The sequence below is a fragment of the Hydra vulgaris genome, chromosome 08 (genome assembly GCF_038396675.1).
Source record: "Hydra vulgaris chromosome 08, alternate assembly HydraT2T_AEP".
Lineage (NCBI taxonomy): Eukaryota > Metazoa > Cnidaria > Hydrozoa > Anthoathecata > Hydridae > Hydra > Hydra vulgaris.
In genome coordinates this window covers 30,695,879-30,767,500 of record NC_088927.1, presented here as the reverse complement: position 1 = coordinate 30,767,500, position 71,622 = coordinate 30,695,879, and the positions used below count along the sequence as shown (strand labels likewise).

Below are 71,622 nucleotides of genomic sequence, written 5' to 3'. Positions count from 1 at the left end.
CCTAGTTTGTTTGAGAGAGCACATGCATTATTCTCTAAACTTGTCTATTTTGGGTTGTTTAGTACAATTGGATTTATGATGTACGGTACTGATGTTTAGCACTGATAGTTTTATAATGTATGTATATAAACTTATGCACAACTTGTGCATATTAGTGAATTGATTTTTAATTTTATAGTTGTCGTGTTGAAATAATAAATATGCACATAAAGTTAAATCAATAGCGGTATGTATGTATTATTTTCTCATCAAGTTTATAAAAAAATTATCTGATTTTATATATATATATTTTATTCTATTTTTATAACACCTTCATAAGGTAAAACTTTATTGTTTAGAAACACACGTTTGATAAACTTAATTCATACTGATACTGATTATTAAGTTTACATAAGGGAATTATTTAAGGATATTATTTAATTTAATTTTTGTCTCAAAACAAAGTGAAAACAAATAGTTTAGCATCTAAGTATATTTATTGAGACCGGTTCACCTTCACCTACTTTTCGCTGTGCCTCGTAAAATTTTCCAGTTTTTTCCGTTATATTTATTATAGAAAAGAAAAAATTTGAAAGAGAAAGATTTTGAAAGAAATGATAAGCTGTATCTAGGGTACAACAACAGGTTGTATCTTGGGGTTCAATTTGTTGTGCCTTAGTAATAAGTAGAAACTTAGCAAATAAATTTAGTTTAATTTAAACTAAAGTACAGCATTTTTTTATTTTTGTTTTTTATTCATATTTGCGTTTTTTGGTTTTGTCAAATTAACAAAGAATCTATTTTTTTTTAATTTTATTTTTCTCTTCAATTCTCTTCAACTTATACCATCAAATCACTCATTAAACAATTGTATGTTAATGCACTCTACTTCTTGTAGTCAGAAAAGAAACTAAAAAAATATAGTTTGGTCACGTACAGAAGAAATAACATTGCAGAAACTTATGAGCATAAACCAGAATAAGTTTAAATAGGAGCTTTTTAGCTTTTATTTTAATATATAAATACTATTTGAAACATAAATGAATAAATTCATAAATGAAGGAAAATATCAATTAGATAAGTCAAATAAGTTGTAAACAAAATGATGATGAAGAATAATTTAAAAATATTTTCAATATCTTAACTTAAAGACAGATTAGCCTTATTGATGACGTTTTGAATAATATGCTAAAAAGTGAAAAAAAAAATCATAAAGCAAAGCTGAAAACACAAGGTTAAATAGCTAAATAACAAAGCTGGAAACACAAGTTAAAATAATCATAACAAAGCTGGAAATACAAGCTAAAATAATTAAATAACAAAGCTGGAAATACAAGAAGTTCAGTTTCTAGTTCAAATTCAAAATCCGTAATTAAAAATAATGCATGTAAATTATATAGTAAAGAGGTTAAATCCCTAATTTTTATATTACTTAAATAAAAAGTATAAATTAAATAACAAAGCTGGAAATACAAAAAGTTCAGACTCTATACACCTCAAGTGTGTACAACATTTTCTATTCTTTTCTATTTTATATATTTATATATATATATATATATATATATATATATATATATATATATATATTAGGGTGTCCCAAAAAAAAAAAAAAAAAGCTCTCTAATGATTCCCATTCTATGTGACCTAAATAAGTACTAAAATAAATTTGACGGTTTTATTTTGACAGGAAGTGCTAGATGTAAAATCTGAGTTTTACTGTTTTAATATTAAGCTAGCTTAACATTAATAGAAAAAACATTTTAGAAAATTAAAACAAAACAATTAGATGCGTATAAATCATTTCCAATTGTTTTCTACTATTTAACTTGATAAATTATATTTATAAAAATACATGAAAACTAATATTTATTAGCAAATTTAAGATTTTATTGCGGTGAAATATTTCTCAAAAAATACAACTTTTTGAACAGTTTCCAAGCTCCTTTTTAGTCATAGTCTTAGTCAAGTTTTTTCTAGACTTTTTAACTACAAAAAGTACATTTTGAAGGTGATCTTCATCTCTAGTAGCTGAAAGAAAATCTTTAATGAGCTTAATGTTTCTTTCTGCACCATCATTTACAACAAATATGTTTTTAATCCATGCAATAAAATCTAGCAACTGAGGATGGTTAAAAACATCTATAGTATTAAGACTATTATTAAGCCATTCTTTTATACTTGCTCTTGATATTTTAAAATGTTTGAAGAGAAGGTAGCTTTGCTCGGAAATCAACTCAGGTAGCTCTGTGGTCTCTCCAATTTGTACATTTGATGGTTTACAACGCTGAAATTCATTTGGCTCTTCAAACTCAATCAGAGCTAACAGCATTCTTAGCTTTGTTTCAGAGGAACTTCTTTATCCCCAAAGGACAAAACACAGAGTTGCGGAGTTAAGTACCACGTATGGCGTCCCATGCTGAGAAGCAAAGCATTTCCAATATTCTTACTAACTTTTCTCAATCCATAGGCTGTCTAGATAGCTTTCAAATCATTGTAGGGAGCCAGAAATCCTAAAAAACTTTTTAAAAACCATGGAACATAGCAAATTGCAATGAACAAACTTGCATCCTTCAACTGCAGCACTTCTTTTTCTGTCAAGTATTACTGATATCTTTAGTCATATAAAGAGTCAGGATGTAGATTGCATCTGCTAAAAACCTTGCCTCATGGCAGGCGCCAGGTTGATGGAACTTAAAATCTTGTACTTCCACTCCAAGGAAGAAGGAGGCAAGCTTACAAACTATACCATAATCATTCCTTGAAAACACTATATTAGTAGTTGCATTAGTCAAAAATGTCTTAGCTTCCTCTGCAACAGTGCGAAGAACAGAGCCAATCTTCAGATCATCTCTTTGCCAGTCCAATTTACATAAATTTTTCACTTCATTCACTTTCTCACAGATTTCAGACCACTTGTTCTTTAGCTTGACATAAAGAGCTCTTCTTGGACCTTTAGTTTTCTCACCAGTAAGGGCAGCCATATAGTGAGATACATGTACTTCATATATGTGTCTCCTACACATTATCCACAAAATTGGTAATTTCAAAGTATCTGTAAGAATTCGGACTGCTCCATTACTCCGCCTGTATTGCTTGCAGTTGTATCACAGCATATACCAATGATCTGCTCTGTACATCCGTAATATTCTAAAAGATTGTGCACTTGTTCTGCTTGGTCAACTCCCTTTGAAGAGGGACATTGAACAACACCTAAAAGATGGTCTTCCATGGTATCGTCATCCGGGGAACTCACTGAGACTGCAAGTCGCTCAATTTTTTGGATAATGTTAAGCCCAGTGGTAATTTGTTCCAATAGTTTGGTATCAAAATGAAGAATAAGCCGTCGGCCTTTAAGATGATTAGATATTGAAATCCACTCCGAGTCTCCTTCAAGTTCTACATATTTGAACTTTTTTCTATAAAGTGTGCTTCTTGAAAGCGGTATATCAATAATTTCTATACCTCCAGCTTTAAATACTTCACTTAAAATTGCCAGATGAGGTCGTACACCAACATAGAACCTTGTTGCTGGAACAGCAGTACATTCAATGAGCTTTTCAACATTCACTGCTAGATTTATCGTATCTCCAGAATTGTACCTAGGTATCATTTTATAATATTTTTCTACCTATTTATAATTATATACTTTTCAATAAAACAGCTTTAGCTTGTGAAAATTACAACTATGTTATTAAAATAATACTATACCTGCGTTTCCGACCGTTACCCAGGAAATCATCTTCCTCGCTGATTTCACAGTCCTCGTTTGACTTTTCTTCCTCACTGCTGAATTGAATCTCTTTTGTCAGGGAGTCATGTGACAACAAAACATCATTGATATCTTTTAAGCTTTTCTGTCTCTCTAATTCTTTCTCTCTCAACTTATCTAGCTTGTTCTTTCTCCTGTACTGCATCCAGTACTCTTCTACTGTAGTCTTCATCGACTTTTGTTTCCATATATCCTTTCCTATGTAACTTCTGGTCTTCATAAAAACTAAGAAATATTTAAATCTATTAAGCCATTTATAAATAAATTAATAATTGTTCTAGTTTTTCTTGGAAGATGACCAAACCATGTAAAAAGTTAAACGTAAATATTTTAAAGGAAATAATATGCTCTTACTTAGTTACTTTTAATTGGAAAAAAAATCTCACTACTAAAAAAAGTGTTATTTAATGAACTTACTTTATATCTTCCAGCTTGGCATCATCTGTTCTCAATCTATTAGCAAGAATATCTTTTTTAAAATTCTTAGTCGAGATGTCAAAAAGCTGATAGGATTCTGTGAGAAAATCTTTCTCTAACTTTGATTGCTTATCAAGACTGCTGTTCCAGTTTAGAGAAGACAATTTAATCAATTTCTTGTATTTTAAATTAAGTTTAATGATTTTAGTCTTTTTATTATATTATATATTGTACCCACAAATCACAAATTTCTTGCTAAACCCAGCATTATCCCAAATTTTTTTAATCCTAGATACAAAGCAAGAACTATCAGGATCTGTACAAACACCATTTTCACAAACAAGATCCTTGGATTTCGATTTCAATTTGCAACCAACATTAGTAGAAGTGGGTTTGTATTTAACTTGTGACTCGCGAAGGATAAATTGATAGTATCTAAGAATATCACCATTAGATGGAAGCTGTCTCTGAGGTAACTCCCTCAGTGGGTACTTCAATAGGTAAATATACCTCAACCTTTCTGTATTTTTCCGTTTTATCTTATTCTGTCCTATCATCTTCTTTTTTTTAGCTGTTCTACCCATTTTTATATGAATTTTGAAATAATCAGTTTTTTAACTAAACTTATACTAAATGTTACACTTGCATCAAAAATCTATGAAGTCGTAATTCCCTCTCGTATAATATTTTATCTAAGTTTACCGTTACGGCTTTTATAGCCGTTTACACGAGAATTTCTTCGTGCACAAATTAGAATTCCTTCGTGCACAAATAATTCCATTTAGAAATTTTTTCTTTCAAAAAAAAATTCTAAATGGAGTTATTTGTGAACCAATCCATGGGGAATTATACGAACTAATAATATTGTCCAGAGGAAAAAATATCAATCTCTAACAATGTTTATAGGGAATGATCCTATTCTTTAATAATATCCTATGGGAATTATTTGTGTACTAATTATTACATCATATTAAAACATATTGAAATACTAGATAGCGCTGTTTTTAGTAAATACACATAAGTGTACAAAACCGTAAAACTCAGAGTTTACATCTATCACTTCTAGTCATTAAAAAATTAAAAAAAAGATTTTGGTAGCTATTTAGTACCTATAGAATGGGGATCAGTTGAGAGAACATTGAAATTTTAAAAAAAGTGTGTTTTTGGGACACCCTAATATATATATGTTTATATATATATATATATATATATATATATATATATATATATATATATATATATGTATATATATATATATATATATATATATATATATATATATATATATATATATATATATATATATATATATATATATATATATACATATATATATGCTTGGAGAAAACAAAAACGGCCGAATGTTTATTCTATTATTATCTGGAGAAAGGAGAATGCGAAACTTTTTCTTCTGCAAAATATTTTGTTTGCGATTATTACAGTTTGTACATAAGTTTAAAAAAAACTGGAAAAGTACGTAAGGCCGATGATTCAACACCATTTCAACGTTCATCACAGTTTGAAATAATTCTAATGATATCTCAACAAGGTCAACTATGCATCCGAAGGGGAAAGTAGTACAAATATCAAACTGACAAAATGTCTTATGATTCTATGGCAAAAAAAAAGTTTTGCTAAGCATACAAAACTTCAGCATCAATAAATATTGCAATCATTCGAGGACGGTGGTTGCTTGAGTCAGCTGCTCTTTAATAAATGCTTTTTAAAAAACATTTTGTTAGCAATATATATATATATATATATATATATATATATATATATATATATATATATATATATATATATATATATATATATATATATATATATATATATATATTTGAAGAGTGCACGGGAAAATACGGCAGAGTCATATTTAAAAAGTTTTGAGCAGGTTTATATAGATTATTTATAAAAGTCTTTGTATAAAGTTAGGAAAAAAAACTTATTAATAAAAGTTACAAATATTTTATTAAAAATGTAAATTTCAGATAAATTAATCAAGAAATGATTTTTTCTAAATTACTTCTATGCTTTATATAAAAACTTTTATAAATGATTGATATACATTTTCTCAAACCTTTTTAAATGTGACTGTCGTTTTTTCCCGTGTACACTTCATATATATATATATATATATATATATATATATATATATATATATATATATATATATATATATATATATATATATATATATATATATATATATATATATATATATATATATATATATATATATAAATCCATATAGTTCACCTAAAATTTTATTAAACAAAATTTAATTTATATTCATGAAAAATTCTTCCAAAAACTTCTCAAAAATTGATTAACTTTTAGTAAATAATTCTTCTCAAAGAAATCAAAAAAACTTATTGTTCTAACTGATAAAAAACACTAACATCAGGTTATGCCTAATATTTTTTAGGGTCTAAACAAAGTTGTAAAAACTATCGATATAAAATTAGAACATAGTTCGAGTAACGAACAAAATCGGCACAATATTGTATATATGTATTTGTTTTGTTTTTCTATGTAAATAATCATTGCTTGCATTTATAATTATAATTGATATTTAACAGTATAATTTATATATATATATATATATATATATATATATATATATATATATATAATATATATATATATATATATATATATATATATATATATATATATATAATATATACGTTGCTGTTACCCGCAGTACCAGGAATTAGCTAAATGCTAATGTTTATAATATAATTTAATATTGCAACTCTGAGTTTCATGTGTTATCACAATCATCAGGCAAGTAGTAAAAGTTTAATTTGGCTACGATTTGTTTAGTGGACGTTACGGTTTATATTTGTATTTTAGATCGTTACGGGACGGAAATTGATTAGTAGTTAGGTTAATAATATTATTAATTTGTTTATAGTTGGCTAATAATTGTGAAATAGTTATATGTTTAATGTTGTTTAAAATATTTTTTATGTGTTAATGTGTATTATTTGTGTATTAAAAAATAATAAAAAAAAAAAAATAAGAAAATAAGAATTAAAATCGATATAAAAATATACATAATATTATGAAATATATTACAAAAGCTGTGTATGTGAGTAATTTATTAGTTAGCCTAGAGATATATGGAGCAGATTAGTATAGTTATTTTTATTTATAGTTGTTAGTCAGGTTTGTAGCGAGCTTTGTAATTTTTTAATAAGAATTTATTTTCGTGGCGGCAGTTTGATATAATTTCGGTTCTCTTATTTAACAGTTCTTCAGGTTTTGGATATGATATAATAGTAAATTTCTCATACAGACATAGTGGGCATTTTTTGGAAATATTTGAGTAGGGGGGTACTGATTTGAGAATAGACCATGTTAGCATAGGGGTTTCATTAAAATTGTTTTTTAAGTCCCAGACATAGTTTGATAGGGCGGTCGAATTATTGTATTTAATATTGTTGAATGATGATTTGCGGTTGTTGTATCTGGTTTTCCACAATGGAAAAATACCACCGACGTTATTAATTGGTTCAACGGCATAGAAGACAAAAATAGTTGTTTCTTCATCCAATTCGACATAAATGAATTTTATTCATCTATAACTACAGAAATATTTAAAAAAAGCCGTTTCCTTTGCAAAACAACACACCACAATAACAGATGAACAACTTAGAATTATAACACATAGCCGAAAATCCCTCCTTTACTACAACAATAACACATGGATAAAAAAATTGAACCATGAATATTTTGATGAAACAATGGGCAGCTACGATGGCGCTGAAATTTGCGAACTTGTAGGTATCTACATTCTCAACGAATTATCTAGTATAATTATAAAAACCGACATAGGGCTTTACCGTGATGATGGCTTGTTGATAATACGCAATTCTAACGGCCAAGAAATGGAGCGAATCCGAAAAAATATAATCCAAAAGTTTAAAGACGTTGGATTTCAAATAGACATAAGAACAAATCTTAAATCAGTTAACTTCCTTGATGTAACTTTCAATTTAGCCCAAAACACCCATAAGCCTTTCAAAAAACCCAACGATAATCTTCAATATATCCACATATCCTCTAATCACCCACCACAAATTATTAAACACTTACCTACTTCAATATCAAACAGACTTTCACAAAATTCCTCCAGCGAAGTTATATTTAATCAATCTAAAAACGAATATGAACAAGCCCAAAAAAATAGCGGATACAAAAACTACTCCCTCAAATATCAGATCAAACAAAAAATATCCCAGAAAAATCGTAAGCGCAATATCATATGGTTCAACCCCCCATTTAATAGAAACGTCTCCACAAATGTTGCAAAAATGTTCTTGTATTTACTAGAAAATAACTTCCCTAAGACACACAAACTTCACAAAATCTTAACAGAAACACTGTAAAGGTAAGCTACAGTTGCACTGAAAATATAAAAAAAATTATAAAAAACCACAACAAAAAAAATTATCTTCCCTAGAATTGAAAATAATGATCCAACATGCAACTGTCGAAACAAAGCAGAATGCCCCCTGAATGGTAAGTGCAAATCAACAAATATTATATATAAATGCATCATCGCAGCAAAAAACCAACCCAGCAAAGTTTATATAAGATTAACGGAAGGTGAGTGGAAAACCAGATACAACAACCACAAATCATCATTCAACAATATTAAATACAAAAATTCGACCGCCCTATCAAACTATGTCTGGGACTTAAAAAACAATTTTAATGAAACCCCTATGCTAACATGGTCTATTCTCAAATCAGTACCCCCCTACTCAAATATTTCCAAAAAATGCCCACTATGTCTGTATGAGAAATTTACTATTATATCATATCCAAAACCTTAAGAACTGTTAAATAAGAGAACCGAAAATATATCAAACTGCCGCCACGAAAATAAATTCTTATTAAAAAATTACAAAGCTCGCTACAAACCTGACTAACAACTATAAATAAAAATAACTATACTAATCTGCTCCATATATCTCTAGGCTAACTAATAAATTACTCACATACACAGCTTTTGTAATATATTTCATAATATTATGTATATTTTTATATCGATTTTAATTCTTATTTTCTTATTTTTTTTTTATTATTTTTTAATACACAAATAATACACATTAACACATAAAAAATATTTTAAACAACATTAAACATATAACTATTTCACAATTATTAGCCAACTATAAACAAATTAATAATATTATTAACCTAACTACTAATCAATTTCCGTCCCGTAACGATCTAAAATACAAATATAAACCGTAACGTCCACTAAACAAATCGTAGCCAAATTAAACTTTTACTACTTGCCTGATGATTGTGATAACACATGAAACTCAGAGTTGCAATATTAAATTATATTATAAACATTAGCATTTAGCTAATTCCTGGTACTGCGGGTAACATATATATTATGTAGCTCTAGTTTATCTATTGAGCACTCTTTCAAGTATACAATGTTATACATGATAATATAAAGATATTTTCTTTATTCATATATATACACTTACGTATATATAAATATATATATATATATATATTATATATATATATATATATATATATATATATATTATATATATATAGTATATATATGTATATATATATATATATATATATATATATATATATATATATATATATATATATATATATATATATAATTATATATGTATATATATATATATATATATATATATATATGTATATATATATATATATTTATATATATATATATATATATATATATATATATATATATATATATATATAATTTTAACATAATTTATATGCAAACTAGCTCTCTTGAAATTTACAACTATGACTATGATGTTATACATGATAATATAAAGATATTTTCTTTATTCATATATATACACTTACGTATATATAAATATATATATATATATTATATATATATATATATATATATATATATATATATATATATATATATGTATAGATCTATAGTTTGTTGGCTTTAGGAAGAGCGGAAGGAAAAAAGTGATTCTTACGCCAACACATACGTCACTTTTAATTACTTTTGACTTTCGTCCAACATTTCCGTGTTGGACGAAAGTAAAAACCATTAATTTAATTACAAATTAATCGTTTTTTAAAAAAAACCACAAAAACGCAAATTTAATTGACCAGAATGTTTTTAAAAACATTCTGAATGTTTTTATAACATTTTGAATGTTTTTAACAATATAAACAAAGTTTTTATTTTTATTTTTTTTAATAAAATATTTTTATTTTTATTTTTTTTAATAAAATGTTTTTATTTTTATTTTTTTTCTGTAAATCATGCGCGGAGTGTTGCTACATCGACTATCTTATAGCCTGACTCGCAAGGGAGTGCTGCTACATCGACTGACAAATAGCCTGACTCGCAAGGGAGTGCTGCTACATCGACTGACAAATAGCCTGACTCGCAAGGGAGTGCTGCTACATCGACTGACAAATAGCCTGACCCGCAAGGGAGTGCTGCTACATCGACTGAGGGTTTGGTTGGGGCAGGCAGTCTATCATTATTAAAAAAAAAAAATTCCGGTCTTGCATTTTAATTTTTACTTTTTGTCAACAAAATATCGAAAAAACTTTCGGACAACATCTAAGGGTTGTATATATATATATATATATATATATATATATATATATATATAATTATATATGTATATATATATATATATATATATATATATATATATATATATATATATATATATGTATATATATATATATATATATATATTATATATATATATATATATATATATATATATATATATATATATATATATATATATATATATATATGTATATATATATATATATATATATAATTTTAACAAAATTTATATGCAAACTAGCTCTCTTGAAATTTACAACTATGACTTTATATAATATACAAATACGTCTATATACATATACAATTATTTACAAGTAACGCTAATCGATCGTTAGCTTTAAAACAATCATTAACTATATTTACACATTACACTTCCCCTTGATCATAATGACCACTTTGTCTAAAGGACAAAAACACTGGGGGGTCCTCGTTTCCTGCGTGCTCCTAGGTAACATTGGCGTTTTGTTTGTTTTATCTCCGGGCAGCACAACATATAGTTCTACATCATCGTCTGGATCCTGAATTCAAATTATTGTCACCTCTTACCTGTCCAAGATCTTTATTTTTTACACAAGGCTTGTTTATATAAAAAAAAAAAAACTTGAATTAAATCTAATAACACTATAGTGTATAATTTAAATAGAATACAATCTTATAAAGATTGTATATAAGTGTATATAAATTGAAAATACAAAAAGATTGTATATAATTGTATATAAATACATTGTATAAGATTATATATATACACAACTAACAGTATAGAAAATTTGGTGTATTCTACAATTAAAAATAATGAAATACTGATGTTATCTTTAAATTAGTTTTCTAGTCTTCAGTTTTCTGATAAACAAAACGTTGAAGTGTAATCTCTGATTTTTTGATAAATGATACTTATGAGGTTTTTATTCTGATTTTCCATTTACTCTTGAAAAATCCTTTTTTTTTAATATTTGATTCGTGTTTCTTCATTTCTAATAACAATGACTTCAAAAAATAAAATTCGTTATTCTTTTGGAAAACAATTGCACGAAGTGGAGGAACAGTACTAATTTTTTTTTTTTTTTTTTAATCATTTTTTTTTGTTGGATTTAGTTTTACTATAAGAGCTTCAATCAGTTTGATGACTTATTTCGGGCATCTCAGCCTCTTTTGCAAAATTAGGGTTTTTTTTATTCATTTTACAAAATACTTGCTCGTTTATAATTATTGGTGTTTCGAATTATGCTCGGCTGTCGACTGAGTGTATACAAATCTCATGCTTTTTAATAGTCTTCAATAGAAATGTGCTCATAGAAGACTTTTATTAAGGCTTAAGTTTACAAGATTATCTTTTTATATTATCATCATTTTTCGAAGTCAAGTCGTGAAGCTGCTTAAAGCAGTTTTTATCTTTTTTCATCTTTTGTGATGAGTTTCTTTTGTTGGTTAGTTTGGTTTAGGGATTTCTTTTTTTATGACAAACGAATTTTATTTCTGATTGGAGTATCAGTTAAGATCCTTGTTTTTAATTGCCTACTTTTAACACTTCTTTTTCTAGCAGATGTTTACGGGCAAGGTTTTAAAACTTCAGGTAAGAGTAATAAATCAATGCTTGTTGACACTTTGTTTAAAAAACCTGTTTCATGGTGTACTAAAGGCATTTTAACCAAGAATTAAGTTTACATATTTGAAACCACAAGAATTTTATTTACTGCATTTGCAGTAGCACGATCTGTAACTGATGATGGTAAATATTCAGCATCTTCAAAAAGTTCTGGATTAAATGGTTCACTGCCAGCTACTTGAAATCCTCTCTGTATATTAGATAGTGAGAAAGCTTTTATAGTTCGCCAACTATTGAAAAAATATCATAAATGGTTATAGGTCTTAGATTTGTGGCCATCCAATAGTCACATGGAGCATTGTAGTACCTTTTCAAAGTTACGACAAAAGTTCTATAGTTGCAATTTATGGGTGCAATGGGGAGGAATTATAATTTCAAGCATTGAAATTATAATTTCAAGCATTGTAATTCCATGTAGAATTGCAAGATTCAAAGCTCTAACAGAAATATGACTTTTATGGCTGTTTAGAAGTAACAAAATTGAAGATTTATGAGAACAATATGAATACTTTATAAACCATTTGTCCATTCTATAAAAATGTCTGAATTCAATTAACCAGAAACATTTGCAAATCCAACGCATCCAGAACCTTCATGATCATTTCATTGTTAAGTTTGACTTTAGGAAAAACAGTTAGTCGAGGAATAGAGTTTCCAATTGCATTTGAAGCACAACATACAGTTACCAATGCTCCTCGTTCTGCAGATGTGATTTTTCCTACTTGTTTACTTCCTTTACCTCCAAACACTTTTACTGGCTTTTGTACAGTTGTTAAACCAGTTTCATCAACGTTACATATATAATAAGGATCATATTTATATCGATTTTTTACTTTTTTTAGATTTTAATAAAACTACCGATTTTAATAAAACTGCTACAGTGTGTCCATTAAAGGAAATTGATCGAGCAAAACTAATTGGTTAAGGTGTTTGTAAAGATAACTCTTTTTTTTTCATTTTCTCCAGTAAAAACTTGTTTATTGTTGTAATTAGGCTTAAAAGATTCATTTGAATTGAGCTTCTTTTTATGATAAATCTCTTTAAAGTTGCTCAATTTATGCTAAACTTGCGAGCTACAGTATTCACTGGTCTACCCTCTAAAACTTAATTAACAGCTGCTTTTATTGTATCACATGGGATAGCAACTCCGTCTGCTTACTTTTTTCTATACCTAGCCATTTAAAGATCTGAAAAAAAAAAGTTAAAACGTTTCCAACAAAATAATTGCTTTAAAAGTATTTTAAGGCATTGTTATATAAACTAATTATAAAGCTTATGTAAAACTAAAAACTAATACTATTAATACTAATTAGTTTTAATAGTATTAGTTTATAATTAGTTTACATAATAATGCCTTAAAATACTAAAAGTATTTTAAGGCATTATTATGTAAACTAATTATAAAGCTTATGTAAAACTAAAAACTAATACTATTAATACTAGTTTTTAACACCACTTCATTTTATAAATGATATGTTAAAAATTATATTTGTTATATAAAATTTTTTATTCGTCATTAGTACATGCCATTCGTTTAAATGTATAAAATTTAAACAAAAAATATAAGTCTTATAATATAAGTTATATGGGACACTTTGATTCTTCGATTAACGTGCCCAACATAAATGTCCACACACACCCTCCCTCCCCCCCTCTACCTTCTTTCTTAAAAAAAAAAGAGGTGATTTTCAAGTTATAGTCGGTTCTTTTACGAATTTTGTCGGTTAGTCGGGTATTTGACACAATTCAGTCGGATAAATTCTAGTTTTGAGGACCTCTTTTTTCCTTCTTATTTTAGAAGCCTGTTGGGTATTTTCAAAGTAAATTCCAGTAGAATATCGTTAACTCGGATTCTGAACGGGTATATATATTTTGTCCGACTTAGCGAACGTCCGGATCTAAGCGAAGCTTTTGGTATATTTAGAGAATTCAAAAAAAATTGAAAATTTGTCCAACTTATCCAGGGTCCGAGTTAACGGGTTTCTACTGTACATATGTAATTTTAACCGTTTTATGTAAACTTACATTTCCGTATTAGTAATTAATTTTTTTGAAACGACTTTTACTTTATAATGTAAGTTTTTTTACTTTTAAAAGTAAGTTATGTAAAGAAAGATTACATCAAATAATTTACTATTATATGTAAAATTGAGTCACATGAAATAGATTTCATGTGACTCAATTTTACTTTTAAGTTTTTTTAGGTTTACTTTTACATTTAAAAGTTAATTGCCTTTCGAAAATTACATTACATAATATAAAAGTTCCTTTAACTTTAATTTACACTTACCGATAAAAGTAACTAATTAAAAAAAAATTATATTAAAAAATAACTTGCATATGAAAGCAAATTAAATTTACAAATAACGTTTTTTAAGTAGGAATTTTTTATTTTAAAAGTAATAACAAATCTTTATTAAAAATGAATTATATAAATAAAATTTAAATTACATAAGCTTACATTTTATATAATTTGTAAAGTAAATTAAAAGTAATTTATATATAGTAAGTAAATAAATTTGCTTATATTTTACAATAACTTTGACAGGATCTAGTATAAAAGTAATGCAAAAAAGTGAAACTTTAAGTCACTAACATTTAGTTTGCCGCAACATTTGATTTGCGTGGTTTTAGGTATTTCTTCCTTGTAAAGTTTGAAAATATCAATAATAGGTTTCTGCCCATGATTAAAACCCTCTCTAGTTCTAGTCCATGTTAGTTTTAACAATAATTACTCTCTGAATCAAACTGTCTCAAAAATATTCACTCTTTTGGCAACCATTTGAAAGGTCTGGAATTTAGACAAAGCTGAAACAAGGCAGTTAGCAGAAGCCGTATATACCCATGGGAGACTCAGAAAGGGTAGTTTATTTGAAATGAAAAAAATTGGCATAATCGTTAATTCTTTTTTACAAGTTTTTTGCTCAAATGTATTTATTATTTAAAAACTGAGGAGAGAAAGTTTAAACCTTTCCTGAATTATGGGGACTATAACACCATGCCCTGAAAATTAAGGAGCCCCGAACTTTTTAAAATGACCCTTTATTTTTGTAAAGATTTTTTACCACTTTGATACGAAAAAAGTCAACCTGCTCAAGAATATCCCTTGACTCTAAAAGTCTTGTTTTAATCTACTACGGTACTTTTATATGGGCATGAAAAATATAGAACTTTTCACGTAAATATCTTTATCTGCGTGTAGTATGAGTGGCCTAGCTGCCGCAGGCCAGTATAACCAAAACTTACGGTCCCACAAGCAACTGAACCCAGAGCTGCAAAGTTTACGAGCCCTAAGATATATTTAAAGAGTTGTTTTTTTTTTTAGAAAAGTTATTGTTCCAGAGAAATAAAAATTGGGCACCTTGGCCATGTATGTCTACTGACCAAAAATACTTTGCTACGCCACTGTGTAATACACCTATAAACCAAGCTATAATGTAGAAACGATTTATAAGTAGATTAAGAAATAAAAATTGTGGTGATTGGAGCCTGGATACAAAAATACCCTTAAACATTTACTATCCCTACTCCAAATGTGAAGGCAACAAATTAGTAACTTTTATTTTCGTACACTAAATTTAAGTTGAAAGGTTTTAAAATTCAAAATTCAAAAGCTATGATAATATAAAGCTTGCACCCTAACCAAATGAGGTGATTGTTTCAATCTTTTTCTAAACACTCTAATGTGATATAAACAAGAACAGACTTAAGTTTGGCACTTTTTTTTTAAATTAATCTTGATGTTATTTACGTCAGTTATTTAAAAGTTTTTATTAAAAGACAGTCTGGTTTATTGTTCTTGCATTGGAAATGGCTATGCATCTTCCAATGTTATTCTAAGTTTTGTATTTTGGCTTCTTTTATTCAGCGTGGTTGTTGTTAAAAACTAATCTAACCGAAATGAAAGTTATTTCTGGAAATGACTAACTAGAATATTTATTTTGATAACAGAATAATAAAGGAATAATTGTTGTCTGGAATAGAATTGAAATTAGTTCATTTCAGACAACAGTTTTATAAATAGCTATTTACAAATAAACAAAAAAATTAGTTAATTTTCATTTCTGTTAGAATGGTTGTTACAACCAGGGCTGACCAGAGCCGTCCCGAACGGAGGGTGAATGGGGTATCCCCTCCTCCCAAACTGTTATATATGCATTTGAGTTAGCACATTTATACATTTAACATTTCAGTTGGCAAGTTTTAAAGTATAGTTGGAAAATGTCAAATATCAAGGACCCTTTTTTTGTGTGTGTGTGTGTGCGTATCTCTAGTCGGCAAAAAACACGTATAACCCCTCCCCCAAAAAAGAGACCTCTTCGGGACGGCCCTGACAACAAACACGCATAAGAGAAGCGAAAAGCAGTAGTATAGCAACAAATATGCCTCCTCTACGGTAAATTTTTATCAGGCCACTAACTTAATTCCTCCCGACAAAAAAATTAATACTAAAACAAATAAATTTAAAAAACTGCCTTTTCAAAGCTTTTTTTGCAAAAAATCTTTTTTTCTAAAAAGTTATGAACCCCAACTTTAATGAAAAATAAAATATTAGAGTGAAAAATAAGGGTACGACCCCCCTCGCCCAGGAAACCAATTTAACATGTATGTTCATTGGAACTACATAAATGCTGTCAAGATAAAGTAAAATTAAAGTAAAGTCTGAAAGACGAAGTAAAACCAAATGAAAAAAAAGAGATTCAAAAAAGTGGAGTTCTCCAGTTATTATTAAATTTGCACAAATGAAGTTTCAGATAGTTTAAAGATTTATAATATTTTGAAAACTGGTTTAGCAGTCGATGTCTTTGCGGATACCAAAAATGTTATACTACCACAACAAAATATTTGATTTAAAAGGCAAATACAAAGTAAAAAACTGGAGAAAAAGCGCACTCTATTGAACAGTGACAAGGTTTTCACATGCATGAATTACGCATAGCTTAGAAATTATGATCCCTTCCCGCTCCCCCCTCCCCGGGCCAAAGTTTTACTATGGCCACTAACCTATTTCTGCCCGACAAAAAATAAGAAACAAAAAATCAATAATTATTTAGCAGCCCCTATTAGCACTCATGCCGCAGGGAGCCCGTCTCTACACTACTGGTATACCCGCATGTTGACTATATTTTCGCGCTAATTATAATAGAACTACCCTTTATGATATACGTGAAAAAAATCCTTTCCCGATGTCCCACCATAAACTCTGCCTACATACATCAGAGTATTACCTGAAGTATTACCCAGAAGTGCCCTAAAACAGGCTATTGATATGAATACGCTACCTATCTCAAAATTTATGTTAAATCAACATAAATTGACTGTTCTTTGAGAAAGTAAATGATATAACTTACATTTTACTTACAAAGTAAAGTATAAAATTTCAAAGAAAAAATTTATTTGTAAAAGTTAAAGAATTTTTAAAATTAATGTTATCTAAGCTGTTATTGCTAGTTAGTTACTTTTACACGTAAAAGTAATTTGTTGTTATGATGTACTTTTATTTTGCTTTGTAAACTAAGTGTTTTGCTTTTTCAATATTATATTTACATAAGTTTGCTTAAATAACTTTTTTTACATATAAAAAGTAAATTACATTTCGATGTAAATTTTTTACATAATTATAACCCTAATTACTTTTCAAAGTAATTTACTTTACACAACTTACCATTAAAAGTTACTAAGTTTTACACATTTGTAAATTATGTAAAAAAAAAACGAATTACTTTTAAATGTAAGTAAATTAGGTATTTTTATATGAGTTATGTAAAGCTATTTTGGCTTTAAAGTTATTTGCGTTTTTTACATCAAAATAAGTAAAAGTGACATCCCTATCCAGTAGGCACGCAACGTTTTATTCACGTTTCAATCACGTGTATTTTAGGTGACTTCGTCCAGGTTACTATTTTACGTGAAAGTCACGTGAAAGTTACGTGCCAAAATATCTCGTCTTTCGGAACTTTTTTTATTCTCGAAAAAAACTGGCATAAGAAATGTGAAATCATATTTTTTATTATATTAATTTTTTTTTTATAGTATAGTTTTTGTATTCATTATATTAGTTATAATTATTTACTTCTATGATAGTATAATTAATTTTTATTGTAGTATTATCGTAATTAAAAAAAAAAAAATTGGTCTATATAATATCTTTTAACGCGATGCATTTAAAACAGAACTAAAAAGAGCAATATATTTTAAGTTGTAATATCTAATATCTAAATTATATCAAATTAAGTTAAATAAATTAGTACCCTATTTGCCGTCCCTATTTGCCACACAAATAAGATTAAACTCAAATACAAGGTATGCTTTTTTTCTACTTTATGATATAATATTTTAGACTCGCGAATTTGTCCATTTTGCTAACTTAATTTAGTACGAAATAAGTTATGTTATAACGAATTTAATATTAAATTAAGTAAGCTACATGGACAAATTATAAGTTCTAGCAGAACTTATTCTTGATTCTTGAGCAATAATAATGTCTCTAGAACTTCTGCATACATTATTACTCAAGAGTCGTTTAGATAAAAACCCAAAATAGATTTTCTTTCTTTATTTGGTTTTTATCAACAAGGTTAAAGAATTTATCCAAGATAATATCAATAAATAAATGTGTTATGTTATTTATTATTGATATATGTATATATTATTATTAAATACTTTATCTTTTTAAAATATATGACATCTTGATCTCGTGCTTTACTTGTTAAAAAGGGTTAATACTTATTTATTTCCTTTTTTTATATTATTTAAATATTATATGATTAATATATATATATTCGAGTTATATGAAATTATTATTATATATTATATCACTTTTATTACTATTGTTATTATGTACAATATAAAACAGGTTATTAACGCGGATTTGTTCGATGTTTTCCCCACAAAAAGATGATTATGATGCTATTGTATTTGAAACTGCATTTTACTTATCTTTCAATGTTGACGACCTTCCAATATGTAAAGCAAGTTTCTCTCAAGTATAGCATTGCTTTTTTAAAAATTGTTTAATGATTTAGATCAAAGAAATAGCACCAGAACATCTTGTTGCCAAAACAGTTGGTGACTCACCATGTAAGATTTGTGTTAAAAATTTGTGATTTAAGATGATTATTTAATATTCATATTATTATTTAAGTTTTTATTTGTTTCTTTTGAGCTAAATTTGGTGTTGTAAGCTATTATTGGAGAAAATATCGACTTATTCATTAGATAAAGTTTGATGCCTGCTCTTACCCCGTTTCCTTCTTCATGTTTCAATCATGTATATTTTAGGTGACCTTGTCCAGGTGACAATTTTACTTGATTAAAATGTGAATGATACGTTGCCAAAATATTGTGTATTTTGGAACTTTTTTTATTCATAATAAAAACCTGTGATTAGAAACTTGGAAAGATATTCTTTATTTACTATTTTTTTATAATTTAGTTTCCGGGATTATCTTATTCGGGATATTCCCGGAATACTAGATATTATTCTGAAATTTATCTATTTATTTTCCAAATATCCGAAATGTTTTCCATACATACAACTTATATTACAAGTTCCATACATACAACTTTTATTACAACATATAACAAGTATATATTATTCATCTATTTGTTATTATGTTGTTTTAGTCATCATTCATATAAAAATTAAGAAAAGTTTTTAAAAAGTTGAGAAACAACTTGGCTGAATGCAAAATTAAGGGGAAAATGAGGGGGGAAATATTCTGAATTTTTTCAGGATATTTTCCGTAAACAATTTTCTGGATATTTTAAATATAATGATTACATGAAACATGTAGTTTATATATTCATTATTGTAATTACTTTTAATTTTTACTTTTATAATAATGTAATTATTTTGCATTGTAATTTTATAATAATTAATTTAAAAAGTAGGGCGTAAGATATTTTATAACGTCGCAATGCATTTTTGACAAGAACAAAATGTCACATATATAATATTTTATCCAAACATATTATCTTATAACTAAGTTTTATCAATTTAGGTTTAATAAATATATTATAAAGCTTAGTTCAAAATTGTGTAACGTTATGGCAGATAATTCTCATATTGCAACACACAAAAGATCAAACTCTACTACAAGGTATACTTTCTACCATATTGTATATTATTTTAGACTGTCAAATTTGTCAATGTAATTAATTTGATAATAAATAAGTTATTATAACTTATTTAATATTAAATTTATTTAGCTACATGACAAATAATAAGTTCTGCATAAAATATTATTGACTAGGAAGACCCAATGGTATTGTTATGTTATTGTCTAGGAATATCATTCTGTAGTAAGACCCAATAACCTTTTAACTTATAAAGTTTGAGAAATTTCACTTTTCCCTCTCTTTGTCTTCTTTGTGATCGCACTCTGTAGCAAGAATTTGATTTAATTCATATCTTGTTGGTGAATGCAACTTGATTCTGAGTTGAATTTTCAGCACTCTGTATTTATTGGTGACCTAATTTGACAATACTTTATTATACATATTTTTAGTTTTATACTTAATATATTATATATAATTAGGGGTAGATCAGGCTCCTTAGCTGTGGTGAATGTTTCCACTGCAAAAGGAGCCTTTAGGTGAAAATCTGACCATGGATAAGGAAAATCATGATATAAAATCCCCACTATAATGCTTTGTGGTTATGTGATAACTATTACATTTTTATAAATTGATTTAATTTTTGTGTGCATTCTAAAATGACAATTAATGCTGTTCAAAACTTTGTAGATTACTCATTTAAAGCAACTTTGTGGGCTGTCACCTTTGCATCTAGTGAGTTAATGTATGAACAAGTTAATGCAGAAACAGATGCAAATATAAGAAGATGGAAAACAAAGAAAACAAATTATCATGTTATCACATAGTACACAGATGTTATCACATAAGGTGAGTACAGGTCTTTTTCTAATCACGCCCATCAGTTATTAACTTTATATAGAAATAGATAAATCTATAGATAGATATTAGATATATATATAGATAAAAAATATTTTTTTAAACTCTTATTTTTTATTATGTACTTCTTTTTTTATAATCATCTGTCGATTTTTTTGTTACATTTTTTTTTATTTAATACTTATTTACTTTTTTAGCAATCAGAGTATAAAATTAGAAGGCAAATGACTTTTATTTTTTTACACTGTATGTAGTATTGTTTTCTTAAAATTATTTAATGATTTAGATAAAAGAAAACAAATAACACACTAGAAAATCTTGTTGCCAAAAGTAGCTAGCAACTCTCAAAGTAAGGTTTGTTTTAAAAGTTTGTGATTTAAGATAATTATTAAATAATCATATTATTATTTAAAATTTTATTCGTTTCTTTTCAGCTAAATCTGATTCATTAGATAAAGTTTGATGCGTGCTCTTATAGAAGAAAATATCGACTGATTCGTTAGATTATGTTTGAAGCGTGCTTTTATGGGAGAATAGATATATAAGTTTGAAGCGTGCTCTTCGTAAGTTGCAGATCTACGACTTCGTACTTATTACTTATTGGATATAAGGAGGATATTTTAACAAAAGTGCAGCTTTTATTACAAATTAAAAATTTTTATGTCAAGAACTAATATACTGACTAATAAAACCATGTATTTTAATACGTATTAAATATTTCCTCGACGATAATTTTTTTTTCTTTACACGAATCCCAACACTTATAATTGTAATTATAAAACATAATTATTGCTTAAATATTACGTGCCAAAATTAACGTAAAAAGCACGTCTTTTGGACAGTTTATGGGGACCAAAAAGTCACCTAAATATCATGTGCCAAAAGTAACGTGAAAAACACGTCCATAAATCACGTGAATTGGTCATTTCATGGGGACCAAAAAGTCACCTAAATATCACGTGCCAAAAGTAACGTGAAAAACACGTCCATAAATCACGTGAATTGGTCATTTCATGGGGACCTAAAAGTCACCTAATTGTCACGTGCCAAAATAACGTGAAATTCACGTTTTTGTCACGTCGCTGTGCCTACTGGGTAATGACACCATCTACAATCTGTTTTTATTTTCACATCTCCCAGGTCTACGTAACTGGACGGCTCTGTTGGTCACTTTTTGCGACAATTGTGTCGCATAAACGAACAAATTTATTCTTTGAGGCTGGTGAGCCCCGATTTCTTTCAATGTACACCACACCGACAAAACAGATATTAGGCTATCTCTCTGGATGTGGTTACGACGCTCAATAACCTAAAGGCTACGCTGACACTTACGCACACGTTCATTTGGAAGCTCCACAATGCACGTCGGATCAGCGCTCGCTGACTATGTGCTTGGATCTAAAATCTTACTCCATAGTACATCATTCCACACCAGCACGGAGCAGTAGCTCTTTTGGCTCAGAGCAATGGCTTGTGGCCTACGGTGACTAATGTGTGCATTCGATCAATTGAAATCCATTCTGTAGGTCTTAAGTCTGGCTCTGATGTGCTAGCCCATAAGCGCAAGGAGTGAGTGTGTTTAGCTTTCTATTCACCCGATTTGAAAGTGAACAAAAACATAACGAGACCATACGAGACGACCAAACGGTACATACTAATGCACTACACCATCACATCTGTAGACATCAACAGTCTCTAAAATCAGTATATCAAATATTTTTTCTTTATCATATACTTTTGTTCATAATCTTTTTTTGACCTTATCATTGTATATTTATTCAGATTTGTGTTATAATGTGTGAATGAGACCGCATATTTGTGAGAAGCATAACAGCGCAAAAAAAAATTTCTAAAATAATACGTATTTTTATAACAAATGTATCCTTGGTTGAAATGTACTGAACTATACTACTAGATAAGTTTAGACATATCACGATCTCATGAGGTTTTTTGTTTCTATCTAGTTTTCTTGATCTGACGTCGCTAATTTAGTTTGTTGCGGTTTGCATTTTACAGTGTTCACTAACGTTCGTTTGGTCGTTTTGTCAACAATACTGTTTTTAAACGTTACATTTTGAAGTGATTGTTAGCTATTAGTAAAAAATCGCATTTATAGTGTCATCTGTTTATTTTCTCACTATTCTCTGCCGACTGATTATATGTCTGTATTTTTTTTATCTCTGGCTAATCATTTTTTAATTTATGTGAGTCTGTTTTGTGCGATAGCTGTTTTCTCTACTTATCAGGCAAGATTTATATTTCTCATACTATCGGAGTTACCACATTTTCGACCATATTTTCTACTAACTACTTTTATACTAACCACAAACATTTTTAGTTTTGATGTTTATGAGTGGTATTTACTTATTATATTTATAAGACACATTTCAGCCATAAAAGAAACGGTAAGTTACTCATAATTATTAATTACTATGTAATATATATATATAGTAAAAATGCGTATGTATAATTTAAAAATACATAGAATAAATAAAATACATAAAATACAAATATAGAAATATAATATATACAAATTTAATATACAAATTTAATATCTACAAATATTTTACTAAAATTTTTAGTTTTTTTATAAACAAAACGTTGGAATGTAATCTCTGATTTTCTGGGAAATTTTGTTTATAAAATTTTTTCTGATTTTTGATTTACTTTTGAAAAATCCTTTGTTTTGCATATTTGATTCATGATTTTTCATTTCTAATAATAAAGACTCTAAAAAATAAAACTCGCTATACTTTTGGATTTCATACAAATACTCCTTCTTTTTAAGATCCAGCAAGTCCTTGTTTTGTTTTGAAAGAAACTGGGACACAATTGCACGAAGTGGAGGAACAGTATTATTAACTTGATTATTTTTAAGATTTTCTTTTTTTTTGGATTTTATTTTACTTGAAGAGCTTTTATCAGTTTGATAATTTATATCAGGCATCTCAACATCTTTTAAAATAATAAAATCAGATTTTGTTTCATTGATTTTATTGATTTGATCATGTTTAGTTTCAATACAAGCTACTTGATCGTTTAAAGTTATTGGTGTTTCTAATTGTAGCTGGCTGTCGTCTGAGTGTATACATATCGCATGCTCTTCGATTTCATTTGTTAAACTATAATCAGAAACTAATGGCTCGGCTTTATTGTTTTGATTTTGATCGACATATTTTGTATAAATAAATGGTTCTAATTCGATAGCTAGTAAATTCTTAACGGGTTTTTTTATAATAGGAAGTGTGTCAACTAACACAAGCTGTTGTTTTTTTTCATCTGACTCTTGAGTATGGAAGGGTATATTCTCATCTTTTGAAACAAGTTTTGCTGGTTTGTAAAGCATTTGTCGCAGCCTGCGGTTTTTGTTTTTAAGATGTTTATTTAATAATTGCAAACCTCGAATTTTTCTGTTGAGTTGTAAACATTCGCGACTTTTCTTTTGAGAAGTGTTATCTTTAACCTAATTTAGAAAATAAAATTTTATTGAAAGTAAAATAAATAAATTATAAGACTAAAACAAATTTAAACATTGTAAATTTGTACTTAAAGAATCTAATAATATGCGGGTCATACGTTACCCGCATATTATAAAAGTATGAAAAAAAACTGAAAAAGTAAAAAAATAATTGAAACCTTAAAGCAATTTTGATCACATATGTAAGAAAAGATAATTAAGTAAAATAAAAAACATATCGAAATTGAAATTGGTATTTATTTATAACATATGAAAACAAAGTTTTTTTAAAATTAGACGTATAAACAAAAATCAACCGTATTAATAAGATTTAAAATAAACAAAAATTAAATTACGCATTCGGGTTGATTGCTATGTTTAGTTAAGCATTTTCTGTAAGATAAAAATCTAGATTCCGAATTAAACTGAAATGCCTCCATATTTAAAAAACTTTTTTAATTTTAATTAAATATTGAAGATCGTTGTCGTTCAAATATTACTTTTCACGAAATGATGATCTTCAAAATATTTGACGCGATTTTATTCTAGTGAGCTCAAAACCAATTTGACGTCATTTTTACTACTAATCCTAACGCTTTCACTGCTTCTTCGCCATGGATACCTTAAAACTTTCATAGTAATCTATGAGAATACGATAATCAGAAACCTGTAGAAAAATGTGTTTTTAGTTTTATAATATTGTTTTGTTAAGAAAATAGTGATCTATTATATTCTTAAAATTTATCCTAAGTATTCAGTTTATTTAGGCCAAATCATATAAATGAAACACATCAATTTATGTTTTATTTATGTTCTAAAACTTAAACATATTTAAATGTAATTTATTTTAATTGAAGTTAAAGTTTTATAAATTCGCAAAATATATATCACTTATTTTAAAATATATAACATTTGTTGTAAAATATATAATACATTAAATTATTTTAAAAAAGCAAGCTTAAGTAAAAAGCAACCTTAATTATAATAAAAAAGCAAGCTTAAGTAAAAAGCAACCTTAATTATAATAAAAAAGCAACCTTAAGTAAAAAGCAACCTTAATTATAATAAAAAAGCAACCTTAAGTAAAAAGCAACCTTAATTATAATAAAAAAGCAACCTTAAGTAAAAAGCAACCTTAATTATAATAAAAAAGCAACCTTAAGTAAAAAGCAACCTTAATTATAATAAAAAAGCAACCTTAAGTAAAAAGCAACCTTAATTATAATAAAAAAGCAACTTTAAGCAAACCATATTTTAGTTCAAATCTGGTTATTTGCAGACTGAAGTAATTATTAAAGAATTTACATTTAATAATTACAAAATGAAGTTGTGGTAATTTGTGTTAAAATAAATAGTTTGAAATAAATAAATATTTTCATATAATATTCAAATAGTTTTCAGAACAATAATGAAAATTTTAATTTGTCACTTCCAAGATAGACTATAGCATGTTCTTGTTATCATAGACTGGACATTATTATCATAGACCGCGACGAATCAACACAAATTCCCATCACAAACTAATAAATCATTATTTTTAATTTTAAAACTCGAATTAAGTTTAACGACCGAAAAACTAAAAAATGGTTTAAACTAATTACATTTTTCATTACATGATGAGTTAATGAGATAAAATATACTGGTAATTGGATAACTGGTCAAGTACTTGTAATTTAAAAATTTAGCAATGCAAGAAAAATGATTATTTGTAAAAATCAATTTTCTTGTATTGCTAAATTTTTGTAAAGTTTAAACAACATTTTGGTAATATCGACGTATTATAGCTAATGTTTAATACATCTTAAAATTATTAACAGATATAGACTTTGATGGTTACTTATAAAAGGTTGTTAGAAAGAAAATAATAGTAAAATTACCTTTGTATAACTTGTCAAATACAGTTGACTCTCGATATCTTGAATACTTGATATCTCGAACTTTTTAGCGGACACATGAACATAACATACTCGTTTGGGCTAAATTCCCCACGATATCTCAAACCTTAATATCTTGAATTTTTAGGTCTTTCGAGCAATATTTTTGGTCCAAGGGGCAAACTTTTCTGGTTATCTCAAACTTTTCAACAACTCTTTTAACATAAAAATCCTAACTTTTGAAAAGTATTGCAATGAAATTTTTTTAAATTCGATTTTTAAATTCGAAATTTTTTAATAAATCGAATTTATAAAAGGCAGGGTTACCAGATGGCATTACAAAATGCCATTTGACATTACTTTGAATGCATTTAGACTCAAGGCATTAAGATGCATTATTTCATTATTTTGGCATTTTCAAAAAGTTTAGAATAAAATTTGTAAAAGTCGTAAATAAATATTTTAAAACATTTATTTGTTATAATCGTTATAAAAGCATTATTGTAAATGCTTTAAAACATTTCATTCACGTATTATTCACGTTGTTTTAACCATAAAAAGATATCATTGCACTGTCTTAACATTTTGTACTCTAATATGTTTTTTATGCTAAAGGAAATAACTTGAATTGGTAGAAATCATTCACATAAGGTAAGTTTAAACTATATGTTGATATATATATATATATATATATATATATATATATATATATATATATATATATATATATATATATATATATATATATATATATAATATATCTTATAAGCATTAAAACATCATATACGGTATGATACTATTTATTTCTTTTTTTACGTCATATTTTGATTATCAAACTAATAAAACCATTTTATTAGTTTGATAATGACCCTCACTATATGAGCCAAAATATCACGTAAAAAAAAGAAATAAATAGTATGATACCGTATATGATATTTTAATGTTTATAATATTATTACACATACTATTAAAAATGACACTTAAATTATATATAAATATATATATAATTTAAGTGTCATTTTTAATAGTATGTGTATATATATATGTTTTTTTGCAGACATGTGCAATTTTCAAAATTTTTGTTTTTCGGCCTTCCTAATATATATATATATATATATATATATATATATATATATATATATATATATATATATATATATATATATATATATATATATATATATATATATATATATATATATATATATATATATATATATATATTAGGAAGGCCGAAAAACAAAAATTTTGAAAATTGCACATGTCTGCAAAAAAACATAATCATTAACACATAAGTATACAACTTATTAAAAAACTTGAATAAAACATTATTGAGTGCTACCAAATTTGATTCGATTACACTGATAAACAAATAAAATTTTATTGTGCATATCTTGTTAATTAGGTGGTTTTTTAAAACAAATTAAATATGCTGATTTCAAATATGCAAACCATTTTTCACCATCACGTCAAGTTGTAAAGATATTTGTGTTCAAATCTTTAGTATTTAAGGTAAAGTCCCTAATATTGTCGAAAAAAAAGTTATTCAAAAGTATGTCAACCTGGGTCTCAAAAGAAGCGTATTTTCATAGAGATTTTAGAAAAGATAAAAAATTTTCATAGAGATTTAGAAAAGAGATTTTAGAAAAGATATTTTTACTTAAAATTTATTGACAAAAAAAATAATGTAAAAAAATGCTAAAGACTTTTAAAAAATTTTAACAAAATGTTTCTTAGCAATTATACAAAAAGTACTTATTTTTATTAAAAACAAATACCATTTTTAAAATCTCTATGAAAATACGCTTCTTTTGAGACCCAGGTTGACATACTTTTGAATAACTTTTTTTTCGAAAATATTAGGGACTTTTCCTTAAATACTAAAGATTTGAACCCAAATATCTTTACAACTTGACGTGATGGTGAAAAATGGTTTGCATATTTGAAATCAGCATATTTAATTTGTTTTAAAAAACCACCTAGTTAACAAGATATGCACAATAAAATTTTATTTGTTTATCAGTGTTATTTTTTTTTTTAGCCTAAAATATGTCGGTATTAAAATATGTCGATATCAGGATTTTGCAGGAAAGTCAAAAAAGATTAAGATTTTTATATCAATTGCAAATATTTGTAATGAACAATATTTTTCTTCTATAACATAACTGTCTTGTTACTCATGGTATTTCACCAATAAAAGAGGTTTATAAAAGCAGATATTATTTGTACTAGTATTCCGGACCCGTAAAATACGGGTCTTGGTAAGTTTACTCTACACCGTCCATTTCTATACTTATACTTTACTTCAATATTTTTTTGTAAGCGGCAGAAAAACAATAAATATTGTCTGTATTTTAAAGTTATGAATTAAAAAATTATTTATAACATAATTTAAAAAAAAAATTTTAATGCCTTGGTAACCGTTGCGCAAACCGCAAAATTGTGAAAGAAAATAAAATCTGTCAAATATTTGTTTTGAATTAACAATTAATGTTTTATTTTCTCATTGGAAAATTGTAAACTTCTATTAAAATGGGTACAAGTTTTTAAATTTTTTTCTTTATTAAGTTTCTAATAAGTTTTTATTAAATTCTTTTTCAGACCATCCGCAGCTTATTAGAAACCTCGCTCTGTAATTTAATTTTGAAGAAAATAAAAGTTACTACAAAAAAAGTTTTTTCTTTGATGTGTGTTGAACGCGTAGGTTTAACTTAAGGGTTAGGCTTAACCCTAACCTAAGCACATTAATAACTTGAGTATCTCTATATTGACGTAACGCAAAAAGTTTCTACCGCTGTTTAGATGTTTATTGCAATTTTAAGCTTTTTAAAAACTCTCTCCTTTTCGTTTGTTATAGTATATTGTTATATTTTTATATAGAGATGTGCTGGAATTCAGTTCCGGCCGAAATTTTTGACTTTTAGTTCATTCCGGTTCCGCCTGAAATTACAATATTTTAGGCTGAAATGGCGGAATTTATTTTTTAAGACATGTGACACCAACTGCGCAAACCATAAAATCATTTTCCTACAGGGCAATGAAAAATTAAAGGTAAACCTAGGTAAAAAATACAAATTTGTAAACGAACACAATGTAATTTTATTTGCAATACTCAATAATGTAAGGATTACTGAAAGTTTAGAAATACTTTGGTGCAAAAATAGTTGCTCTCCAGTTTTGGGCAACAATCAAGCTCTTTTTTCATTAAAAATGTTACCTGCCTCTAAGAATAGTCTCATTTTAAATGTTAGTTAAATTTTAAATGTTTAAAAAATATGGATACCTATTGCAGTAAATATTTCAGTTTTAACTTAAATGGAAAAAAAGAAAATAGAGTAATAATTTTAAATAAATCTCATGCAGAGTGAAACTTTTAACTCATAAAATTATAAAAACAACATATTAAATTAGGTTTAAGGAAGGAGGGGGTAGGGCCAAGGAGCACGTGCTCCCCCCCCTTCTCCCACATACACTTTTTTTCTATAGAACCTTTTTATTTTTTCAAAAAATTAAGAGCAAAAGTGTTGGAGGAGGGAGTTGGAAAACGTGTTGTTATTTTGACGAAGTTTTTTCTTTATTTTCTTGAATTTCATTATTTTTATCGTTTGTAGGTATGACATACCTACAAACGATAAAAATAATGAAACAATTAAGTCGCAAAACTACAAAAACGAGTATAATATACTATATTATTCTCGTTGGTGTAGTTTTGCGATTTAATTGTAGCAACTGAATTTGTAAGACATCTTTCTCTCGGTACATGGGTATTGTTACAGTTTCTACATAAAAATTTCTTTCCAGCAAAGTTTAATACAATTTTCGGACCGTTCATTTCAATATGGTGTGGTATGTCTCTGACCAAGACGTTTAATTTGACTCTAAATAGTCGTCTACCATGTTCGATTTATTTATCAAAATCATTTGTTGTATGTTTCACAGAAATAATATTTTCAATATATGGTGTTAACTTTTCAGATAGTTCATTGTCTGTAATTGTAGGGTCACACTTGATCGTTTTGAGAAAACCGTAATCTTCTTTTTTTGTAAAGATTACTGGCATGGTAAACTTGGTTTTGTCAATTACATTTTTCGTCATTGCGTTAGCATCATTTATTGATTTAAACATGGCAATTCATTGTCCATCTTTATTGTAAGTTAGATTTTCTAGTTTTTGTCGACCATTTCTTTCGCTCTATTGTTCATATTTGTTAGGATAACCTGGGGCAAAGTGATACATTTAGGTTTTCTAACTTTGTGCAGAATTTTTATGAAATGATACAGTAATTTTGTTTTATTATATTAAAAATTTCATGTTTTTTTTATGTTTTAAAGTAGTTTCTATCAGTTTTTTCCTATAATATGACATAGAAAAGTGGCTTTAAAGTTTACGAGTTGCGTCAATTTGATTACATTTTTTTTTCTTTCGTGGAAAAAATCCACATACGATGCCAATTTTTACCCTTGTGATATAAATGGCAGTTTTTTTGGTGTCCAAAATGAATGCTCCCATTGGCAAGAACATTTTACAGTCATTTTACTTGCTAATCCATGTTTTAAACTTTCACTTAGCTTTAAACATGTATTTTGTTTACATTGAGGACAATCAAGAATTGAAATTAAGTTTGATAAATTAAACATATCCAAAATTCGATTTCCAGTAATACCATCATTTAAAGGCTGAGAAACAGCATGGTTTGACAGCCTAGTAAACGATCTTGTTTTTGGTAATGATGCTGTAGTACTTGGAACAAGATTTAGTAGTTCAGATTGCATGGACAAAAATTGTTTTTTGTTTGTGTATTGATTTCTTTTAAACATCCTTTTCTTTTTTTTTAAACTTGCAAACTTTATTCTTTTAATTTTATCATTTGTTATTGTTTTTTTATTTGCCACATAATATTTTTCCTTTTGATAATCAAGCTCTTCTTTTAATCTCAAAATTATTTTTATCCAGAACTTATACTTATCCACAACTAAAAATGCCAAGAAGTTATTATTAATTAAATAAAATAATCATTAAATAATCTAAATAACAAAATTTAATTTATAATAAAAAGTTAGACACACAATGTGGAGTGTATTTATGTGATTGTGTGACAGTGTAGTTAACATGCTCACAAAGTTCATTTTGTAAGCTTTTCCAAACCTACATGGAAGCAGTTTGAAAAATTATTACTTCGCAGATTAAGATTAATCATAAAAGATTAATTTTTAAAAAGATCAAATAATCAAGAAATAGAAATACTTATGTGTTTTTTTTTTTGAAAATTTCAATTCAGAATTATTTTTAGAGATTCCTCGTTAACTCATACACTTGAAACATGAAAAACCAAAAATTTCAATAAAAAATAATTTTTTTGCTATTTTGACTGGGGTGAGCCCCCTTAATCTTTTAGAAAGTCGTAATATATATATATATATATATATATATATATATATATATATATATATATATATATATATATATATATATATATATATATATATATATATATATCATTTATTGTAAAATATATACCATTTGTCGCAAAATATATATTGTTTGTTGTAATATATAAATTGTTTGTTGTGAAAATATATCGTTTGTCGTAAAATATATATTGTTTTTTGTAAAATATATAATACAATAATTAAAAAAAAAAAAAAGTATTTAACTTGGAAGTTCACACCTTTTTTCTTACCGATCGCGCGAAATATGCCTAGAGCTCGCTTCGTACCTTGGATCTCTTGTTTCTAAAGCAAGCAATCTAACTACTACGTCACGGCCTATTGTAATAGACTGATGGCAGTTTTGGCTATCCAGTATTATTTTACCAATAATACTGGATAGCCTTTTCAGTAAAGTGTTTTAACTAGAGTTTTTACTTTTTAATGAGCTTCAACGCTTGTCCATATATAATATCTAGTTTTTGGTGTCAATAAAAATTTCATTATCTAGAAAGTCATTGGCGTCAGTTGGTACAATTTTGTGTGTAAAATATCCTAAGGAGGATAAACCACAACACCACCAAATAAGTTGTTTTGGTGCGGATGGTAAAAAACATTACCACTTATGTTTTGTTTTGTATTTTAGATAATTTTTGTTATTCTTTGAATATATATAATAATTAATGGAAATATACTGGTGCCGGTGGGTGATAAGCAATTTATGGAAAACTTACCATATTTGAGTGTATTGAAAAATGATGAGTATAGGTTTCTGTTTTTGTGTGTTTAGTGCAACGTTGATTTATTTCGTTTGTTTCAACAAAAAAGTTGAAAATTAAATAGTTTGGTTAGATATTGATTAACATTAAAATTATTATTAAATGTTTGATTTAAATTTAAATGCTGAACTATCATCAATAAGATGAAGAATATAAATAAATTGTCTTTTTAATCAGGTATATTGTTTCTCTTTATTACGTGACATCATGAAATGTTAATTTTTATTTTGTGTTTATTTAAATGATAGTAGCATATATTTTACATTACTTTTACTACTTTTTCTTTTTGAAAAGAATTTCATATCTTAGGTCCTCAAAATATTACTTAATACTTTAAATATTTATTAATTATTTTTTGGCAATGTAAAGACGTTTAAATGATTTATTCTAAGGAAATTTTTTTCATTTAATTTTTTTTCTTTAGACTATTTGAAAAAAAAAACTATTAAAAAAAAAAGAAAAAAAAAACCTGCAAATAAAACTAGTGAGATTATTTATTTATTTATACATAAAAACTAAGTGTTGATAAATATTTATTTCATAAACATTCAACACTTTTATGTCTCTCATTAAAGTTAAGCATGCTCCTTTTGTTTTTTCCCGTATATAATGCAGAAATCTATATGCATGTTTTTGCGCACTAAATATTTCAGTTTGTATAAGATAATATTATCATTGGCATAATTAGTATAGCAATGAATTAAGAATAATATAATATAAAATTTGCATAATTATTAAAACAATGAATAAAAGGGTAGTATATTAACTTTAGACAAAGTGTATTTACATAAGGACTAATTCGGTACATCCCCAGTGGGCACAGGTTCTAATAAGACGTCTTTTGAACTATTTTTATACGCAAAATAAAAGTATAGAAATACTGACGTATTCAAATAATGAAATATTGGTGTATTTTATAAATCTGTTTTCTAGTTTTTAGTTTTCTTATAAACAAAACGTTGGAATGTATTCTCTGATTTTTTAAGAAGTAGTATTTATTAAATTTTTTCTGATCTTCGGTTCACTCTTTAAGAGCCATTTTTTTTCAATATTTTATTCGTGAATCATTATTTCTAATAACAATGACTCCAAAAAATAAAATTCACTATATTTTTGGGAAACATTCACACGAAGTCGAGGAACAGTATTACTAACAAGAAATTTTTTATCAATTCCTTTTTTGTTAGGTTTAGTTTTACTGGAAGAGCCTCGATTAGTTCGATGACTAACTCTAATTTTTTTTTTGTTATTACAATAACAAAATCAGATTTTGTTTCAAATAATTTACAAGATACTTGCTCGTTTATAATTATTGGTGTTTCAAATTGTGGTCGGCTGTCGGCTGAGTGTATACATATCTCATGCAGATAATTAAGTATAGATAAACATATGTAATTTAAAAAATAATAATAATTTATAATAAATGAAAAGGAAACTATTAAACATATAAATAAAACATATTAGTTCAATTACTAATTTAGATTTAAAATAAAGAAGTATTAAAGTACGGATTCGGCCTCATTGCTTTATTTAATTCAGCATTTTCTGTAAAATAAAACTTTGGATTCTAAATTAAAATGAAATGCCTCCATATTTAGAGAACTTTGGTACTTTTATTTAAATATCAAAGATCGTTGTTGCTCAAACATTAATTTTCACGAAATGATAATTCTTATATTTGACGCGATTATATTCTAATTATTTTAAAACTAATTTGACGTCATTTTTACTACAAATTCTTACTAACGTTTTAACTGCTTCTTTGTCATGGGTACCTTAAAACTGTCATAGTGATAAATAGTCATCCTGGAATACAATAATTAGATACCTCAAAAGATTTCTACTTTAAAGATATTGACTGTTGAAAAAGTAGTGATCTTTTTTATTCCTTAAAATTCATCCTAGGTAATCAGTGGTGTTTAAAAAAAATTATATTCTCGTACACAATAAAGAATGTCGATGTTATTAAATTAAATACTCTATTGCTTTTGAATAATTTTATAATATTTATAGTTTAAATTTATATACATTTAGAATTAAATAAATGAAGCAATTTCTTTTTCATTTTATATATAGCTTAAAATTTAGTTTTAATTAAATGTAAGACATTTTAATAGAAATTATTTTTGTTAAATAATATTCATTATTTTTTGTTTAAAGAAGGTATTTGTCCTTTTAAGTACAACCACAACGGCGCAACTGTCCAGAAAGTATACTTTTAAACATCATAAAACCCCAAACAATTTTTTAGTTCAAATCTGCATTTTTTCAAATTGAAATAATTGTTAAAGACATTTTTATTAATCTTTTATTTTAATCAATACAATTCGACATGTGGTTAATTCTGTAAACAAAGATCTTTATTGTGCGTCGGTGATGCCTTGTTTATGGAGCAATGTTAACAACAAGTTTAAACGAGTATTATTAAATGGTGGCTGATAAGTCGTTTTTTATAAGAATAAGGCAAAACCCGCAACTTGAAATAGTTGAGATATTGGATTTCCTTGAAAATTTCAGGGTTATCTTCAAATCATTTCATAAAAAAAATTTGAAAATTTGAGACCAAAATTCAAAACAATTCAAAAGTTTTTTGCGGTTTAAAGTTTCATAAAACGTTGTTTGAAATGATAGGAACGACTGAACTTTCATAAATGAACTTATTATTAATTTTTATACAATAAAAAAATTAAGCTTTTAAAATACCTGCAACGCACTTTTTTCCGTTTCCAAAAACTACATCAAGGACGTTCTATAACGCGAATATTTTACTTTGGAGCACCGAGTCTCTGGTAATTCTAAGTTTATGTTAGAATGTTTTAAGTTTTTAAGAAAGAACCTCTCGTTTTTTTCACTGCAAATACAGTTGAACTTATTTAAAACTCAATACTAGTCTAAAAATCATGTCTCAAAACCTCACCTGCTTTAAAAACAATAAAAATTATACTAACTTTGAGAAGTAAAAGATCAATGTGCTAACTAGATATTGACGTCATTCCAAAATGGTTTATACACCTATATACCTTTAATAAATTAAAAGATTTCAATGGGAGGTATTGCCTAAATGAGGATATTTTTCATTCAAAAAGGCAGCTCTAAAACTCAGTTTTATGGTTCTGATGCCGGCTGGTAGTCATGTTTCCCAAACTCTGTGGTAGCTCTCAAAGAGGCTGATTCCATCAACAGCTGTAAAGTATCAGAGTACTAACAGTGCCATTTGTGCACGAATGGTGACCCTATTCATACTGTTTGTGTGCATTGTCAAGACCACATTTAAAACTCGTTGTTACCGCTTAGGATTTATTAATACTAATGAGTTACTTGCCTGGACTATTAACCATTGTGCTGAGTAAAATCTGTGCTTTAAGTCAAGTTCTATAACAAATCCAAAAATGTCTAATGTATCAAAACACAAAAAACCATCATCATCACCAAATTCTCTAAATCCATCATTCACTAAAATTCGTTATCTTCAAAGTAACTTTTCTTCTGCTGAGTCTTATCTCTTGCAAAGTTTACCAGATCTACTTACTCTTTTTGAAATTAACTTGAGTTTGGCTGTCTCTTCTAGTGATCTTGTTGATGGTTATATTCCTTTAATTTGTAAAGACTCCAATAGTCACATGCTTGACCTGGGCATTTACATTCGTAAAAGTTCATCCCTTTGTCAGGAAACTAGGTTTGGATCCACAGACCACTTTTTTATGTGCTTTAAATTACTCTATTTAGCATTTCTTTACTTTGTTGACTTTCTCTTTGTTCTATACCGCTCTCCTTTATCTCAAGGCTGCATACTTTTTGATGTTATTTCTGATTATATTGACCGAGCCCTTTCTATTTATTCTTCAGCCAAAATCGTTGTTATAGGGGACTTTAATGCTTATCACACTGAATAGCTTGGGTCTAGTGTCAGTGACTCTGTAGGCCCATAACTTTTGTAATTCTCAATCTCTAACACTAATAGTTAACTTTCCTACTCACTTTCCAGGCATTCCGAATTATTTATCTTCTCTAATCTTGTTTCTAATCCTCTCCAGTGTTCAGTTTCTCCTTATTTAAACTTAGTGCTTTTGATCACGGTTTGATTCTTTAAAACTATTATCTCATTCTTCTTAATTATCAGAATCCCCCTTTCTTCGTAACTCGCACAACTACTTTTAAGCTGACTGGGACTCTTTCCGTGATTTTATTTGCGATAGCCCTTGAGTAGAAATTTTTGTTTTCCAGCTGACAAATGTGATTCCTTTGTAACGTCTTCGATTCAGACTGGCATGGAATCATTTGTTTCCACTTGACAAAATCAAGTCAAGCTTTACTCTTCTTCATGGTTTTCCTCTCATTGTGTTGTTGGAACTTCCAATCGTAACCATTTCTTCCATATTTATCACCAAAACAATTCTCAAGAAAACAGACGTCTGTTTACTATTGCTAAAAACCATTATTATGAGGTTTTTTCCAAACAAATGCGCTCTATTCTCAGGTCATAAAATCTCGTATTTCATCTCATAGTTTAGGCAACTGAGACTTCTGGAGAATCTTTAACAGTGTCTATTATGAGGGAAAATCTGTTATTCCACCTCTTTACTTGGCTCAGATTTTGTTACCTTAAAGGCAAAACTGAATTTTTTGCTAAGAATTTTTCATTAATTTCATCTTTTGATTAAAACAATCACATCCTACCTGATATAGCCAACAAACAGGTTGATCCATTGCTTGACATTCGTATCACTCCAGCTTCTGTATCTAAAGTGATTTCATGCTTAGACTCTTCTACAGCTTGGTCTTCTAGGATTAACTCTTACAGTTACGATCAAAAGTTTGAAACATTTTATAAAAAACCACAATTTTTATTAAATCATTAATTTATTTTATCAAAATATATTAGTAACCATTACAATTGACAAAAATAATATCTTTGAAACATTAGTAAATGTTTGTGAATTGAATAACTGAAGTTAATACTTACTATGATGTCCTTTTGCATTTAAGCAACTAGCTAAGCCAGTAGGCATAGATTAAATTAACTTTCTCAAATATTTAGAAGTCATAAGTTGAGTCCGTACCTGCCTAATTTTTTCTTGTAAATCATCAGAAGATGAGGGTCTTAGTTACTGAACTACATTTTTAAGATGATTTCAGCATTTTTGAATAAGATTGAGGTTAGGTGTTACCAGGCCGGGGGCCAATGATCTCAACCCCATTCTCACGTAAGCAACTGCTTAGAAGCTTGGCCCTGTGAAAAGGTGCTCCACCATGCTGAAAACTGTGAGTATTTATGATATTCATAAAAAATTAAGTTTTTTTTTAGTATTTGAAGATAAATATGGCTGTTAATTGTGGTGTTAAAAGGCATAAACTATAAACCATCACTTTGATATGCGGTAATGGCACCCCATATCTTGATTTAATGCAATTTTTTACAGTAGAAAGCAAATACTGGGGGTTGTATCGTTGGCAAGGTGGGCATCTAACGCTTGTAGAATGACAACCAAATTGTTTGGTTAGTGATTTGTTGCTAAATATTGCATCCTCCCAATCTTCCGCTGACCAGTGCTTGTATTTTTGACAGAAGGCAATACGGTCTCTAATATTTTTTTGAGAAAGGCAAGGTTTTTTTTTTTTGTCGAAACATGACTATTTAAGTTAAACTGTTTGAACAAATGTCTTCTATTTTTCACAACACTTGGTGCAACACCATTTGGGAATATCTAAGATGAAATTACAGAAGCACTGGCAAACGGATGTGCTTTTGCATAACGATGAATGCAGTTATTTGCCCTTTGAGTAATCATCTTTGGTCATCCAGTTTTAACTTTGCTTATATAATTACCAGTTTCTTGATATTGGTTTAATGTTTTTATAATGCAGTTATGTGTTACATTAAAGCGTGCAGCAATAGAAGTCAGGGTCAATCCTTGTTCACATAGAATAACAATCTGAGCAATTTATTTTGTTGTTAATTCATTAGTTTTTTCCATAATTATTATTTGATTTTTTGCTAAATTAACAACAACCTATGACTAAAACAAATTTAGTGGTTTATAACATAACATTTTGCATGCATATAATAATACTCAAAATTTTCAATGTAAGTGTTCGCGACTGTACATCCGATCTTTCTCGGAAACCATATATCAAACCTATTGCAAAACTAGCATCTGCTAAGGTTGCATTTCTTTATCTTGCTTGGTAATCTTTTATTCCGGGATTCTATTTTTTCCTCTATAAATTTCTCATGCGTCCTTTCATAAAACTCTATGGCAATTTCTGGAAAGGATCTTTGAATGACACCCTTTTTCTTTTTGCTCCCTTTATCTTGTTTTCCTAATTTATATATGCAGTCTTTTAAGTTGTCTGTTAACCGTCATCTTTGTTTATAATCATCATTTTTCTCTTCCAGTAACTTCCAACTCTAGTAGTGGTTGCTTGACCCTTATTTAAAGATGTTTAAAAGAAAAAAAAGAAACGTGTGGTTTACCTTGCATAGAAAAGTCAAATATTTCTTTACCCTGTATCACCTGTGCTTTGCGTAGTTCTAAAAATAAAGAATTTAAAACAAACACTTGCTCTTCCTATCCGGTAAAACGTGATGATTGCACATTACTTGCAGAATGTCTAGAGATGATTGAAAACCTAGTTTAGAATCCAAAAATTTAGAATAAAATGAAGAAAAAGAAGAACTAAACACAATACTCTAAAAGTATTGAATCTATATATTATTAGATGAAGCATATTCTTCAATACATGCAGCAAAATAAAGCCATAGAAGTAGAATTAATATAATATTTTCCAAATAATTTTAGGGAAATATCGGTTTTTGAAAAAAAGGTACTTATGGCAATTTAAGCCTATAACGCCATTCACAATTTTTGTAATATTTCGTTATTCATAACGAAGTTAAGTTAAAGATATAATTAAAAATAAACAATTATTTATTAAATCTTATTTTTATTCGACGTATTGAATCAATCGACGTATTGAATCCAATCACTGCAAAACGTATCTTTATCAATCATACTTCTTTTTTTTTTTTTTAATGTTTTCGAGTTTTTTTTTTTAATTATGTTTCGTTACCATTTATATTTGACTCGGTCCAGGCATTACAGTCATTTTATTCTCAACTAAGTCTCAATCATCAAGCACGCATGTTTAAGGGCCTTCTAGTTGTTACTTTTCTTATTATTTTAGACGAATTATTGCACGTATACTAGATGCAGGCTTTATTATTGCACGGATACTAGATGCAGACTTTATTATTGCACGGATACTAGATGCAGACTTTATTATTGCACGGATACTAGATGCAGGCTTTATTATTGCACGGATACTAGATGCAGGCTTTATTATTGCACGGATACTAGATGCAGGCTTTATTATTGCACGGATACTAGATGCAGGCTTTATTATTGCACGGATACTAGATGTAGGCTTTATTATTGCACGGATACTAGATGCAGGCTTTATTATTGCACGGATACTAGATGCAGGCTTTAATATTGCACGGATACTAGATGTTTTGAAGATCATAGTTCCAAATTATTAACTTATAAATATGGTATAAAATATAGGTGAAAAAGATTTAACTAGTTACATTCCCTTTTTGATTTTCCTTGAAGTTTCGAACAAGGTATCAGGAGTGGAGCTATATTTTTAGTTTCATTCAAGCAAGAAAATACTTTTTGACTGTTAGGTCCATCAAATTGTAACCATGCCTCGTTACAGTGTTAGAACTTAAGAACTTTTAAGTTAAGTCCTCAGCCATCAAAACATCTGTTATTTGTGTAACAATATGTTGAAACAAATGTAATTAAAAAGTTTCTCCAGGCTCCTCAATTAAACGACATTTTTATAGTTTTTCATGTCCTCCATAAAGTTCACCATCCTCAATAAACTTCTGATGCCAATTTGTCAAACTTTGAAAATTACACAAACAATTAATACATACAATTACACAAAGTAATTAATGTTTAACTTAAAAAAAAAAGCCAAACAGTTAACGAGCTTCAGGTCAGCTTCTACTGTGTATTTTAGCTCATTCAGATTAAGTAATTTAATGAACCGCTCCAATTTATAGTTACTTTCTTGTACAGGGTGCGGCAGCGATTCGCGAACTAATTTTCGGCTAGGTTTTGTGATGTTAATAAAATACTTTCGCAATTTGTTTTTGTTGATTAATTTTCAATGACCTTTATAGATTTTAATAAAATAGTAAATAAAACACATTTTAGTTAAAAGTTTAACAATCGAAGCCAAAAGAACCGAAGTATTAAATTTGATTCACGCGGGTGTGTCTGCACGTGAAGTGATTCGTGGTGCTGGAGTATCTAAAACTACATTTTACAAAGTGGTTAAACGTGGCTGTGCTGAAAAAGCCAAAACGCTTTCTCCAGCGAATAAAAAAGTTATTAAAAAGTTTACAGAAAAGCTTAAAAAGGATGTTGAAAAGAATCCTACTGTATCCATCAGAAATACATCAAAATTGTTCAATGTTGATAAAAGGACAGTCAGAAGAACTCTAAAAACACTTGGAAAAGTCACTGTGGCCCAATCTTCATGTCAAATTTTAACAGAAAGATTAAAAACTTTACGATGGGAACAATCAAAGCAGTTTCTAAATTAGCTAAAAAGCCATGCTTCATCAACAGTTAAAGTTTTCTCAGATGCAAAACTTTTTAGTGTTGACTGTGTGATAGATAGGCGAAATGACAGATTCATTGAGCAGAAGGGTGAAAAAGCACCATCTGTGTGTCACACCAAGCACCCTCAGTCCATCATGGTGCAGGAATCATTGCTGCTAATGGAGAGAAATATCCACCAATCTACATCAAAGAGAAAGAAAAAGTTACCTCTGATGTGTATATTAGCTTACTAAAACACTATGTGGTGCCATGGCTAAAGAAGACATTCCCAGAAAACAACTACATTTTTTAACAGGACAATGCACCTTGTCATGGGTCCAGAAAAACTAAACAATATCTTCAGGACAATATGGCTAATTTTTGGCCCAAACACTTTTTTGGCCACCACCTAGCCCTGACCTGAATCCCCTTGACTATAGTGTGTGGAGCGTAGTTGAGAGTAAAGGTTGCAAAAAGGCCCACTCAAGTGTCAAGTCACTGAAGTCATCAATTACCCGTGCCTGGAACTCAATGTCAAGGGACTATATAATAAGCACCTGCCAGTCCTTCCGTCCTTAGCTTGAGGCAGTGATCAAAAAAAAAGGAGACTTAATTGAATGTTAAGGTGGAAAAAGTATTTATCTTCAACTTTTCTTCTATTAATATTCAATGAATATGATTTTCTAGCGCTTTAAAAATTTATTTTGAAAAATGTTTAGCGAATCGCTGCCGCACCCTGTACTCCACGTACAAGAGCCAAAATAAGAGCTGTATTGACCCCTTTATTTTTATGTTTCTTTTCTCTGATTGTAGCTCTTCTGGGTTGAAGATGTTCATTATGACTTTCAGTTAACCTTGACTCTCATTAATACCATTTCTTATATAGCAGTTGTAAGGATTAAGTTTTCTGTGTTCACAAATTACTTTTATTAGTTTCCACGGTTCAGGAACAAGTACAAAATCATTCTAAACTTTATCTAAAATCTTGCAGTTTCTATTGTTTTCCATGTGATTGTTGAAAACTGCATGAAACTAATTCATAAAATTGATTTAACTGGATATTTGTCTTTAATACTTTTTGAGGCATTAGGTTTGAAACCTAGTAAAAAATACGAAAATAGTTTATAAATATATAAGTAATATAAATATATGCAAAATTAAGTTCATGTAAATTACTGTCATCTCCACGACTCAAATCTTTACGCATCTCATTTATTATACAACCCATTGCCGACATGGGAAGATCCATTTTCTTTTTATAGTAAATAGGTTTACCTTCAGAGAAGAGAGTAACATGAAGAGCTTTACCACCTACATAAGATATATTTCCTAAGACACATGTTCTATTCACTAATGTTTGACTACAATATAAACGTATTTTATAAAATTAATAATAAATATGGATAAATAGAAAAATATACAGTATCGGACAAAACGAGTGCAAACAAATAATGCTAATTTAGTTTCTTTATATAAAAGTGCTGCATTTTTTCAATTTAAAGAAATAACTATGTAACTGTTTAGAGACAAAGTTCTTCAAGTTTTATTCATCACAAAGTTCATTATTTGTACACGAAAATTATTAAATTAATCAAAAGTATTAAAAAAAGTTGATTTTCTTCTGGACAAAACAAGTCCAACTCGACAAAATGTTGACCAAGCTGTATTTTGCTATCAATATTTCGTGGCGAATCCTTTCTTGTCGATCACAGCCTTGCATCTTCGAGGCATAGATTTGATCAGGTGATCAATGAAACTTTGTTGAATTGCTGCCCAGGCCTTTTGGATTTGTTCAAACAGTTGATCCTTATTAAGAACACCTCCACGATTAATTCTGCGGTTGACGATCTGCCACAGGTTCTCGATAGGGTTGAGATCCGGAGATTGAGGCGGCCAATTCATCACCGATAGGTGGTTGTCTTGAAACCACTGCTTGACTACTTTTGCAGTGTGTTTCGGATTGTTGTCTTGCTGAAAAACCTATTTTAATGGCATATTCCATTTAGCATGAGGTAACATAACATCTTTCAGGACATTTTTATACATGAAACGGTCCATTATTCCATCGTTTCGATGTATTGGACCTAAACCGTTAGCAGAAAAACACCCCCAGACCATTACATTGCCTCCACCATGCTTCACGGTCTTATGGCAGTAACGTAAATCGAGGCGTTTTCCGACCAGTCGACGTACACCGCAAATGCCATCGCTCCCAATGATGTTGAACTTCGATTCATCACTGAACAGGACAGTTCTCCATTTCTGCACATTCCAGTCAATATGAGATGTAGCAAACAGGAGTCTTTTCTTCTGGTTTTATTGTGAAATCAGCGGTTTCTTTGCAGAGCGTCAAGAAAACATAGAAACGATCATAGAATCCTCTCTAGAAGTGGTAGAACGCGGTCTTCCACCTTTGTTATCTGCTGCCAACTTCCCCGATATTTTGAACATAGTCTTGATACATTTTTTCACGCGATATTTATCGCAAATACTTTTTTGTGACATTCCACTTACGTAATCGCCAATAATTTTCTTTCTTAGTTCCAATCCAAGACTGTCGGGAGCCATTTTTTCACTTGAAGTCATAAAAATAATAAAAATAAATAATCACGCTTCTCAAGGCTTACCGTGTTACATTTACCTTGTGATGATACAATAATGCTTTGTGGAACACAACGTCTTGGTTGGATGTGGACTCTATTGATGTAATGTAACACTTGTTGTATTTCACTTCTTGTATTGATGTTCTTCGATAAAACACTTTGATAAAACTTCGATAAACTGTCTTAATAATTCTGACTAAGATTGACTTCCATATACTGACTGAATTAAATGTCGATTTACATGTCTCTTATATAGTAAAATGAACCTGTGTGAATCTGTTCTGGAAGATTCTAGATGCTTCTTTTCGATGCTTCTGGAAGCTTCTGAATGCGTCTGGATGCTTCTGAATGTTTCTGGATACTTCTGGATGCTACTGAATGCTTCCAGAAGCTTCTTCTGGAAACTTCTGGAAGCTTCTGCATCCTTCTGGAAACTTCTGGAAACTTCTGGATACTTCCTTTAATTATTAAAATACTTCCGTGACGTTGACACGGAACAGTCTTAAGAAAATGAAACAAACCAAAAAAGTTGCACTTGTTTTGTCCTCTGCAAAATGGCACTTGTCAACGAAATTCTGCCTGTGTGCTGTCAGTTGACTGCTCATGTCATGGCATTCTATGACTCCAGACTCCTGAACTGTTTGCTGTGGTAGTATAGTTCGTTTCGTTTTTAAGACATGTAAAATTACGGACGCTTTTTAGCATTGTTCGAAGTTGGTTGCAAATGTTTTGTCCAATACTGTAAATACACATTTACTTGATGCTACAGTTAATTCTTTATTATCTTTTAGTACAGAGGAAATAACTTGATGGGAGGTTTTTGAGTTTTGAGAAAGAATTATCTCATTCAGATTTTGCATTGTTACAGGTTTTATTGTAAGGGTGTTTGTTACCTTTACCTACTTTATTTAGACAGCAAAAACAAACTATATTCCTGTTTTCTTTATGAAATCTTTGTCTTTCTAAGCTCATTTTGACCCAATACTGGGAGTTATTTGATGAATCTTTAGCAAATTCTTTAAATTTTAATACCTAAATGTAAAGTAAATTTTCAAACAGCCTTTATGCAGAGACCTTTTTAGGTCCAAAATAAAGCTTAACTGATGTTGGTTAGATATTTTTTGTACACTGAAACACAGTCTCCAAATTAGTTATACGTTTTTTAAGGAATCAAAGACGCACACTTTTTTTTGGGTCATTTTATCTTTAATTTTTATTTCTTGTTTTAAGTCAGTAATTTATATAGCTTTCGTTAGTTGTATTTTGATATAAAATATTTCTTTTACATAGTTGGAGGCAAAAGTCTCAGTCCATCTAGAAGTTTTGAAGCCCTTTTGCAAATGTAAGGCTCCTTTTTTATTTTATTTTTTTTTACAACTTGTAGAAAGAATTTTAAGATTTTTAGGCCCTAATGGCTGGTTTGGGGGAGGGGGGATGAAGCCCTCCCACCCACTAGCCACTTACTTATTGTAGCAATAATAAAAACACTAATAAAAATATATAATTAATGTTTTAACTGAAATAATCGTTTTTGTAATTTTGAATAACTTTTGTTGGTTTATGCCGCTGAGTATTTCTAAAAAATCACGCACGGAAACTTCTATATGTTTTGTCTATTATTTTTATAACAATAAAACTAGCAATCTCCAATTTACTTTCATTAAATTTTTATCTATATAGATATTTTGTAAACAAAAAAATCGTATACATTAGTAATATTATGAGAGAATAAATTAAATTGGAAGAGGGACCACGCACGGAACAGAAAAACGCAAATTTAAGTTACTAGATAAATAAATTAAACTCCTCGGAAAATACAAGTTTCAGCAATATACTTTTTATTAAAATAATATTTTAGATATTAGAAAAGATTACCTGAAAGTTACTGGATTGCACTATGTATTACCGAGTCAAAGCAATTGTTTAAGTGTAGTTTAATTTTTTATAATTTGTCGATTTTATGTAGTTATTTTGATGAAAATAAATTACTTGTGAGTATTTCAAGTGAAAAATTATATCTCTACAACTCATATTTAATATACTTTCGATGAGATAATAGCAGTCATCAAATATTTCATAAAAACACACCCAAAAAAAATGATAAAATTATATATATTTAATTTATTCAGGTAGCCAAAGATACGAAAAATATATTTTTGTTATAATTGTTCTTTAAGAAAATCATAATAGTATAAATATTGGTTTAAGTCCCAGCTTCTAATTGTTAAAACAAAGAAAAGTAAACAATCACGCACAGAAACATAAATGCTCAGCTGTTACTAATTAAAATTCCAGTAGTATTTATTACCAAACAAGTTGCACTTGGTTTTGACAAGGTAGGTAATTAGTAAAATTAAACATGAAAAGTTTTGATTAAAAATGGAAAAAATCAAAAAAGGAGCAAAACTTCTTATCAAGAAAGGTTTATTTTTTTTAAAAGAAACCTGTCTTTTTATCTCTCGTTTATCAGCTAAATATTATGTATTAAGTTTAATCAACTTTTTTATTTAAGCTTTTTTCCTATTATCAGACATCATCTATGTTTTTTATCAGACATCATCTATGCTTTTTTTGATTTTTTATGAGGTGATGAAGGAAAATATTGAAAAAAGGAATGCTAATTAATTTTGTGTTTATAAATAAAAAACTTTATTTTAAAAATATCTTATAATTTAAAATACATATCATATATAAATTAATGTCTTAATACGTAAAATACAAATATAGAAATATAATATATACAAATTTTATATACAAATTTAATATCTACAAATTTAATATCTACAAATTTAATATCTACAAATTTAATATCTACAAATATAATATCTACAAATATTTTACTAAAATCTTTAGTTTTCTTATAAGCAAAACGTTGGAATGTAATCTCTGATTTTCTGGGAAATTTTGTTTATAAAATTTTTCCTGATCTTCGATTTACTTTTGAAAAACCCTTTGTTTTTCATATTTGATTCATGATTTTTCATTTCTAATAATAAAGACTCTAAAAAATAAAATTCGCTATACTTTTGGATTTCATACAAATATTCCTTCTTTTTAAGATCTTGCAAATCTTTGTTTTGTTTTGAAAGAAACTGGGACACAATTGTACGAAGTGGAGGAACAGTATTATTAACTTGATTTTTTTTAACATTTTCTTTTTTGTCGGATTTTATTTTACTTGAAGAGCTATGATTAATTAGATGACTTATTTGAGGCATCTCAACATCTTTTAAAATAGCAAGTTCAGATTTTTTTCCATTCATTTTATTGATTTGATCATGTTTAGTTTCAATACAAGCTACTTGTTCGTTTAAAATTATTGGTGTTTCAAATTGTAGCTGGCTGTCGTCTGAGTGTATACATATCGCATGCTCTTCGATTTCATTTGTTAAACTATAATCAGAAGCTAATGGCTCGGCTTTATTGTTTTGATTTTGATCGACATATTTTGTATAAATAAATGGTTCTAATTCGATAGGTAGTAAACTTTTAACGGGATTTTTTATAATAGGAAGTGCGTCAACTAACACTAGCTGTTGTTTTTTTTCATCTGATTCTTGATTATAGAAGGATATATTCTCATCTTTTGATACATAATTTGCTGGTTTGTGAAGCATTTGTTGAAGCTTCCGGTTTTTGTTTTTTAGCTGTTTATTTAATAATTGCAAACCTCGAATTTTTCTGTTGAGTTGTAAGCACTCGAGGCTTTTCTTTTGAGAAGTGTAGGCTTTTACCTAATTTCAAAAAAAATATTTTATTGAAAGTAAAATAAATAAATTATAAATTCAAAATTAATTTAAAAGTTGTAAATTTGTACATATCACATATGTAATAAAAGTTAATTAAGTAAAAAAAAAACATTGAAATTAAAACTGAGCTTTTTATTTTGAAAGTGACATACATTTGGTAAGTCGCCTTTTTAAAAAAATCAAAAAAAAATTTATTGATGTATTTATACAATGTAACGATATCTCTTTATTTGTGAAATAATACAAACCAATTGTGTTGAAATTTATATTTGAAATTATTAAACTTTACTTTCACAAATGAGGAGAAATGAAGCCGTTACATTGTAATCAATGTTTTCAATAACTTGATTATTTTGAAAAGATGACTTAACGCTACTTTCAAAATAAACGGCTCAACTAGTATTTATTTATAATATGAAAATAAAATTTATTAAAAATTAAACATACAAACAAAAATAAACCATATTAATTTGATAACTAAATAAAATTTAAAATAAACAAAAACTAAATTACGCATTCGGCTTGATTGCTTTGTTTAGTTAAGCATTTTCTGTAAGATAAAAATCTAGATTCCGAATTAAACTGAAATGCCTCCATATTTAAAGAACTTTTTTAACTTTTAGTTTAATATCGAAGATCGTTGTCGCTCAAATATTACTTTTCACGAAATGATGATCTTTAAAAATATTTCATACGATTTTATATTAGTCAGCTCAAAACCAATTTGACGTCACTTTTACTACCAATCCCAACTAACGCTTTCACTGCTTCTTTGCCATGGATACCTTAAAACTTTCATAGTGACCTATGCTCATTCTTGAGAACGATAATCAGAAACCTGTAGAAAAATGTATTTTCAGTTTAAAAATATTGTTTCATTAAGAAAATAGTAATCTATTATATTCTTAAAACTTATTTTAGGTATTGAGTGGTGTTTCAAAAAGTGTCATTTTTTGTGCACAAATAATGAATGACAATTTTATTAAATTAAATATTTTATTGTTTTAAAATCTCAAAATTTATAACTTAAGTTCATTTAAATTTAGGCCAAACATAGTTAAATGTAGTTAAACATTTTAAAACATAGTTAAATGTAGTTTATTTTAACTGAAATTATCATCCTAAGTTAATATTTTAGAAACTCCCAAAATATATATCATTTATTGTAGATATTTATTGTAGATAAAATTTACAGTTACAGTTATACAGTTTAAACCATACTCAAATTATGAAAATCAATTTTTTGTTGATAAATAATATCCAACATTTTTGTTTAAAGAAAGCATTTGTTTATTTTAGTAAAGCCACGATAGCGCATTTTTGTACGATCTTGAGGAAAATTTTTTCAAGATTTTTTTTTTTTTATAAACTATAGCATGTCCTTGTTGTCATAGATTGCGACATTACAAATCAACGACACAATTTCCCACAACAAACTAATAAATCACTATCATTAATTTTAAAATTCGAATTAAATCTAATGCTCGCAAAGCTAAAAAATGGTTTAAACTTATAATTTTTTTCGTTAACTTTCATTACATTTCATACACAAAAATAATATTAAAATTACCTTAGCATAACTTGTCAAATACAGTTGACTCTCGATATCTCGAATTTTTCTCGAACATTTTTAGCGGTCATAACGTACTCTTTTAGGCTAAAATCCTCTCAATATCTCGAACAAAATTGTTGGTCTATGTGACAATTTTTTCTCGAACTTTTCAACAATTTTCAAGAAACGTTTTAATAATTATTAACTTTTTAAAATTCCAACTTTTGAAAAGTATTGCTACGAATTTTTTCAAAATTTTTAAATTCGATTTTTTTTATGAATCGAATTTCTGAAAAGCAAACAAAAAATGTTTTTTTTGTCAAAAAAAAACTTACAATCAAATCTCGAATAGCAAAATGCAAGACTTTGAAAAGATCTGAAAAAAGGGATGTCTAACAATGAGGTTGCCCAAAAGTATGGTGTTCTAAAGAACATAATATCAACCTGGGTTGAAAATAAAAACAAATTATTAACCTCGCTGGAAAAAAACTGGCGCATGATCAAGACGTAAAAAGGTTGTAGCAATTTCAAATATGTAGACAACGCTATAATTACGTGGTTCCTCGGAAAAAGACATCGAATTTTGTTTAATCTAAATATAAACAGATGCACATGTACCAAAGCATTTTTCAATTTAATTATAAAAACATACACACAGTGACGGATCTCGGGGAAATAATGGTGGTAGGGGAGAGATGAACCCCCCCTCTCATCATTCCCCTAGGATGCACCCCCCTCCCAGATTCTGAAAGTCCTAAATTATCTTAGAAATAAAGAACCTTTTTTTTTTTTTAGGAGACACACCTGTGAATGAAAATACAAAAGTATTGCACATATAAGAATTAGTGAAAATGTTGAATGACCGAATTTTACAGAATGGGTAAAGAAGCTTTACTTATCTTTTCGTGCTCAGGACAGAAAAGTTGCACTCCTAATAGATGACTGTTCTGTCCATTTACACATTGAAAGGCTAAGCAATATCATTATGTAGAATGTTGGCATCTGTCAAACTCTAAATGTTGATGACACATTTGTTATTCAGCCTATGGATCAAGGCGTAAATATACTTGTTTAAATATATCTTTGTTTTGATATATAATCTTAGTTTTGATATATAACAGATCAGTTATATATCAAAACTAAGATGGTCGTAACTTTGTAATTTGCTTCATAACAGGTGATGCGTAAGTTATCGGATAAAATAAAACATCAATATATTATTTATAAATAAAAAAAAAAATTATATTTTTTTAAACAAAGTATTAATCTTTTGATAGAAATCAGTTATTTCTTATAGGAAAAAAACACCATCATCTGCAAGTGATCTCAATTTGGCTTTGATACCTCGCCACGTTAGAATTATCTAGTTTATCTCCACATTTTTGTGTTTTAAGATAAAACGATTTACAAAAATAAAATTTTTAGGAGACGACGTATAAAAACATTTTTATAAACTTTTTCTCAGCAACTTTTTTGCTCATGACTTAGGTTTTAATTTAGTAGAAAAACATTATCCTGAGGTGCATAACACAATCAATAGCTCAATTTTTTCAAAAAGTAGAGATAAAACAAGATAATTCTAACGCATCTGTTTTTTGTCGAGTAAGGATTAGAAAAATAAAGCTTCTTAAATGCTTTCTTAAAAAAAAAAAAAAGCCGATCGTTGGATAATATATGCCGGCTGCAAACTAAAGATCCAATTTTGCCAACTCCAGTATCCAAATTTGCTAACTAATAAATTTCCTTGATGGGATAGACACCTCTCAACGCCCCCCTCGATACACCTCTGAATCCAACGTTTGATGCTCGAACCATATTTGCAAGACCAGTAAAAAAAGGCAGAGTAATGTTTTAAAATAATGCAATCTTTTTTTGGCATTGATAAAACGTAAACATTAGAATATTGTAGCTTTTAGTCTTTCTATTAACATGAGTGATTTGGTCTGTTCACCGTCAAAAAGTTAAAATTCGAGATTTTGAAGGCAATTAAAATACATATCTTACCCTATGGTAAAAGTTTCAACTTTTTTTTAAAGTGCATCTCTAAAAAAAAACATTAATATTACTAACATTACGTCATACTTTACTTTTTTGAAGCAGGAGTTGTATTAACTTGATTAATCGCCCTACTAGAGTGACTCTGTTAGGTAACATCATCACGAAAGGCATCTTAACAATTTTATTCAAATCGGTTATTATAAAAACGGGTATTATAAATATTACACAAACAGTTAATATAAATACTAGCAGTAAGCAACCCGTAATACGGGTTATGGATCGTCAATAAATTACGTCACGCAATTTTCGACCGTTTTTGACCTCCCCCAACCTTCCCTTGTCACAAAGTCGTTACACTTAAGAAGCAAGTTTTGTGTGAGTCGTCACAAAACCAATAACCCCCCTCCCCCCTGATACCGTTACGTTATTTATGGATGACCCCTTATTAGTAATTAAATCATTAATAACAATAAAAACACATTAATAACTTAATATATTATCTAAAAACATTAATACAAATTTATCTAAAAAAAAGTCAAATAAAGCCTGCCAATACCTTAAAAAAGAAATTTAAAAAAATTTCAATTTTAAATTACAAAAGCATTATTTGCATTTTATCGTTAGTAGAGTTAGGATAATAATATAACAGAAAATATATAAATTGAAAAAAGCTATAACAGCCTAGTTCTATCAACACAAAACACAGTAGCAATAGCGCATAACATAAGATATTTGTATGCACACATTACTTTGTATCTCTAAGGGACAATTATAGTTAAAAAATTTGAACAAATATATCATAATATAGCAAGCAACTCGTAAAATATTTCTTATAAATGGTCATTATCAATTGTGGTATTTAGAAATACGTAAGAGCTCTGTAATCACATAAGTTTTATTAGCGCTCCCTGTACTAAATCTCATTTAAGTCTCATCTAAGCGAGAGAAAGGAAGAGAAAGAAAATGTTTCTAAAGAATGTTAAAAAAAGTAATAAAAACACGCAATAAATAATAGTAACTGGTTTTATTACGTTACCAGTAAACAAAATTATTTTTACCTTGATTAAAAGTTCATTTCCAGCATTTCTTAATTAAGTTCCAGCTTCTCTCTGACTGTTGACTAATGATTAATTGAGTAAATTTCACATCATATTAAAATTACAAAATTAAAACCATGTTTCAACAGTAAGCAAACTAATCAAGTGATAACAAAGGCAACTAAAGAAGAACAAAATTATGTTTGAAATTATAAAAAAATTTAAAAGCATATAAATTTAAAACTGTTATTAATTGTTACTATAAATAGTAAAATTCACACTTTGCTTTGTTCTAAAGTGTCTAAAGTAAAATAAAATTAACAGACATTAACACTGCTTGACACTGAATTCTGGCAAGTAAGTTTTCTGCTCGCCAAGCAATATTTCTTACATTTCAACAACAATTAATTTCATCTTGCGTAGATATTTCTCTTTCATTTGACAACAACTATTTTTAAGTCGCCTAAAAACATAATTGCTAAAAAAACACTAAGAATAAAGCTAAAACAAACAAAACATAAATAATTTAAAAAATTAAAAGGGGTGATCCTTTCTACTTTTTATCTAATAGAAATGTTATATATAATTTTCTAAACTGTTTTCTATACTCAACTCTTTTATAATACGATCTTAATATTGCTATTATAATTTATCTAATATTTCTTACCTAATATATAACAATTAAATTCCAAAAAGTATAATTTAAAAATACAAGAAAGCTAGTTCAATATTTCTACAACACTCCATAAAATTTTGGCACATATGTGCCTATATTTCTACAACACTCCATAAAATTTTGGCACATATGTGCCAATATTTCTACAACACTCCATAAAATTTTGGCACATATGTGCCAAAATTTCTTTAACACTCCATAAAATATTGGCACATTTTGTGCCAATATTTCTACAACACTCCATAAAATTTTGGCACATATGTGCCAATATTTCTACAACACTCCATAAAATTTTGGCACATATGTGCCAATATTTCTACAACACTCCATAAAATTTTGGCACATATGTGCCAATATTTCTACAACACTCCATAAAATTTTGGCACATATGTGCCAAAATTTCTTTAACACTCCATAAAATATTGGCACATTTTGTGCCAATATTTCTACAACACTCCATAAAATTTTGGCACATATGTGCCAATATTTCTACAACACTCCATAAAATTTTGGCACATATGTGCCAATATTTCTACAACACTACATAAAATTTTGGCACATATGTGCCAATATTTCTACAACACTCCATAAAATTTTGGCACATATGTGCCAAAATTTCTTTAACACTCCATAAAATATCAGCACATATGTGCCAAAATTTTATGGAGTGTTGTAGAAATTTTGAACTAGCTTTTTTTTTTTTTTTATCTAGCTTCCGTGCACATTTTTATGTGCAAAAAGAACAAAAATGTACGAAAAGAGATTGGTTACATCACGCTTGCAAGCCCCTAGCAAGACAATTTTTTATGTAATTTGTAATGCTTACAAATGAATCGATGTATACAAAAACGTTCTAAGTCATAAAAACCATTTTTTATGACATATATATATATATATATATATATATATATATATATATATATATATATATATATATATATATATATATATATATATATATATGTGTGTGTTATACATAGTTAAAGTTGTCTGACTTAAAAATAGTTTTTATAACTTATTTAAATACAAGTTATGAAAGTAAAATATATATTTTTCCAAAAAAAGTTTTGGAAGAATTTCATTTTAAATGTCTTACATATAATTTTTAAGAAATATATAAAATTTAATATTAAAATTTAAAATTTCGAGAAAAATATAAGGTAAAAATATATATACTTTTAATTTATTAAAATTTTTTTTAAAGTTTTTAAAATTACAAACATTATTAATACATAATTAAAATTATACATAATCAAAATAAAACATAATCAAAATTATAAGCATAATTTAAAAACTTTAAATTTAAGCATCATTTAAAAACATTTAAAAATGCTTTTCTAATAAAATTTTCAGTATTTTTTAAGTGAAATAAAAAATTGCTGAAAAAATCGTAGCACTGAATGCCTAGAAAAATTTAAAGTATAAAAAATCAATTATACCAATAAGTGATTTTTTTACATTAAAAATAGTTTTTTACATTAAAAATAAAACAATTTTTTAAAAAGACTTTTTTGAGAAGTTTCAAACTATCATATCGCATCTTTCCAAAATAGTATGGTAACCAAGACAAATAAGCGGTGAAATGGAGGCATTTCAGTTTTACTCGAAATTGAGTTTTTTATGTCACCAAAAATGCCAATTTAAAGAAAGCTATTGAGACAAATGTGCCAGTTTTATTTATTATTAATCTAATTTCGTAACATAATATAACATATTATATTACATGAAATAAACTATATATATAGTTAGTTAGTTAGTATTTATTGCTGTAACTGGACTGACCAGTAAGAATGCTTTTAAGCACACTGTGACAGCCGCTTCAATCAACTGTTGTTCGTCCAACAGTCGAATCCTGCTTTAAAGGAGTTTACAGACAATGATTTGACTAGTTTCAAAGGCAATGAGTTCTCTTCGTTTAGTTAGAGTTGTCATTTTCAAAACTTTTAATCGGTTTTCATAACTGAAACACCTTATTGGTTTAATCAGTTTGGTGGCTCGACGCTGAACTTGTTCAATTACTTTACAGTCACCTTTTTGATACGGGGACCATACTGGTACTGAGAACTTTAGTAAAGGACGAATAAAGGTTACGTATAGTAATTTAAGTAAATGACAGTCCAATCTTGCAAACAATTTTTTAATTCGACCTAACATTCTATTTGCATTATTTGTTACAGAAACAACTTGATCTTTCCACTTGAAATTTTTAGAAAATATTACATCTAAACTTTTTACGCTGTTTGATTCTGGTAGTTTTATACCATTAATATATAGAGGATTCTTTTTGCTGTTTACTGCATAGTGCATTATTACACATTTATTAACATTAAACTTTAAAAGCCAGTCTTCTGTCCATTTAAATGATGTATTTAAACCCCTCTGTAGACTTGAGGTACACTCATCAGAAATTACCTTGGACAAAATCTTAGTATCATCATCAAACAATTTGCATTTATTCATTAATTTACTTGGCAGATCGTTAATGTATATAATAAACATTAAGGGTCCAATAACAGAGCCTTGTTGCTAGGTGAAGTTGTTTCTGAGTGGGTTGAAAAAATTTCAACCCACTCAGAAACAACTTCACCTAGAACTATTCTTTGTCTTCTATTATTTAGAAAAGCTTCCATCCATTTCAGAATTAAGCCATTAAAACCATATGCATTTAATTTAGCAAAGAGTCTCTTGTGAGTAACACTATCGAAAGCTTTAGCAAAGTCTAGCATTACTACATCAACAGGTATACCATCGCTGTTGCACAAAGAAATAAAGTCAAGAGTCTCTAACAAATTTGTGGTACAAGACTTTCCTTTTACAAAACCATGCTGTTGGATTGTTAGTATATTGTTTTCGTCGAGATGTTTTTCAATTCTTTCTCTTATAATAGATTCTAATATTTTGCAAGGAATAGAAGTTTATGAAATAGGGTGATAATTGCTGGCTACTGTTTTGTCACATTTTTTATATATAGGTGTTACATTTGCTGACTTGAACTGGATTGGCAATTGACTGGGTTTTAGTGATTCTCTAAATATAAGAGTTAGTGGTAAAGTAAACGATGTAGCACAATTCTTGAGAACTATTGAACAAAGTTTATCAGCTCCAGGTGATTTATTGTCTTTTAGTGATTTAAGTTTAGATAAAACTAACTCAAAGCTAATATCATCAGGTTCAATATCCTCAAATTTAATTACATCATTTAATTCGAGATAAAAAGGTGGAAGATCTCCTTTTTCTTCAATAGTAAAGACATCCTGAAAATGTTTATTTTGGCAGTATACAATTTTATTTGGTTCATGGGATAAATTGACATCAGGCATTCTCATGGCCTTTATTGAGTCTTTTATTGAACTTGTACTGTTTAAATACTTATATAACAGTTTAGGATTAAGTTTAGTGGTTAACACTAAATTCTTTTCAAATAAAAGTCGAGCATTGTATATTTCTGTTTTAACTAATTTGCATAAGTGTTTATATTCTTTGGTCAGTTTAACGTTATTTCATCTGTGAGCACAATTTATGTATCTTAAATTTCTTTTTCTTTTTATTAACTGCTTGATTTCGTTATTAATCCAAGGAGTTTTTAAGCTTTTGATTCGTGAAATGTCTATGGTTGGAACAAACAAATTGCATGCTTTAGTGGTATAGTAAATTAATTCGTTGTACGTGTCTTGCACTGTCTTGTTTTCGTACAACTTCACCCAATCAATATTGGACATAAAATCAGAAATTTTATTAAATTTAGCTTTGCTATACAAAAACTTAAAGTTACTACAAGCTAATCTGCTAACATTATTTTTTAGGACGAATTTAAAGTAAAAAATTTGATGCCCTTTGTTTATGTCACCAAGCACAAAACTTAGATCAACATCATATACACTACCAGATTCTGTTGTGAATATTAAATCTAGAACATTTGAGGTTAAGCCATTAGCCAATTGAAAAGTTGGTATGTTAATATGTTGATAGAGGAAAGTATCACTTAAAGTTTTATAGAATTTATGTTCTATGCCACTGTCATTTGAAATTGATGCTATACTACCATTTGACCATTTAATAGCTGGGAAATTGAAATCACCCATAATTAGTACATCTTTAAAGGCATTAACATCAACATATCTTCTTGCTATTTTAAAAATATTGTCAAAGTCTACCATATCAACAAAGTAATTTTGTCTGTATAAACAACCAACTAGGTATTTATCTTGGCCAAAATAAACTAATGCCCAAACTTGTTCTATTTTGCTAATACTAAAATCAGTGTCGACCAGCTCGTATGAATCTATTGAATTTTTTATAGATAAGCATACACTGCCGCTTCTACGATCACCAGTTCTATCATATCTGTATATATTGTACCCAGGAATATACACAATTGAGTTATTTTTGAACCATGTTTGGCTTACTCCAACAATTTTGGACAATACAAACTAGTTACAACCTTTAGTTCATCTAATTTATTTTCCAGTCAGGTAGCATTCAAATATATACAATTGAGTTCTGTTATCCTTCCAGGTGATAACAGAACTCAATTGTATATATTTGCTTTAAGTACAGTTTTTATTTTTCTTGAACTTTTGCAATTGGTTACCACGGATACCATATCGAAATGTAGAGTTTGTTTCAAGATTTGCATTAAGCCTGTTTCTTTCTTGTCTTAGCTGGAGATCGAGTTGTCTTTTGGCTTCAGTTAGATCTGGACTTATATAAACCTGTTTATGATCGATACTGTTTCTTAATTTTTTTGCTGCTAAAAGAACTGAATTTCTAATAGATGGTTCATTCAGTTCAACTAAAATTAGAGCAGGCTTTGTTTTGTCTTTTGATCTAAGTCTTCTGGTATAAACCGGTTTAATATCTGCTTTGCCAATAAAATCAAAAACATCTGCTATCTTATCATCTTTAAATTTAGGGAAAAGCTTACACTTCTTAAAGAAAAAGTTGAGAATGCATACAACTTAACAGAAAAGTTCGAGGTTTGCAATTATAAAATAAACAGCTCAAAAACGAAAACCGCAAGCTGCAACGAATACTTAATACACCAAATAAACATAAATTAAAAGATGAGATTATCATTCATGTATCAGCTGGAAAAAAACAACCGCCAGTGGTTCACACATTTCCTATGATAAAAAATCCCAATTAAAATTTACAAGATTTTGAATCAGAACCCTTTATTTCTACAAAATATATCTATCAAAATCAAGAAAACAAAGCCGAGCCGTTAGCTTCTGATTATACTTTAACAAATGAAATTAAAGAGCATGAAATTTGTATACACTCAATTAATAGCCGACCACAATTTGAAACACCAATAATTTTAAAAGCAAGTATCTTGCAAAATAAGTGAAACAAAATCTGATTTTGTTATTTTAAAAATACATTTCAACGTTTGGTTTACAAGAAAACTAAAGCTATTTGTAGAATTTATTGATATTTTTATATTTGTATTTTATTTATACTGTTTGTTAATTTGTGAATAATAATAGTGTAAAGTATTTCATTCATATTATATATTTCTAAACTGTAAGATATCTTTAAAATTATTTTTATTGTTTATAAGCAAACGTTAAATGATAACGCACTTTTACATATAATCAAAACAGGCCCGTAGCAACCGGAGGGTCAGCAGGGGCATTTGCCCCCCCCCCCCACCTTTATCCCCCAATAATTTTTCAAATAATTAATTTTGATAATAATTGGCTGAAAAATAATTAACTATTTTGTGCCCCTTAATCCAGCACTTCCCCTCCCCCCATATAATTTTTGTACCTACGGGCCTGCAAAAGGTGGTTTGAATGAAGATAACGGTATTTACGTCACATCTCTGTTTTAGAAACTTGGTTTTCTTACTTAGAACACGTTGCATTGATTATTTTTTATTTGTTTGCTGTTGATGATATAAAGGTTTTTTATGCTAACTTAAATAAAGTAAATAAGTCTATACCCCTAGAATAATTTTCAAAATTTATTTATTCAGGAAGTATGTTTCTACCATAAATAGATCTTTAATTTAATTTTATTTCACAAATTTTTTCGAAATTTTAACTTTCAAAAATTAAATTTGTACTAAAATCTAATTCTGAAATTAATTTGAAAAATGCATTTTAAACATACAGCTTTACAATTTTCTTAAATAACCTTTTTTTTAATATCACACTTATAGAACTATGGTAATAGTTGGAAGTAAACGAAAAAGGTGTGTGTATGGTTGTTAGAAAAGTTGCAGACCAGAATTTTTGCTGCTGGGGATTCACGGGCGGATCCAGAGGGGTTCAAAGGGTGCTCCAGCATCTCTTAACTTTTAATAATTTTTTAAAGCCAAGACAAATACTGAGTAGCATTTTTTATTGTTAACAGGAAAATTTTTAAATTTGTTTATTCGTACTTATACGTAGTGATTTCATTTTTTAAATGAGCGCTATTTTAATATTACTTTTTTGTAATGTTTTGGTTGGACAACCAACTCAATGATGTTTTTTAATTTGTCTGCTCCCTTCAAAAATGATTTTGATAGGTCTACACCCCTCAAAAAACACTTTAGATTTACTTGGTTTCTTAAGCTAATCGAACAAGGTTTTGAGGGATGCAAGCTCAATCAAATAAATCTTTATCGGGTGCAAACCAATCACGCAAGTTCTTACAGCAAATTGGAAAAAAGAAAGAAAACTTGTTAAAAATATGCTGTTTCACAAATTTAAGTGCTGTACACAAGTATTTATTATGGCGAATTCTATACTTCGAATCGGTTTGTACGTAAAAGCCGGCCCAAAAACCTAAAACCTAACCAGAATAAAAAAGTTTTTTTATTAAATAAAAAAGCAAACTAATGTAATTCTTATACCAAGTTTACAAGTAATAAAAATATTTGTTCTTTTAGATTTTTTTTTACAAAAATAAACAAAGTTTTAAGCAACATAAACTTGTAACATAGCATTTATTGTTCAAATGCATTGGTTACTGACACGGTGCGCAACATTATGACACAAACAATTGCTCTGATCGCATTGTTATCATTTTAAACAAGCACCACGGGTTTCAACTCAAAATGGGATGTCATATATATCTTCTTTATCAACGTTAGTGCATATGCGCTATACAAGTCTAGCCCGAATATATCAGTATTATAATAATACAGCAGCCAAACGCACAAAACAAGTGTTCGCATTTTCGGTAGCAGCTTCTGCAAATATTAGTGTAAACGCTCCACAACTATTTTCATCGAGTTGTTGAGATGCATTAAATGTTAATGTAAAGGAGCAAACGAATCCAGTGGTGCTTGCACAGACATAGTTTTTTGCGTGTCGTAGTTGGTTTAAAAAAAAAAAAGGACATAACTTTTTAGCACAAAATAAAGTAAGTTAAACAAAGTATGGGTTAGCGTGAACGGTAGGCTCCATTTGATCTCTGTTGTACTCTAAACAAATTTTTTTCTTTACTTGGTTTCAGTACTTCCTGGGTGATACAATTAAAATGATTTTGTAAGTTTTATATTTAAAAACCATTCACTTACATATTGGTTTTAGTAATTATTTCATCGCTTCCTGGATAATGCTATAAATCCGTACAATTTTATAATATAGACATCGTTATAATATAGACACTTAAATGATTTTTTTTTACTAACTACTTTCGTTTACATAATATTTGAAAGAAAGTGGTTTGTAAAATAAATTTTAAAAAATAAAAGATTACAGATTTTTATATATTATTTGAAAATGTGTTTTTGAAAAGAAAAAGAAAGTTTTGGTTTGAGCTGGGTTTTAGGCATAACCTAAAAAAGGTGCTTTTTTAGGTTATGTCTTTTTGTTAATTGGGTTGTTTTTGGATCTGAAGAATAAGCCGTAATTCAAGCAAACTTGATCAGCTTTATAAATCTCTATTTATGACATATTCAAAGGTCATTAAAAAATTTTATAAACATGCTGAAAGCTCACCAATTCACCTAACTGCAACTCTTAAGGCTATTCATTTTCGCCAATGTATGTAACAAAAGATAAATTTTATTGATTAAAATAAACACAATAGTTGATGAACAAGTCACGAAAAAAAGATAAATGTTAAAACCAATAGTTCTGTCAACTATTATGTGTGGCAAACAAAACATACCTTTCCGAGGTCACCGAGACAGTTCTTTTTACAATGAAAATGAAAATAATAATTCAGGCAATCTTCAAGCAGTTTTGAAATTAATATCTACTTGCGCAGAAAACAATTTGGTAGATGGAAAATTCTTACTGTTCCTAAAAATGCATATTAGTCTAAAACTACTCAAAATGAGTTGATAAATACTTGTAATGACATTATAGTTTCTAAATTAACATCTGAAGTTAAAAAAGCTAAATTTTTTTCAATATTAGCAGATAAAATATCTGATGTTAGAAATGTAAAGCGAATGTCCCTTGTGTTGCGTTTTGTAAATAAAAATTGTGAAATTTGTGAATGATTTTGGCTTTATTCCATGTGATTCAGGATAGTCAAGAGAAGCTATGGCAAAATAAATTTTGAACACTGTTATACAGTTAGGATTAGAAATGAAATTTAGTGTTGGTCAAGGTTATGACAGTGTTTGTAAAATGGTGCTAAATATTCTGGTGCTGCAATAAGAAAAAAAACTATTTGTCCGAAAGGACTGTATGCACACTGTGCGTATGATGTTTTCAATCTTTGTGTTTTAGATGCCTGTAATTTACAAGTATTCAGCAATATGATGACAAATATGCGTATCGCATCTCAGTTTAACTTTAGTCTAAAACGTTTTGATATTCTGAAAAAAATAGAAAATTGAATGACAATTTTCCAGAAAATTGTCATTCTCACTACATATATGTATGTCGTACAAAATAGATTGCCAGAATTGATGGTCTAGGTGTGTTTATAGAGGTACTTCCTGCTATTCTCAAATGCTTGGAGATAATGATAAATAATGAAAAAAAATCTTGGAGCCATTTAACTGCGACGAGTTCTCTTCAGTTTACTGTTACTTTAGTAGTTGTGTCTCGCTCTTTAGAGATCACAAGACCACAAAACAATTTCAATTGCAAAACTTTGACGTTTTAGCCTCACTTGAAAAAGTAACTCTAATAAACGCTGTCGTACAGCGACTAAGAGCAGACATTCAACCCTGTCATGATGCTTGGTATAGGGAGGTAGTTGTATTGGCAGCTAGTGTTGGTGTTTATGAGCACAAGCCGTGAACAATAGGAAAAAAACTTAGTCTAAATAGTTCTGGCAGTGAATTAGCTAAAGAGTACTACAAGAAAGTTATTACAATTTCTCATTTTGAGAATTTATCATTTCGATTCAGTTACGTTTCTCTAGTAGAAACATTGTTGTTTATAATGGATTCCTTGGAATGCCCAAAACGTTTAAAATGTTTTTGAACGGAGTAAAAACTTTAATACTTTTTTAAATAAGTACGATGAAGATCTTCTTAAACTACGCAATTTATGACTGAATTAAATATGTGGGAAAACTACTGGCCTAATTTTAAAGACATCCTTCCAAAGACTTTATTGAAATCCCTTCCTTTCATTGATAAACTTACCTTTCCTAATATATTCACTTTAATTGAGTTTTTTACAATTATTTCAGTAACAATGTGCGCTTACGAAAAGATTAATCTTGGTTATTCGTCGTTTAAAAACTTGTCACAGAATAGGTTCAATGGTCTTGCTCTTACGCACGTTCATCAAGATAATAATAGCATTGATGTAAATGATTGATTGTTTTGTCAGGAAAAATTCTCGTAGGATGCAGTTTATAGATATTTTGAATTCAGATCCAGTTTAATTTTGAAGCATAAATTTTCTAGTAACATGTCAGCAAATATTTTATTAGGATCCCTCACCAAACCCCATATCATCACCCCTCCTCCCCTCCCCCTTCACACACACACACGTGACACCTACTTGTGCAAGCCCTTTTTTCTATTGGTTACAGGCGAATGAGCTGACGATGCCCCTACCTTTTTTCTGCACCCCTCAAAAATATTCTGGTTCCGCCCCTCGGATTATTGAAACTAAACAATGCAAAAAAAAAAAACATGCATTTATTATTTCAGAAATTGGTGATACCAACTTATTTTTGAGACTTATTAAGAAATGATTTAAATAACGTTAAATATTTTATAGATACTCTGCTTTATAATAACTCCCTAGTAAACACACAAACGTCTACTAAACGTCAAAACAACGTTTCAACAAAACGTTCAGATTTGGTCAATTATCCGTCTAGAATGAAATCCAGATTAACGTTTAGAACAAACGTCCATAAAACGTCTATATTCAAACGTATTTTAGACGTCTATTATAGAATTATTATACGTATTTAAAGCGTACAGATTTTGTTTAATTTGCGTTTAAATCTAGTCTAATTAACGTTTATAAAGCGTTTAGATTTATTCTAAGTAAACGTATATTAAACTTGTCTATTAGTTTCTTTAATTTTGTTAACGTAAATTTAATTTATTTAAGTTTTAAAACTAATATAAGTTAAAATTACGTTATAACTTTTTAACTTTATATAAGTAATAAGAGCTATATTAGGTCGTGAAATTTATAAATAGGATATAGTTATAAAAGTAATGAAATTTATAAATAAGATATAGTTATAAAAGACCTGGTCTTATTTTTTATATTTTTTATAACTATTATAATATGTTTATAAACTTTTATACTATACTACGTATACTATACTTTTATTTTATAAAACTAAATATAAAGTTATAAACATATATAAAACATTTTCATATAGTGGGGAGTTTTAGCAGAAAATAAAAGTTTACATTAAGATTAAGTCAAAGATTACTTATAAAATTAATAAACTCATAAACAAATATTTTGGATCACTGGTTTATGCATTATCAAAAATCTTCCTAGAATATCGTCTACCCTTGTTTATCTTGCACCTGTTTGTGCAACATCATCTTCTGCAAACGTATCTTGATCGTCTGATTTTGTAACCTGATTTGTAACCGCAAAAAACTTGGGTAAAATAGTTAGCATTTTAAATGTACATTCATAAATCAAAATTGGAATTACACTGAACAACTTTACATTATAGAGGATTTTCTGAATGGAAGTTTCGGAAATTTCCTGTACCATCCATGTTTATTTTAGACATTAAAAATTTCGTAACGTCGCGCCATATTATATGCAGTGGATTTTACCAGCTCTGTTCTACCAATTTTTTTTAGCAAATGTAACTAAATTAAGCTAAAATGCATCTAAAATAAAAAAATTAAAAATTTACTTATTAAACCTCTTGATTAATGCAAAGATGTTATGAAAGTCCTGCTGCAAGAACTTTTTTCGTAAGTTTTATAAGCAGTTTAAATTCATTTCGTTAGGGCTAGTATGATTGTGTAACAGTAGGTATTCACCTACTGTTACACAATCATACTAGCCCTAACGAAATGAAATTAAACTGCTTATAAAACTTACGAAAAAAGTTCTTGCAGCAGGACTTTCATAACGACAAACCAGCAACTCATATTTTTAACTATGACAATGTTGCAATCAATAATTTCTAAAACAACTGAGTCCATTAATTTGTTGGCATTTAGGAAGGTAGATTATTGTGATAAGAGGCTTTTAACTTCCATGAATTAAAATGGCGCTACCGACACTCGTTTATTATTTATTAATCAGTCGTTTTGCTTTCAGTTGTTGTAAGGAAGTGAATCTTGAAAACGTATCTAAATTAGTTATTTAGCCAATAAAAAGTAATTTTTTTTATTTTGTTTTAATTAGGGATGGCAATCCCAGGATCCCGGGATCCCGAAATCCTGGGATTACAGACAAATTTATGATCCCGAAATCCCGGGATTAGTCTCTAAAATTTCCCGGGATTTCGGGATTGTAATAAACAATAAATAAAAACAATAATTGATTAAACTTAATTTATTTATTTAAAATGTCTAAATTTTCGCTATAAAATTTGTTGAGCTGCTTATTCTCCATGCAATGTTTTCCTTTTATTTTTTAAATTCTTAACGTTGGCGTGATTGTCACAAGTTCTCTAACATTAAAAGTTATCAAATACGGAAGGTATATTAAACAAACTTTATTTATTAATTCGAAGTATAATAGTTTTCACATAAGTTCATTTTGAATTATGAATAAAGATAATTAGTCAATAAATAGCTTAAAATATGACTTTTTTTTTTCAATAAGATAGAAATTAACCTAATATCATGACTAACTACGCTGAATTCAACAGCACAAATCTCATATGGAAACATTTTTTAAAAGGAGCAGATGAAACAGCCTTATGCAAAGTAATTACATGCAAAAAAATATTAAAAATTGCTGGTGGTTCAACGAAAGGTCTTCATACCCATTTACTTTCCATACATAAAATTAAATTAACATCGCAGGAATCGAGTTTATCCACGACACCTTCAACTTCAAAAGAATTATTAGAACCGAAAAATAAAAAACCGAAAATCACAAGTTATTTTCCAACAACATTGAAAAAAGATGAATGCCTACCTGAAGTATTTGCCCGTATGGCAGCAAAAGATGGTATATCATTTAATACAATTTGCAACTCTTCTGATATACGAGCTGGGTTAGTTGCACGAGGCTTTAAAAATGTCCCAAAATCACGAAACACTATTCGAAAAATGGTGTTAGACTACTATGAACAGGTTAAAAAACTAGTTATAAAGGAAATAATTGATCAAATATCAAGAGGCTTCAAGTTTTCCTTAACGCTTGATGAGTGGACTTCTTTTGGAAACTGCAGATACATGAATGTGAACGTACACGAGTTGAAAAGTTATTGGAATTTAGGTTTGATTCGCATTTTAGGATCTATGCCAGCAGAAAAGTGCGTTTCACTTCTAAACGAAAGACTCAACAATTTTAAAATAAAACTTGAGGACGATATCATTGGTATTACCACGGATGGTGCAAACGTCATGAAGAAACTTGGAAAAATTATAGAAAGTGATCAACAACTATGCTTTGCCCACGCTCTACAGCTGGCAGTAATATCAGTTCTTTATAAAAATGACCTCAATTACTTGGAAATCGATGAAATTTTAGATGATGAGCACACTACCTTTGCAAGTTTAGAGAACCAAAGTGATGAAGAAAAAGATTATGATCTTATTAATGACTATACTTCTGAAGAGGAAGGTTGTATTCAAGATTCAAATAATTTATTTTTGTTTAATGAAACCTCTGAGGTTACTATTAAACACCAAGTTTTTGGACCTGTTATAACAAAGGTCAGGAAAATTGTAAAAATCTTTAAAAGGTCCCCAACCAAAAATGAAAATTATTTACAAAAGTACGTAAAAATTGAGTTTGGAAAGGTCATCCGTTTGATTATGGATTGTAAAACCCGATGGAGCAGCTTATTGCTTATGCTTGAAAGATTTGACACATTAAAATATTGTGTTAAAAAGGCATTTCTAGATTTAGAATTGGATTCCAAAATTGACGATTCAATTAAGATGGACGAAAATGAATATAAAATTGTATCTGATTTAGTAGCACTTTTGACTCCTGTTAAAGCCACTGTGGAAGCACTTTGTCGACGAGACGCAACTTTAATTTCAGCTGACATTGCATTAGAGTTTATGTTGACCAAAATAAAACAACAAAAATCTGAAATCGGGAATAAACTGTATGCTGCTTTGAGTCACCGAATTAAAGAGAGGAGAACACCATTAAGTGGCTTAGTTTATTATCTTCATAATGGCCAGGTTACATCAACGAATATCACAGATATTTTTGTACCAAATACAAGTAATCAAAATAAAAAGATTATAGTAAGCATGATAAAGCGTTTTCATCCCGCAGATATAGCATCAGCAGCAGACAGCAGTTGTGATGTTCAACTAAACCAGGTTTTAAGAAGCGACGAAGGTGATAAGAAAGTCAAAACAATTAGTGAACAATTAAACGAAGTTATGGAAAAAGGATTGATAGCTATACGAACAACACCTATAAGGGTAGAAAGTCTAACTTCTAAGATTCAAAAAGAAATGTTTTTATTTGAAAGTGGTGGCACAAGAGGTGATCACCTTCAAAAAGTGTATAACTATATTCTATCTATACGACCAACAAGTGTAGAGTCTGAACGAGCATTCTCAGCCGCTGGGTTTTTATGCTCTAAAAATCAAACACGATTAAACGATGAAATGATGGACGCTTTGAGTTTTTTAAGGTGGAGCTTTCAAAACGAATTATAACTCTTATATATTAATATATACTTATATTATTTTTAAACATTATTATTTTGTGTTAGCGTTTAAAGGTGTTATTTATAGTTTAAATTACTTTACTTCATCAGTTAAATTAATCATATAATAGTGTTTGATAATTAAAAGTTCTTCGCAGGCTTTATCTTCTATGATTGTAAGTTTTTCATTCAATCCCGGGATTTCCCGGGATTTCCCAGGGACAAATTTGTAATCCCGAAATCCCGGGATTGAGAATTTCCGGGATTTTTGCCATCCCTAGTTTTAATTATGCCTATTTAAACCGCGTGACTTAAGCTGTTATGCGAGTCTTCTGACCAATGGGTATATTACTATATTATAAAATAATAAATGTTTATTAAACGTCGATCAAACGTTTAGAATAACAACTAATATTAGTCAATATTGTGAACGTTTGATTGACGTTTAATAAACGGTTAAATTAAAAGATTTAAAGCGTAGATTTTAAATCTATGAATGTTTACGTTTAATTAAGGTCGATTGAAGGTTTACAATATTGACTAATGTAAGTCGATATTCTAAACGTTAGATCGACGTTTAGTAAACGTATATACAAAAAGTTTGAATTATACATTTCAAATTAAGCGTCGATTTTTAGTCAATAATAGGTCGCTAAACGTTTTATCAATTTTTCGACCAATTTCGACAAAATATTGACCAATTCTGAACCAATCTGTGTTTACTGGGTCTAACAATAAATTTTTTTACATTACTTAATAATATAATCACTAACAATTTTGAAAATATAGTAATTAATAATATTTCTTCAAAGTCTACACGAGCGGTAAGTTAGTAAAAATTCTTTGCAATAATTCTTAAAACTTTTAACATATAACTTTAACTGAAATTCATAGGCATTTTTTGCCTTCAAGAGAGGCAAAAAATTCCTATAAACTATTTCTTAAACATTTTTATACTTGTAAACACAAATTTAGCGGTACATGTTAATTTAATTCCAAAAAACTAATAATATATGTGCATAATAACGTTTGTTCGAGTTGAAAAGACTGCTTTTAAGTACGATTTTTTTTAATATTGTGAGCCGTACAAACGGTGAAAAACATACCGCTGAGTCTTTTGTTTTTGTGACTCATTAAACTTGTTTCACTAAAACCATTATTTATTCTTTGAAAATTGGTGTTCCAAGTGAACCCGTCATTTCAAAAAAGACACTAGTTGTATATAGTACTAGTAGTGTATATAGTAGTAGTAGTAGTAGTAGTAGTAGTAGTAGTAGTAGTAGTAGTAGTAGTAGTAGTAGTAGTAGTAGTAGTAGTAGTAGTAGTAGTAGTAGTAGTAGTAGTAGCAGCAGTAGTAGTAGTAGTATTTATCTACTTCTCTTCAGTAGCGCAGACATTATTTTAATAAAAGTCGAGTTTTTGTTGATTTTGAAAAGTTTTGATAAAAATGGACATTTGTCCTTTTCGAAATGACAGGTTTAATACAATTCATAAGCTACAAAAAATGGGAATTTTTACAACAGCTATTTTTTGCATCAATCGTGTTGCAAAGTGACTTTAAAACAATTATGAGTTAATTTAACTCTATGGAAACAGTTAGAACAATTGTTCTAACTGTTTCCATAGAGTTAGAATGGTTTATTTAGCTGCTTCCATAGAACATGCTAGTTTAGAATAGTTATTTGGGAGGGTACTAATTCAGTATTTTAATTATGAAGAAATTATCAATATTAAACAATTTAAACTAAAGTTAAGTTTTAAAGTAACAAGTTTTCGGTTATATTTCGGATTCGTTGAAGAAACTCTGGTCAAAATTCTATTTTTATAATAATATTTGAATTTTTATCTAAATATCAATGATTTCTTATCAAAGAGAAATGTAAAAGTATGCTTCAAATTTATATTGTTTTTTAGCAATCGGGTGGATCATCGGGGGCTTCTGCTAACTTTTAATTTTCATGTTTTTTTTAACTCAAGATACTTATGGAATATTTCATTAAAATAATAATTATTCCTTGTGTATCTAAATGGCGGTCATTTATAGTAACTAAAACCGAATAAAAACCAATGTTCATGCGTAAAACTAAACCTATGTTAATTTTAAGGTTTTGATTAACTTTTTTTTTTAACGACCATAAATAGCTCATAAATAATAGTTTGCTTTTTCTAATAGAAATAAAACTTCTATTATACAAGTTGTATATCAACATTAAATAACTTCTTTTTTTTTAAATCTATTTTAAAATGCATTGATTCAAATTAGAATAATTTTTAACGATAGACATTGATATAAAAAGTTTAACAATTTAAAAACTACATTAATTTAAATTTGAAAGAAAAAGATCTTGTCAATTGTTTGTCTTAATTACCAAAAAAAAACTTTGACAAAATCGTATGAAGGAGTAAGAGAAAATTTTCTCAAACCAAACTTTCTTGAAAGAAAAGAAAACCGACATCACATTGTTGTCTGAATAACATAAGGAATAAATAATAAAAGATGCTAACTTTACTTTATGATAAAATTTCTAAAAAAAATCAAAGAGCAAATAAACGCTTTCGGAAAGTTTTTCAAAAAATACAATTAAAAATGTTTATAGAGTGCACCGCATTTTTTTTTTTTTTTTTCTGCCGAATTTCTTAAATAGATTTGTCGCCAACGTTCAATTTCTTTTTTAAGTATTTTAACTTTTTAGTACTGTGTTTTTATAGTTATAAATTAGTAAAAACACTGCTTCCTGATGAACCTACTGATGGAGAAACAAGCTGTTGAAAAATTAAACTAGATGAGTGTTTTTTCTAATTTATTATTGCTCTGTTCTTTAAGAGCGTTCATTTGTAGAATACACGCACATAATATATATATATATATATATATATATATATATATATATATATATATATATATATATATATATATATATATATATATATATATATATATATATATATATATATATTTATATATACATATATATATATATATATATATTTATATATATATATATATATATATATATATATATGTATATATATATATATATATATATATATATATATATATATATATATATATATATATATATATATATATATATATATATTATTTTGTATTCGTAATAAATACTGCCATTATAAATATACTTCCTATTTTATAGTAATATTACTTTTACTTTTTTTTTTTCAAGTTAGGATTTCAATATTTTTTTTTTCAATGATTTCAATATTTTACTTATATAATATTATTTCCAAAAGAGAACTGTTTGATCACTTTTTACCCGATCTTACTATTCATGAAGTTATACCCAGAATAAATTTACAGGGCAGTAAAGTATAGCAAAAGGGTTAAAGCGTTTATTAAAAATTTTTTAGAAAAAGTTACAACACTTTGTTTGTTAGTTAGTTTCATCACTTTGTAGTTTTCAGCAAACTATACCATTTAGTAAGTCACATCATGTTCACTTTCATTTATAAAGTCACAACACTTCTAACCTCTTTTAGATAGTTATATTATTTCTGATCCTGGTTTGTTTAACACCTTAATTATGTATCACTTATTCACATAGAAAATACTCGCTAATAGAGATGTAGAGAATGAGTAGGAGAGTCAAAGGGTATAATTGGGGAAAGGGGATGAGAAAGCAGGTGTGTGTAACCAAATGTCTACAAGAACTGTCCGTATGATTAAGGTATTTTTAAAGAGCTTTTGTATGTCATTTTCAACAACCATTACATACATTTAAGACACTAAACAATATGAAATTTAAGTTTAAAAAGTTTGTTTTTGTTTACATTTAATTTTCAGTGAAATAAGAAACTTTAATATTATCGAAGTGGTTTAGTTATTTTAAAATAGATATTACTGAAAACATATTACTGAAAACATTTTGGAAGCTATTTACTTGTTTAATTTGTAAGGGAGTGGGGGTAATTTGCCCCAATACTTTATACTAAATGCTTTTTTTCTCACTTTTGAGGCCATTTTTACTGGAATTGAAGCTAAAACAAGCAGTGAAATCACTATATTTCTGAAGTGTTGTAAGTTGTAACTGGTTTGCTTTGAGGCGTAGAGAAAAAGGTATGAGGGAGCTTGGGGGGGGGATATATCTACATAATCGAAAAAAACTTGAAGTTTTTTTCGATTATGCGGATATATTTTCTTTGCTTAATAACTGGTGGGCCCCCTGGGCTTCGGGGCGAACAGCAATTTTTCGATGGTTGGGATAGCTAACTTCGGGACATGGAACAAACTCCGAACTATTATATGTTTATACTTACGTCAAGTAAGGATTTTCTGCCAAAAATATGGGATGATTAGAGCCTGAGAACAAAAAAAAACAA

The 71,622-nt window shown here is 28.2% G+C and overlaps 2 protein-coding genes and 1 long non-coding RNA gene across 7 annotated transcripts; 1 reads left to right on the top strand and 2 right to left on the bottom strand.

Annotated features, from left to right (window-relative positions):
* The first annotated feature begins 18,475 nt into the window (after positions 1-18,475).
* On the top strand, positions 18,476-22,047 carry LOC136083748 (uncharacterized). 5 transcript variants are annotated; one of them, XR_010640047.1, is made up of 6 exons: positions 18,476-18,708; positions 19,431-19,700; positions 20,409-20,507; positions 21,154-21,312; positions 21,608-21,670; positions 21,756-22,047. It is a non-coding gene; the product is annotated as an uncharacterized LOC136083748 (long non-coding RNA). The 5 variants fall into 5 exon arrangements; XR_010640050.1 differs by having other exon boundaries at positions 18,496-18,708; positions 19,431-19,485; XR_010640048.1 differs by lacking the exon at positions 18,476-18,708 and having other exon boundaries at positions 19,193-19,485.
* A 1,846-nt stretch (positions 22,048-23,893) lies between these two features.
* On the bottom strand, positions 23,894-27,033 carry LOC136084282 (uncharacterized). The gene is made up of 3 exons (XM_065804353.1): positions 26,656-27,033; positions 25,135-25,445; positions 23,894-24,784 (listed from the first exon to the last, which is right to left on the bottom strand). Exons 2-3 carry the CDS (start codon positions 25,216-25,218, stop codon positions 23,909-23,911), a joined length of 960 nt encoding a protein of 319 aa, XP_065660425.1. The 5' UTR covers positions 25,219-25,445; positions 26,656-27,033; the 3' UTR covers positions 23,894-23,908.
* Positions 27,034-46,886: 19,853 nt separating this feature from the next.
* Positions 46,887-49,577, bottom strand: LOC136084281 (uncharacterized). Its single transcript, XM_065804352.1, has 3 exons — positions 49,396-49,577; positions 48,339-48,663; positions 46,887-47,810 (listed from the first exon to the last, which is right to left on the bottom strand). Exons 2-3 carry the CDS (start codon positions 48,420-48,422, stop codon positions 46,935-46,937), a joined length of 960 nt encoding a protein of 319 aa, XP_065660424.1. The 5' UTR covers positions 48,423-48,663; positions 49,396-49,577; the 3' UTR covers positions 46,887-46,934.
* Between the last annotated feature and the right edge of the window lie 22,045 nt (positions 49,578-71,622).

What these genes read in the sequence shown, in the direction of transcription:
- LOC136084282 (XM_065804353.1), bottom strand. Translation starts at nt 25,218, where the DNA reads ATGGAGGCATTTCAGTTTAATTCGGAATCTAGATTTTTATCTTACAGA. An exon ending in ATAGCAATCAACCCGAATGC is followed by an intron (nt 24,785 to 25,134) that starts GTAATTTAATTT and finishes TTTCTAAATTAG; the next exon opens with GTTAAAGATAACACTTCTCA.
- LOC136084281 (XM_065804352.1), bottom strand. Translation starts at nt 48,422, where the DNA reads ATGGAGGCATTTCAGTTTAATTCGGAATCTAGATTTTTATCTTACAGA. An exon ending in AAAGCAATCAAGCCGAATGC is followed by an intron (nt 47,811 to 48,338) that starts GTAATTTAGTTT and finishes TTTTGAAATTAG; the next exon opens with GTAAAAGCCTACACTTCTCA.